Source organism: Xyrauchen texanus, chromosome 12 (genome assembly GCF_025860055.1).
Source record: "Xyrauchen texanus isolate HMW12.3.18 chromosome 12, RBS_HiC_50CHRs, whole genome shotgun sequence".
NCBI classification, from domain to species: Eukaryota; Metazoa; Chordata; class Actinopteri; order Cypriniformes; family Catostomidae; genus Xyrauchen; species Xyrauchen texanus.
In genome coordinates this window covers 46980492-47043003 of record NC_068287.1, presented here as the reverse complement: position 1 = coordinate 47043003, position 62512 = coordinate 46980492, and the positions used below count along the sequence as shown (strand labels likewise).

Below are 62512 nucleotides of genomic sequence, written 5' to 3'. Positions count from 1 at the left end.
ATACCAAATACCCGTGAGTATTAGTGGGGTACATACCAAGCCTTGGTGGATTCAGGTTGCACCAAACCTCTATTCATCGATGCTTGGTTAAAATTGGGGCATTGAATACAAATAATCGGGTGAAGGTGAGGTGTTTGCACGGGCATATTTATGAATATCCTGCAGTGACCATCACTGTTCTATTTTGGGGTCAAACACATAACATTGAGGCTGTGGTTAGTTCTTGTCTCACCCGTCCACTAATTTTGGGTACTTATTGGCTGGCTTTTCTTGCATTGTTAAAAGGGTTGTGTGTTATGGGTCCTGTAACGGTGTGGGGTGTGCAATGCACTGAGGGTGGAGGCGGTGCCGGGGCCGTCTACGTCAGCTCTGTTTCTTGTGTTTGGGTAAGTGGTAGGGACGACTGAGCTCACTAAAAAGGGAGCTCCAGATCCAGTCCAGTGGACAGAGCTGTGGCAACAGGCTTTCACACAGGTAAAAGCTGTACTTTGTGGTGGGCCGCTTATGCATTTCCCTGATTTCTCATTCCCTTTTGTTTTGCAGATGGATGCATTGGACAGGGGTCTTAGTGCTGTACTGTCCCAAGTGGTGGAGGAGGAGTGCCCAGTGCTGTACATTAGTCGGAAGCTCTCTATGAGAGAGACAAAAATTAAATGAAATTAATTTTTTTTTTTAAATAATATTTTTTCTTTTAAAAATGTATTTGTCACACAACAAGACCATTTGAAAGGAACATGAAAAATAAGCTAAATATGTTTATAAATATTGAAAAACTAAATTGTGACCAGTACAACCAGACTAATCTCAGTATAACTTGTAACCGCTGGCCTCCAGTGGCCGAAACTGGAATTGTTGCTTCTGGGGGAATTGTCCATAGGGTGGCGCCAAAAGCGAGTTATATTTCTAGTTTTTAATAATTAAATGCATTCAACAGGAATGCATATTTTATTAACTCTACTCATTAAACCAAACCGCAACCCTAAACCTAACCATCTGTGGAGAAAATAAATAAATATTATAAGATTAAAATAGCAACCTCCAAATCACACCCATCATTGTTTATGTGAATGCGTTTACCTTCTGTACTTTCTGCGCCCGAGGAAACGGTAAAGATATGAATTAATACAAAGATGTCTGATGGGAGATGTTGCTTTTCAATAACTCAGAAAAACGGGGTCGAGTTCAGCACCAAAAATATACACTTGACCTTATACTTTAATATACATTTTATTCTAAAATCTTGGTGTTGTCCATATTATTTGTCAAAGACCCCAAAATATATAAGTTCATTCGAGAAAAGTATCTTTTGATGGTAGTAGTTGACTGTAACACGAAGTCTCTATGATTTAGGCTCATCTCGCGGTGAAAGCGCTCATGTGCGGATCTCTGAGCGGGATGTGCTCTTCGGTGCTTTTCCAGCCATCGGACTTGGTGAAAACCCGCCTGCAGACCCAACAGAACATCCTGCCCGAGTCCATTCAGATGCCCACTGATTGGACTGTGAATATGACACATGCACAAAATGACTGGCAAAAGACTTTTATTGTGTGCCTATTTGTGCATTCACTTTAAAGGATAATAAATAAAAATGGTTTCATCAATGACCTTCGTGTCTTTCCAAACCTGTATATTTTTCTTTCTTCGGTATGCAAAAAGCGAATTATGGAGTCATATGGACTGTCTGTAGGATGGCACTTCTCTGTAATTTTAGGAGTAAACAGATTTCATAGTGAATAGTTCTGTAATTTTACGCAAAAGAAAAAGAGATTAATGATGAAAGCATTTTCATTCATTGTGATGTTTTAATGCAGATTACAGTATTTGACTAACAAGACAAACTTTGATGTTGGCTTGGCAAAGCCGCGTCTGAAAGCTTAAACTAGTTTTAAAAGTTTTAAGTTTGATGGTTATACAGACATTACACACATTTCATACCCTCGCAATAAATTAACCATGGTTTTACTTTGGTAAAATTCTAGCAAATATGACTTTAGTAACCATGGTAAATCATATAGTAACAGTTTTCAAATACAATGGTTAAACAATGTTTTAATTTTCATAATGGTAAAAGTGTTTTTCCAGTAGTAACAATAGTTTAATTATGGGAATAAAACCAGAGGAACCACAAAATTGTAATTTTATGACCATACTTTTCATTGTCCTGTGTTATTACAATGGTTTCACTACAAGTATCATGTTTAAAATATGGTTACTAAAACCATAGTATGTTTTTTGGTTGTGGTTTTACTACAAATACCATTGCGCAACTCTGGCTACTGTATTAAAACCACAATTCTTTTTTTTCTGATGGAAAGTAAAATATTAAGAAAAATGTATGTTTCAAACCTGTATGTACATTATTTTGTGAAACACAAAAGAAGATATTGCCATATTGAATTTCAGTCAATCACTCACTTAAATAGAAAAGAAAGATGCAATGAAAGAAAATGGTGACTGAGAATGTCAGTCTCTAATAATAATCTCTTTTTGTGTTTCACAGAATTAAGGTTTAGAACAACATGAGGGTGTGTGTATGTTGACAGCATTTTAATTTTATGGATGAACTAACTTTTAAAATCTGTAAAATTGACACTAGCTTTAAATTAGCCTGTAATTTGTACATTATGAATGCAACAGCGTGAAGGCATTTATTCTATAATTGACTGTTTAGTATTAAGATTTATATACTGTAGAAAAACTCCAAAGAATTATGTATTTGCAAATGTATATTTTGTATAAGGCAAGGCAAGGCAAGGCAAGTTTATTTATATAGCACATTTCATACACAATGGTAATTCAAAGTGCTTTACATAGAAGAGATTAAAATAAGAATAAAAAAAATAAGAATAATTGAAACAGTTTAGAATAAAATAAAATAAAATACAGTAAAACAGTCGGACACACAGTGGCACAGTGCTCATTCAGTAAATGCACAGCTAAACAGATGTGTTTTGAGTCTGGATTTGAATGTGACTACTGTAGGAGCACATCTGATCTCTTCTGGAAGCTGGTTCCAGCTGCGGCTGGCATAATAGCTAAAAGCAGACTCTCCTTGCTTAGAGTGAACCCTTGGTATTTCTAGCTGATGTGATCCTAATGATCTAAGTGACCTGTTGGGTTTATATTCAGTGAGCATATCTGCAATATATTGAGGTCCTAGCCCATTGAGTGATTTATATACCAGTAATAATACTTTAAAATCAATCCTAAATGTAACTGGGAGCCAGTGTAAAGACCTGAGGACTGGTGTGATATGTTCATATTTTCTGGTTCTGCTCAGAATCCTGGCAGCAGCGTTCTGTATGAGCTGCAACTGTCTTATGGTCTTTTGGGAAGGCCAGTGAGGAGTCCATTACAGTAATCCACCCTGCTGGTGATGAAAGCATGCACAAGTTTCTCTAGGTCTTGACTGGAAACAAAGCATCTAATTCTTGCAATATTTTTCAGATGATGGTATGCTGATTTAGTTATTGCTTTGACATGACTACTGAAACTAAGATCTGACTCTAGAGACACACCAAGATTCCTGACTCGATTTTTAGTTGTTTGACCCCTAAGCGTCAAGGTATGCATTCACCTTGAGAACATCATCTTTGTTTCCAAACACAATGACTTCAGTTTTGTCTTTGTTTAACTGAAGAAAGTTTTGGCACATCCAACTGTTAACTTCATCAATGCATTGGCACAGGGAGTCAATGGGGCTGTAATCGTTAGGTGATAGGGCTAAGTAGATCTGTGTGTCGTCTGCATAGCTGTGGTAAGCAATTTGGTTCTTTCTCATTATTTGGCTCATTGGGAGCATATACAGGTTGAACAGGAGTGGCGCAAGAATTGAGCCTTGAGGGACTCCGCATGTCATGGATGTCCACTCAGGCTTATGGTCTCCTATACTCACATAATAACCTCTCCCTTCTAAGTATGACCTGAACCATTTTAGGACCATCCCAGAAAGCCCCACCCAGTTTTCCAGCCTGTCAAGAAGTATGTTGTGATCGACAGTGTCAAATGCAGCACTGAGGTCGAGTAGTTCCAGTACTGATAATTTGCCTGTATCAGTAGTTAAGCGAAAATCGTTTATTATCTTTATGAGCGCTGTCTCTGTGCGGTGATGTGATCAGAAACCAGATTGAAAATTGTCAAAGTATCCATTTAAGTTCAAGAATTTGTTCAGCTGATTGAAGACAACTTTTTCAATGATCTTGCCTATGAAAGGCAGATTTGAGATCGGTCTATAGTTGCTTAATATGGTCTTATCCAGATTGCTCTTTTTCAAGAGGGGCTTGACAACTGCAGTTTTCAGGGAGTTTGGAAAACTCCCAGAGAGAATGAGGAGTTTATCACTTCTAGGAGATCTGCTTCTAAAGAGTTGAACACACTTTTGAAAAAAGATGTGGGAAGTGCATCAAGGGCGCAGGTTGATGTTTTAAGGTGCTGTACGGTTTCTTCCAAAATTTTGCCATCAATTTCTTTGAAATCAGACAAAGATTTCAAAGAAATTGTTATAAATAAAACATAAAAAATAAAATGAGTATTTGGGATTTTAAAATGAAAGTAGAAAATATGTTGATTGTATGACGTTGTTTAAACATGAGGTAAGCAAACCAAATAGATCGAATATACATTTAAACTGTGTTGATTCCATGACGTCATTTCACCGAACTGAAATCAACATCGTTTCAACATCAGGTAAGCAAACCAATTAGACCAATTTTATGTTAGTTTTCAACGTCATGAATGACATAGATTCAACGTGACTTTGATGATAAAAAGATGCAGAATCAACGTCGGAGAACAACGTCATTTCAATGCCGCGATAGCCATCGATTCTACGTTGATTCTATTTCGGTTTGTTATCTGGGTTAAACATGAAGTACTCGTTATTGAGACTTCAGATATGGTAAGTAGGATAATCACTAAACGATCGCTCAGATTGGATTACTACCACACTACAGCTGAGGAATAGAGTTAAACTAACAGCTTCAGCATTACTGTTCATCACTGCGAAAGGTGCAGGTTATCAAACACTCTCAGTTTCTCTCGTTCTCACACACACACACACACACACACACACCCTTGTTACTCCTATAACATGTTAGAAACAGCCCAAACAGTTGTAACTAGTTGTAAAGTGACGCTTTTCAAATTAGTGATGGAGGCTTGGGCGGATCTTTCGAACTAGCAATGGAAGATCCTGATCTGTGGGTTAAGAATGTAGTTTCACACACAAGATGATTTTTTGGGATGCTTCTTTGTTTTTCCTTAATTATTTATTTACTTGTCTGTTGAATTGTTGTATAACTGTTGTTTTGTCTGTATACAGGGTTGGGAGGGTTACTTTTAAAATGTAATTCTTTACATACTAATTGCTTAGTAAAAATGTAATCACTGCCGTGCACTGAACAAGCACTACACAGTCACCTTTAACGCTTGCACACTTTCAGCATATGAACAACCATGTCTCCTGCTGAAAGTTTAAATGTCCTCCTCCTGTTGGGCCCCATGGGAGTTGTAGGCCCCTGGGCTTCAGCCAGTATAAGCCTGTACGTTAATGTACCCCTGACTGTTTTATTTTTTGACTGTGTAAAGAGTTATTCCCCTTCTGTCACTCTCTCGATGTTGTGTCGATGTAGAGACACTAGGGGTAACTCTTGAGAGCCCCAAACACCTCCCATCTTTGAGAAAAGGCCCATGAGAATTGGCGAGTGGAATTTCCATGGACATACGGGTATAAAATGAGATGTGTGTCAGCAAGCTGAATCCCACTGCCAGTCCATTCACCTCTAAATGAAGACGTGTATACTGTATACGATCTGTGCAGAGTACGCCCCTGGGTGCTTCGACAGCGCTAAGAGAGTATATATTCCTGACACGAGAGTATATTTTCTCTATTAGATCAAAACATGTTATGTGCACGTCTTTTTAGCGATGCGTCTTTTTAAAAATGCCTTTCCTTCTTTGTGTAGTTCCTGGATGCGGTCGTTATCTCTCCGCTGGAGGGCCGGGAGGTAAATCTTGTGTTCCCTATTGTTTTATGTTCGCCATACCCTGAACGGACTGCGGTACCAACATTTTCAAAAAGCGGTTTCCTCACTCCTTGAGTCACACAAACAGTGTTTACGACTTGCTATCATGGCAACTGAACACCGAGCGCCTGCGGCCTGGACGCCATGAACACGGACACGGGCCCCCCCACCTTCACGCACTCGGCTACACCACACTCACACTCTTGGCCAGGTGGTTGTGACAAACTATGAGGATGGTCAAAAAGCTCTTCTCCCCTGTCACCGACCCCCCGGTTATATGGAGGGAGGTAATGCTTTGAGGTTCCTCTCAGCGTAGCCACCTCGGGACAAAGCGAGGCTCCTCGACGTGGTGGTTTCGACATGTGGCTAATGCTTCCAACCCGTCACGGTAGCTGGTCAGGACCATCCAACTTGGCTACGTGATTCAGGTACGGTAGCATCTGCTTCACCTCGGTGCAGGGCGAGAATGCCGCCACCCTGCGTGCTGAGATCATGACCCTTCTGTGCAAGGGCGCGATAGAGCCTGTCCCTCCAGCCGAGAAGAGGAAAGGGTTCTGCAGCCCTTATTTCGTTGTGCCAAAGAAAGGCGTTGGGTTGCGGCCAATCTTGGACCTGCGAGTTCTGAACCGGGCCCTGTACAGACTCCTGTTCAAGAAGCTGACACGGAAATGCATTTGGCTTGCATCCGGCATCAAGGTTGGTTCGTGGTGGTAGACTTGTAGGATGAGTAATTTCAAGTCTCAGTTTTACCTCGACAAAGGTCGCAGAGGCAGCTCTTGCCTCGTAAAGTTAAGTTGACATCTGCGTACTAAACTTCCTCAATGACTGGCTGATTCTAGCACACTCTTAAGAGTTGCTGTGCGCACACAAGGACCTGGTGCTCAGGCACCTCAGCCTTTTAGGGCTTTGGGTAAAAAGGGAAAAGTGCAAAGCATAATTTTTCTCGGCAAGGAGTTAGACTCAGTCTCCATGATAGCATGCCTCACGAGTGAGTGCATGCAGTCCGTGCTGAACTACCTGAATGACTTCAGGCAGACTAAGTCGGTCCCACTCAAATGGTTTCAGAGGCTCCTGGGGCATATGACATCCTCGTCGACGGCCGCTCCGATCAGGTTGATGATTACGAGACTCAAATTATGAGATGGGCATGGCGCCGCGGCACACGTCGCGTGGCCATCACGCCGATCTGCTGCCAATTCTTCAGCCTGGTCCAGCTGTTTCAGAGTCGATTCGGCAAAGCACAGGTGAACCTGTTTGCTTCCCAGCAATCCTCCAACTGCCTGCTCTGGAATTTCCTGATGGGAGCCCCAAATACATGTTCCCCCCAGTGAGCCTACATGCACAGACCCTGCGCAAGGCCAACCCAGACTTGTTTTTTGGACCTCACGCTCCTCATGACAGCGCCTCCCTTGCAAATTCCGCCAAGGAAGGACCTCCTCTCTCAGAGACGGGGCACCATCTGGCACCTGCACTCAGACCTCTGGAATCTCCATCTCTGGCCCTTTGATGGCCCGCAGAAGATTTAAGTGGCCTACCACTGGCAGTGGTAGACACGGTCCCTCTACGAGGAAGCTTTATGCCCTGAAGTGGCATTTGTTCGCGAATTGGTGTTCTTCACGAGCCGAAGATGAAGCTGCACAGTCGGGGCAGTCCTTTCCTCCTGCAGGAGAGGCTGGAGGAGTGTCTGTACCCCTCCACCATGAAGGTGTATGTGGCCACTCTAGTGGCGCACCATGACGCGGTTGACGTCCTTGAAGAAGCATGACCTGATCATCAGGTTCCTCAGAGGCACCCTGAGGCTGAATCCTCCTAGGCCATGCCTCTTCCCCCCAGGGGATCTCTACCTGGGCCTTGGTGTTCTTCCCGAGTCGAAGATGAAAGCCTCCTCTGGGGCAGCAAACGAAGGACTTATCGTTGCTGTGTCCATTGCATGCTTTGCACACCTATTTGGATCACACGCAGAGCTTTAGATGCTCTGAGCAGCTCTTTGTCTGCTTTGGTGGACAGCAGAAAGGTAACGCTGTCTCCAAACAGAAGCTTGCCCTCTGGATCATGAACGCCATCATGCTGGCATACCAGGCCAGGCCGTGCTCGCCCCTTTGGGAATATGAGCACACTCTACGAGGAGTCTGGCATACTCGTGGCACTGGCCAGTGGCACCTCTCTAGCAGACATCTGCAGGACAGTGAGCTGGGCAATAGCTTCAAGAACTTTTGAAGTCTGGGTTGAGCAGGTTTCGTCACATGCATTTTCAGGTATAAACAGGTAAGGTTACGGGACAGCTGGCCAGGTGTACCGCTTGTGTACAGCGCATTTCCCCTCCATGAGGTGAAGATGTGAGCTTCTTTCCCATGCGAGTTCACGAGCCTGTGAACCCTGGATGCCTTCCTCCCTAGCCCTGTGGCTCATAAATTCGGTGGAGGAGACTGCAGCCAGACCCTCTATGGGTACTAATATGCCCTGAACTAGGATAGGTGCTCCACAGGTGCTAATTACTCCGGTAACCCCCTGTGATGTATTTTCCAAGGCACAGTCTCCCTGCCGGCAGACTCGCATCTCCCTTGGGCAGAGCTTTCTGCCCCCAGTTGCTGTGTTTGTAGAGCTCCTCCCCTTCTAGACAGGACCTACCACTGCGCCTCTTCCATGTGCAGTGGGTGAGCCCACGTGTCGTATTGCCACATGTTAGCCTCCCCTTCGGGCAGGATGTGGTCTCCGCGGGGTCTTTTCCCCCTAAAAGAATAGGAAAGGAAAAGTAGGTAGCTGGCGCTGCTCCCATGCTAGTTATGTCACTTCCCCCCCTCAGGGGTGTGAGGAACTACATGACTTCTTTTGGGGCATTGGGGGAGGTTATGTGCAGACTGATGCACCTGCTATTACGCACGCAGCAGCCTGCTTGCACCTGCATCAGCAGTTCACGTAACACGGCACTAGCCGCTGAAATGGACGGACCTCGTCTCGGCTCCTCAGCATACAACCTGAATGAGAGTGGGCATTCCTTCTGTCTGGGGGAGTGGCATGCAAATTCCACTCGCCAATTCTCATTGGCACTTTCTCAAAAGAACAGAGGCGTTCGGGGCTTTCAAGAGAGACCCCTAGTCTCACTACATTGACACAACTTCTCGATCCCTCCATCAAATCAAAATCAAATCAAATCACTTTGTCACACTACCATGTACACAAGTGCAACAGTAGGTGAAATTCTTGTGTGCAGTTCAGAGCAACATAGCAGTCATGACAGTGACGAGACATATACCAATTACAATAAACAACATACTTACACAACACAATTTACATATCAAATGTACACATACTTACACAACACAATAATTATATACAATGTACAGTAAACAATACACACAATATAGAATACACAATATACAATACAATAAGTAAGGAGTATATGAAATATATATATATATATATATATATGAAGTAGTATATTGAGGAGAATATGTTGACAGTCCAGTGTGAGATTATAGGTTAATAAAGTGCAGTGCTAATTATTGATCCTGATAGATCAAGTGTTCAACAGTCTGACTGCTTGGGGGAAGAAGCTGTCATGTAGTCGGCTGGTGCGGGTCCTGATGCTGCGATACCGCCTGCCTGATGGTAGCAGTGAGAACAGCCCATGACTCGGGTGGCTGGAGTCTCTGATGATCCTCCGAGCTTTTTTCACACACCGCCTGGTGTATATGTCCTGGAGGGAGGGAAGCTCACCTCCGATGATGTTTCTGGCAGTTCGCACCACCCTTTGCAGGGCTTTGCAGTTGTGGGCGGTGCTATTGCCGTACCAGGCAGTGATGCAGCCCGTCAGGATGCTCTCTACAGTGCTGGTGTAGAACCGTGTGAGGATGTGTTGGTTCATTCCAAACTTCCTCAGCCGTCTCAGGAAGAAGAGGCGCTGGTGAGCCTTCTTCACAACGGCCTCGGTGTGGACGGACCATGTGAGTTCCTCAGTAATGTGGACATGGTGATGGGGCTGTGTTCTCCGTCTTTCCTCCTGAAGTCCACCACAAGCTCCTTGGTTTTACTGACGTTGAGGGAGAGGTTGTGCTCCTAACACCAGCGTGTCAGAGTGTGCACCTCCTCTCTGTAGGCTCTTTCATCATTGTCAGTGATCAGACCTACCACCGTTGTATCGTCAGCAAACTTAATGATGGCATTGGAGCTATGTGTTGCCACACAGTCATGTGTGTACAGGGAATACAGGAGAGGGCTAAGAACACAGCCCTGCGGGGCTCCAGTGTTGAGGGTCAGTGATGAGGAGGTGTTGCTGCCCATTCTAACCACCTGACGTCTGCCTGACAGGAAAACCAGGATCCAGCTGCACAGCGAGCTGTTTAAGCCCAGAGCCCGGAGTTTCATATCCAGCTTGGAGGGCACTATGGTGTTGAATGCTGAGCTGTAGTCTACAAACAGCATTCTCACATATGTGTTCCTTTTTTCCAGATGGGAGAGAGCAGTGTGTAGTGTAGATGCAATGGCATCATCAGTGGAGCGGTTTTTGCGCTAGGCAAACTGCAATGGGTCCAAAGAGGGGGGCAGAACAGAGCAGATGTAATCTCTGATTAACCTCTCAAAGCATTTGCTGATGATGGGGGTCAGAGCAACAGGACGCCAGTCATTTAAGCAAGTGATTGTGGCTTGCTTCAGTACAGGCACAATGGTTGATGTTTTAAAGCATGTGGGGACTACAGACATGGAGAGGGACAGATTGAAAATGTCCGTAAAAACACCAGCCAGTTGGTTCGCACACGCTCTGATGACGCGGCCCGGAATGCCGTCTGGACCCGCAGCTTTAAGGATGTTCACCCGTCGGAAGGATCGGGTTACATCCACAACAGAGACGGAGAGTGAATCAACCTCTGTAGCGTCAGCCGCGAGTGCTCTCTCCGCGAGGGCGGTGGTGTTGTCCTCAAAACGAGCATAAAATGTATTAAGTTCATCCGGGAGAGATGCAGCGGTGTTCACGGTGGAGTCTTTATTCCGTTTGTAGTCCGTGATGGTATTAATTCCCTGCCACATACTTCTGGAGTCAGTGGTGTTGAACTGACCTTCAAGTTTGTGCCTGTACTGGCGTTTGGCTGCACTGATAGTGTTACGGAGGGCATAACTTGCTTGTTTACGCTCCTCCGTGTTAGAAGAATTAAAAGCGGAGGACCGCGCATTGAGTGCCACGCGAACCTCGCCGTTAACCCATGGTTTCTGGTTGGGGTATATCCGTATTGTTTTGGTCAGAACAACATCCTCTACGCACTTCCTGATGAAACACGTTACGCTGTCAGCGTAAACCTCGATGTCGTCATCAGAGGCGGACCGGAACATCTCCCAGTCCGCGTGATCAAAACAGTCTTGCAGCGCAGAGTCTGATTGGTCCGACCAGCACTGGATCGTTCTGAGAGTGGGTGCTTCCCGTTTCAGCTTCTGCCTATAAGCGGGCAAAAGCAGAACGGAAGAGTGGTCCGATTTGCCAAATGGGGGGCGGGGGAGGGATTTGTAGCCATCCCGGAAAGGAGAGTAACAATGATCTAAAACCCGGTCTCCTCTTGTGTTTAACTTTATGTGTTGGTGGTATTTTGGAGCGATTGTTTTGAAGTTGGCTTTGTTAAAGTCCCCGGTAACAATGAATGCAGCCTCAGGGTGCGCGGTTTCCTGCTCAATTATACTCCCATACAGTTCCTTGAGTGCCCTGTCTGTGTCAGCTTGTGGTGGGGGATGTACACAGCTGTGATGATGACCGCTGTGAATTCCCTCGGTAGCCAGAATGGTCGACACAGAAGCATGAGATATTCCAGATCAGGAGAGCAGAAAGACTTGATGAAATGTACGTTCCTCTGATCACACCATGATTTGTTGATCATAAAACATACACCACCACCTCTGCTTTTACCTGAGAGGTCTTTCGCTCTGTCCTCTCGATGCACGGAAAAGCCCGTGATTTCGATGGCCGAGTCTGGAATCTCCGCAGCCAGCCAGGTTTCTGTAAGGCAGATAACACAGCAATCTCTCGTCTCTCGTTGGAAAGAGATCCGCGCTCTCAGCTCGCAGAGCTTGTTGTCCAGAGACTGAACATTTGCCAGTAGTATACTGTGTAGCGGGGGTCGATTTGCACAAAGTCTTACTCTGATGAGAACGCCGGCTCGTTTTCCTCTTAAACTTACTCGGCGCCATCTTGAGTCCAGTTGGATCAGGGTACGGAGGTTACGACAGTAACCAAGATGTTTCATATATCAATGAAATAGGTGCCAGGAAATATCACAGCTGTCTCTGTAACAGCTCTATGCTGGGTAAACTGGTCTTCAATAATGTGCATTAGTATTATTATTATTTTTGATATAGCACATACAATTCTAAACATGCTAAAATCTTTTATCAGTGTATTTAGATGGAGGATCTGATCATCACATGTCAGTGTGAATGCCCCGACCGAACTGCATTTCACTGTAATCAGTTCCTGACAAAGCAGTTTTATTAACAATAAAATAAGTGTTTATTTGGGTCAAAGTATCATTAAGTCCAAAGGTTTTTTTTAGAAAATCCAACCTGACAGAACATTGACTGACATATTATTTCTCTCTCTCCATTCATAAGGACACTTTTCTGAATTTCTGGACTATAACAAAGGGAAACACTTTCAAAAAGATTTTTGAGAAGATCATTTTTAATGGACTTGACAGCAGATCTTTGGTGATTCTGATGATTATTCATTATTGAAAGCAACATTCAGAAATTGAAAGTAAAGTTCAGATCGTTGGAGCTTTTATAAACCGTGAAAATGGATTCACTCTCTGTGGAAGAACTTTCTTGTCCCGTGTGCTTTGAAATCTACAAGAATCCTGTTGTTCTGTCGTGTAGTCACAGTGTGTGTAAAGAGTGTCTTCAACAGTTCTGGAAAACCAAGAGAACTCAAGAGTGTCCCGTCTGCAGGAGAAGATCTTCAAAAGAAGAACCTCCTCGTAATCTGGCATTGAAGAACTTATGTGAGATGTTTGTGAAGGAGAGAAATGAGGAGGAGAACTGCAGTTTACACCGAGAGAAACTCAAACTCTTCTGTCTGGACGATAAACAGCCGGTGTGTTTAGTGTGCAGAGATTCAGAGAAACACGTCAATCATAAATTCAGACCCATCAGTGAAGTTCTTCCATCTTACAAGGTACGACAAACTCCTCTTGAGTCATTTACAAAGAAGGTTCAATTGCTTTAAACATCGAAATCAGAACATTCATGTACACAATATTTTCCTGCAGCATTTTAATATGTATTACATACATGAACATATCATAGTAATCTCTCAGCAGCTGCAGATTCACAGATTTTCACTTTGTTAAATTTCAGGAGGAACTCAATACAGCACTGAAGTCTTTACAAGAGAAACTCAAACACACAGAAAACATGAAAGGAGAGTTTGATAAATCAGTTGGACACATCAAGGTGAGGATACAGAATCAACAATCAAACACATTTGCTGATAAATGATGTGATGTGTGTGAATGCAGAGCTGATTGAAGTGAATTTGATGTGATTTCAGACTCAAGCTGAGCACACAGAGCGTCAGATTAAAGAGCAGTTTAAGAAGCTTCATGAGTTTCTCCGACATGAAGAAGAAGCTACAATCACTGAACTGAGAGAGGAAGAGGAGCAGAAGAGTCAGATGATGAAGAAGAAGCTTGAGGAGATGAACACACACATCTCAGCTCTTTCACACACAATCAAAGACATGGAGGAAATGATGAAAGCCAATGACGATGTCTCATTTCTAAAGGTGACAGTCAAACTCTCATCATTGATTTCTGCTCTTATTGATCATTTGAGGAGCTCATCAAGTGTTTTTTTGTCTTTTGCAGAACTTTAATGTGACAATGGAAAGGTAAGTGTCTCCTCTCTATGGTTGTGAAGTCAAAGTCACTGCAGTACTGACTCCTGAATGTTCTTCCAGAGTCCAGATCTCACAGCCGGATCCACAGATGACTTCTGGAGCTTTCATTCATGTGCCACATTACTTCGGCAACCTGACATTCAGAGTCTGGAAGAAGATGCGAGACATTGTCCACAAGAGTGAGTCCACAAAATTGCTGCTATTACACTTTATGTGGGAGATTTTTATATTCACACACACACACACACACACACACACATGTTGTGTTTCCATGTCTTATGGGGACTTTCCATAGACATAATGGTTTTTATACTGTACAAACTTTATATTCTATCCCCTAAACCTAACCCTACCCCTAAACCTAACCCTCACAGAAAACTTTCTGCATTTTTACATTTTCAAAAAACATAATTTAGTATGATTTATAAGCTGTTTTCCTCATGGGGACCGACAAAATGTCCCCACAAGGTCAAAAATTTCGGGTTTTACTATCCTTATGGGGACATTTGGTCCCCACAAAGTGATAAATACACGCTCACACACACACACACACACACACACACACACACACACACACACACACACACACACACACACACACACACGTTGTGTTTCCATGTTTTATGGGGACTTTCCTTAGACATAATGGTTTTTATACTGTACAAACTTTATATTCTATCCCCTAAACCTAACCCTACCCCTAAACCTAACCCTCACAGAAAACTTTCTGCATTTTCAAAAAACAAAATTTAGTATGATTTATAAGTTGTTTTCCTCATGGGGACCGACAAAATGTCCACACACACACACACACACACACACCAAAAGTTGGTGCTATACTAAAAACATTATAATACAGTACAGTGACGTGCACAAACCTAAGCAGGGACAGTGGCTGAAGGAAATTGAGAGAGTAGGAAGAGAAATCGGTCCGGGCTTTGAAATAGAAACCTACATAAAAGTTGTTGGGCGGGGGGTGGGGGGGTCTTAAAGGCACCTCTACCTTTAGATGTGTGAAGGGCACTTTTGGATTTGTGAATGATACGGAGTTGGTATCTGGACCACTCCATCTCCCGGTGGAGGGCCAGGAGGGAAATCTATTGCCGCACCCCACTCGGGCCACGGTACCCACATTGCCAGGAAAAAGGGAGCGGTTTCCTCACTCCTTTGGTCACCTAACCGCTGTCCCCACACGGCGTTCTCATGGTGATTTGACAGCAAACACCTACAGTCGCGGCACCATGGACGCAGTCCCCTCACCTCCACTCCTTCGACTGTAGACTCCCGGCGGGCCGGTTTTGCCTCCATAGGACCTCCTCCTCAGTCACTTTCCTGCCCCCAGCCAGGTACATGGAGGGAGGTAAGTGCTTTGAGTTTTTTTCTCAGTACAGCTGTTTCTGGACGTAACTATGTTCCTCGACATAATATTACCTGCTCCCCCCGGTGCGAAGCCCTACCAGGTACGTCATACGTGATCATCCCCTTAGTGCCCCCACTCGGAGCTGGGACTCATCGCTTATGCTTCCAACCCGTTGCTCTGGTTGGCCGGGACCATCCGACTCAGCTACGCAATTTTGTTTGCCAGGCACTCTCCCCAAAGGGATGCGATAGAGCTGTCTCTCCAGCCGAGATGAAGCCAGGGTTCTACGGTCCTCACTTCATCGTACCCAAGACAGGCGGTGTGTGGTGGCCAATCTTGGACCTGCGAGTTCTGAACACGGGCCTCACACAGACTCCCGTTCAAAGGTGCTCACGCGGAAACTTATTCTCATGTGTGTCTAGTATCTAGATTGGTTCACCGTGGTAGACCTGAAGGATGCGTACTTTCACATCTCACTTTTGCCTCGGCACAGACCCTTCCTATGGCTCGCGTCCGACGGCCCGACATACTAGTACCAGGTCCTCCCCTTCAGCTTGTGCCTGTCCCCTCGCCTCTTCGCAAAGGTAGCAGAGGCCGCCCTTGCCCCACTAAGGGAAGTGCGCATTCGCGTACTTCATTTCCTCGACAACTGGCTGATTCTAGCTCATGCACCCACAGGGACCAGGTGATCAGGCACCTCAGCCATCTAGGGCTTCAGGTCAACAGGGAAAAGAGCAAGCTCTCCCCAGTTCAGAGCATCTCTTTTCTCTGCATGGAGTTAGACTCAGTCTTTAATGACTGTTCGCCGCTCAAGCGAGCGCATGCAGCCGGTGCTGAATTTTCTAAGTTCGCTCAGACAAGGCACAGCGGTTCCACTGTGGTGGTTCCAGATGCTCCTGGGGTATATGACATCCTCAGCGGCGGCCGTGCCACTTGGGTTGATGCATATGGCACAACAGATGCGCTGGCACACAGCTGGCCCCGGGGGCTGCACATTTCCCACAGGGAGCCTACTTGCACTGGTGCTGTGCAAGGCCAGGGAGGTGAAATCCAGAGACGCCTGGAGGCTGAACCCCTCACAGGCCATGCCTGTTCCCCTCATGGGATCTCTCCATGGTCCTTTTGGTCCTTCAGAGAACCCCTTTGAGCCGCTAGAGTCAGTCGAGATTAGAGCCCTCTCCTTTAAGATGGCCATCCTGATTGCGCTAGCTTCAATCAAGATGGTTGGGGAATTGTGCGCGTTCTTTGTCAGCGACACTTGCCTGGAGTCCGGTCCGGCAGATGCTCACGTCATCCTAAGACCTCGATGGGCTACGTACCCAAGTTTCCTATGACTCCTTCAGAGGTTGTGAACCTGCAAGTGAAGCTGCCCCAGGAGGAGGCAGACCCAGCCTTATCGTTACTGTGTGCAGTGCATGCTTTGCAAACCTATGTGGACTGCATGCAGAGCTTTAGATGTTCTGAACAGCTCTTTATTTGCTGTGGAAGACAGCCGAAAGGGGCGCTGTCTCCAACAGAGGTTGCCCACTGGGTCGTCATCATGCAGTACCCTTCCCCAATGCTCCAATGACCCTTTTTATGTTCAATTTGACAAGCTTGTAATAAAGGCTCTGTTTGCTCTGTGTCTAATATGATCTTAAATTGTTCATCTAGGTGCCAGATAACACTATAAAAAAGGTTTCTAGTTTTTCTCTATCACCTTCAATCACAACATACATATCTGAAAGGCAGGGGTAGCCCCAACTCCGCCCATAGACATCCAGTCTCTTTTGAGAAGCCTCGCCATAAAATGGTCAAAATGTTATTATAAGAAAACTCATACTCATATTACTCATATTATAAACACACATGCACACACATGTAAAACAGGAAAAAAGGCAAAGGGCATACTCACAAACCTATCGTTCCAGAGTGGAACCCTTTGAATAGAATAGATTGCCCTTTGATGGTCTCTGCGTTGTTCTGTCTTTTCTGAGCGCTTAAGTAAAGCAATTATTGTTAATTTGCACTTTACAAATTAATTCCGTTATTAATTTTATCTAACTCCAATTTTAAGTTGAGTTAAAGCTCTAATTACTTTCTGATCATTGTTTTAATATACATTTTTAGACTATTGATTACTCTAAATCCTCTTCTATTTATTGTCCTTTTGATCTGTAATTCAAACAGAGTCTTTAAATGACTTACTCCTACCTGGTTCTCCTGAGTGGTTTACTCTATTTAAAGCTCCAATATTCTAACTGAAATTCTTTAACTGGCTATTATTAAAGATCCAGTAATTATATAAATGATTGGGAGGAATACAGCATAAATCAAAAATTAATGATTTGTATGCCAGGTGGGACATATAAAACATAACTTACAGATATTCAAATCAAAGCCAATTTCACAAATGATCAGAATAAACAAACATTCCTAAAAGTAAGAATCAAGAGACATACTGACAAAACTACATGCAGCGGCATAGCATGGGAGATCTGGCTTACAGATTCCCTACATTAAAACTACACACATCAATGTATGGGATCGTCTGACTACTGGCATTGCAGAACAGGATAAGTCATTACTTATAGTTTTTGGTGACTAAAATTACTTGAAGTGACCTGTAAGAGAGGGGGACAGATGTGGGTGAGAATTGCATTTTATGGTCCTTGCTCAGTAGGGTGTGTTTTGTCATGTGGAGATGTTCTTCTGTGTGAGTTTTTGTGACTTCTCGCAGAGTTGCATAGTCATCTCAATGCTAGCAGCCTTACAGTTTCCTCCGCTTGGCCCCTGGGGACAATTCCAGAAGAGTCCCTGTGGGGTCATTGTGTCTTATTTTTTTTTTTATCTCAGTTGCTGAAGTGTGTGCAGTTGCGACGGGCTAAGAGCCAGTGCCACGTTGGTTGATGTTAGTAAGGATCTGATGAGGCATCTGTGCCTGGGTGAGGTGATATTCCGTCTACAAGATGATCTTGGTGCCAAGTCCATTGTGTCCACCACAGCTTGTGCGTGGCACTCGTAGCCAGTGGTGTCCTTCTTAGGATGTTGATCAGACCCTTAGAAAAGTCTTCTGTTACCTCCAAGCAAAAGGAGTGATTGGCAGGTCAGGTCAGTCCTCCATAAGTGAAGGGATTCATCTCACTGTCGACACACCACTGAGTATGTGACACCTGGAGAGCATCAGAATGGCCATGCAATGACTGAACATTTATGAGCTTAGTGTCATTGGGAGAAAAAGGTTGTAAGGTGTTACATGTACAAACAACATAGTTATGAGTTTCATGACAACACGTTCAACTGGTAAACAAGGTCTCAGTACCCTTCAAGGTCATCTATCCATTAAGGTGATCCCATTTTAATATCTGATCTTTCATTAACACGCCAATAGGGCGTATCGTAGTGGAATTAGGAAAAACCTGATCTGGAAGGATTAAAGGAAAGATGGCAAGGAATCCAAGGCAATCAGAACATTAATAATAATCGTTTAAATATGTTCTTGAATATTGATGATACAATGTTATTAATCATTGCAAACCTTATTTATTAACTTTCAAAATTTCAAAGTCCATTCAGAGGCCGAGATATTCCACAAAATATGGGAAATAGGCGGAGCTACTAAAAAACACTGGGTGTCAGGGGCGCCCCCTGCTTTTCAGATCTGTATGTTATGATAGAACGTGATAGAAAAAATATTTTTCAAGTATATGCCCTTAAAAGTCTTAAATGTGATTTGTATAATGCTGCATCAACGCTGCTCAGTCACATGACTCTTAAAACTCCAATCAATCAATGACATCATTACACAACCAAACACAGAGTGATCTTTCCCTGAAGTGTACTGAAATATAATTCATGAACAGTGTTGTTGAAGTTACTAAACAAAGTATTTCTAAATTATAATCAAATTACTTTATTAATTGCATTGAAAAAGTAATCACATTATTAATTACTTTACTTTTTGGTTACTTTCCAAAAACTTCTCACAAACGTTGTTTTTCCGCGCAACAAAATCAAAGTATTGTTTATTTTCTCCTTGTTCATCGTTGCACACTTCAACTGTCACAAACAGACGTAAATATGAACATAATTCACATTTAACTGTTTTACACATTAATCATCTATTTTAGAAATATTTGTAACACAAGTAATGTACTTAAAGTAATTACTTTCATTTAAAGTGAGTATCTGTAATCTGATTACAAGAATTTAAAATGTTAAACTACTCTAAAAGTAACTACTTACTTTGTAATCCAATATCACCCAACACTGAATATGATTTTATTAGCTTTTGATTATATTGTTAGTGAATGAACTCATCAATAGACTGAAGAGACAAAAGTAAACACCCCCTTCAATACAGGACACTATACACACTTTAAATGATACAGAGATCAACAAGACCTGCTGAAATGAACATGATCGTCCTACTGCAGATTATTCATACTGAATATTTACAGTTACTGTTTATTTACAGAATATCACATTTATATTTCATTTAATATATCCGTTTCTTTTGACATGGGACACACATTTCCAATTTCTCCAGAACATTCTGTACTTAATTCTTATATTGATGTGATTCACTGATAATAAAACATGAGTGTGTAACTAATAACAACACTGACAATATCTGATAGTGTTTCATCAATATGACAAATGTTCATAATTCATAATAATCTGTATATGATTCACTCTTGATGATTATATGAACATCTGTTGATTGTTTTCTCTCATCAGCTCCTGTGATTCTGGATCCAAACACTGCAAATCCAAATCTGATTCTGTCTGATGATCTGACCAGTGTGAGATACAGCAAGAAGAGAAAAATATTACCTGATAATCCAGAGAGAATTAACTGTGATGAGTGTGTTCTGGGTTCAGAGGGGTTTAACTCAGGAACACACTGCTGGGATGTGGAGGTTAAACACAATAAACGCTGGACTGTTGGAGTAACTACAGCATCAAACAAGAGGAAGGGATATGTTTTCTTTATCACTGATGTCTGGAGTGTGGGGTACACATGGTGTCCCTCCACTGTGTTTAATGTCACACAGAAACTTGAGCGTGTGAGAGTTCATCTGGATTATGACGGAGGAAAAGTGTCATTCTCTGATCCTGTAACTAACACACATCTACACACATTCACACACACATTTACACACACACTCTTGCCATTCTTCTATAGTTATGATGATGTCACTCCTCTGAGGATTTTACCAGTGAAATGTTTGTAACAACAGAAAATCTCAGTAATATCTGATTCTTTTTCTTTGAGATATTTCAGATGAAATATATAAATCATAAACAACTAACATTGAATCAAATCAGATTATTAACGTCCACACGACTTCTTAACAACTCTTTCATAGTTCATAGAAATCTGTTCAATTTGATCAAACTGTAGAAACACTTCATCATTTACTCTCCCCATCCAGACTGTTTGTTTGTTTTGATCTGTATTGGTAAATAACAACAGAAGGTCACATGATGACTTAAAATTCATCAAGAGTGAATCTTCCAGGAGAAATCATGAATACTCATGTCATACATGAACACAAAACACCATCAGATTAAAATAATGCAATAAACATCCAAATATAACACAGAAATCCCCAAAAGTACAGAACTGATATTAAAGAATAAGAAGAAACGTCTCTATTTCAATGGAATATGTCTCTATTTCATTCTGGGAATGCCTAATTATTGTTTTTCACTGTAATTTTATCAATAGTTTAGAGTAAAACTACATATATTCTCTTGTTAGACATAATATACATGTTTAACATTAATTATACGGTGAAATCTTTAGCAAATATAGCATCAAATTAAGAAAAGTTCAAAACAACTTTATAAATAAAATCTGTCAATGAGAAATATTTGCTGAAAATTTTACATTTCCTGTGAATAAATGTATTTTAGGGGAATTGAACACTTATTAAAAATGTGAAATTAATGTTGAATTATATTTTATTTTCTCTGTAATTTCTTTTTGTTTTTAACACTGGAATAAATCTTTATTTATGGATATATTGTTAAAGAAATCTCAGGTAAATAATTCATTTTCATGTGTTAAAATCATGAAGTTTACCTTCATTTAAAGGGTTTTATTTTCTGTAACACATATAATGAGTTAATAACAATGAGAATGTAAATTTGCTGTGAATAAATGTAGTTTATGGGAATTGAACACTTTTATTGCAAAATGTGGTATTTTAGTGTTTTTTTCTTATAAAAATACATTTATTATTTTTTACAGTGTATTTTAGTGTTTTTTCCAGAATCAATAAACAAGACCAACATTTCCAATTGTAACTTCTAGAGTTTTCTAGATCCACTAAACTCGGTACAGACCTTCAGACTGTTCTGACTATCCGCTGATAAACATTAATAAACCTGTTTAAAGGGCTGTTTCAAGACAACATCAGAGTTTGTCTAAAGCATATATTCTCCAGTATATCTTTATTTGTACTGTATGATAATTATGGTGCTGCTGAGAGTTTACAGATCCCCAATCAGTGCTCGAATTCAAACCTTCGTTGTTTCCTTTTTAATCTTGATGATCTACGGACATCCATTTTCCTAAGAGAACAATCTAATATTGAGACTGTTATACGGTCTGTTATTAGTCCCTGATTCCACATTAATCCTAATTAATATTCTATTTATTTTGATCATTAACGAGTATCTTTGATAATAATTAATATTCTATTGATTTTGATAATTAATGATTATCTTTGATAATAATTAATATTCTATTGATTATGATAATTAACGATTATCTTTGATAATAATTAATATTCTATTGATTATGATAATTAACGATTATCTTTGATAATAATTCATATTCTATTGATTTTGATTATTAACGATTATCTTTGATAATAATTCATATTCTATTGATTTTGATAATTAACGATTATCTTTGATAATTCATATTCTATTGATTTTGATAATTAACGATTATCTTTGATAATTCATATTCTATTGATTTTGATAATTAACGATTATCTTTGATAATAATTCATATTCTATTGATTTTGATAATTAACGATTATCTTTGATAATTAATATTCTATTGATTTTGATAATTAACGATTATCTTTGATAATTCATATTCTATTGAATTTGATAATTAACGATTATCTTTGATAATAATTCATATTCTATTGAATTTGATAATTAACGATTATCTTTGATAATAATTCATATTCTATTGATTATGATAATTAACGATTATCTTTGATAATAATTCATATTCTATTGATTTTGATAATTAACTATTATCTTTGATAATAATTCATATTCTATTGATTTTGATAATTAACGATTATCTTTGATAATTAATATTCTATTGATTTTGATAATTAACGATTATCTTTGATAATTCATATTCTATTGATTTTGATAATTAACGATTATCTTTGATAATAATTCATATTCTATTGATTTTGATAATTAACGATTATCTTTGATAATTAATATTCTATTGATTTTGATAATTAACGATTATCTTTGATAATTCATATTCTATTGAATTTGATAATTAACGATTATCTTTGATAATAATTCATATTCTATTGAATTTGATAATTAACGATTATCTTTGATAATAATTCATATTCTATTGATTATGATAATTAACGATTATCTTTGATAATAATTCATATTCTATTGATTTTGATAATTAACTATTATCTTTGATAATTCATATTCTATTGATTATGATAATTAACGATTATCTTTGATAATAATTCATATTCTATTGAATTTGATGATTGTTGATTTAAAGGATTAAAACTAACATTGATTCTAATCAGTGTTCTATTGATTTTAATAATTGATAATTATCTTTTATAATTATTAATTATTGCTAATAACCAAACCCGCTCCTAAACTGTGAGCCCTACACAGATACAAAAGTATTTTTACTCGTCTGTGTCATTTATTATTAAATTAATGTGCAGCTATTTGAACAAATCGAGACATATTTGAGAATATAAATGTTCCCAATTGTACCAATAAATCACAGTTTGTGAAAGCAACCAAATGATGATGTTCCACTTCAATCAAACAGCATCTGAGATCATCAAAAATAATCAGAGGTATGTCTCCATTTCTTTTATTATTTAACCAAGTATAATGTGCGGTCACATTGTAAAAGGTGAAAAAGCCCATTTTAGAGTGTAAGTCCTGGTGACTACACACTTGTGTGACATGTCAATACTTTTCTAGTTAAAAAGAAAAAAACAATTGTTACAACAGCAGATCTTGTATAACCGCTAATATAAAGGTGTTTATGTCTGTTCTCATGATTCATGTTTTGTAAAGACACTTTTAACTGTGCTGCTGTTCTTCTGCAGTAATGCTTTTTATTTCTCTCAATACAAATGTCAAAACAATGCAATAAGGTTTGCATAAACGTACTAGCTGCACATTCATTTAATAATAAATTACACAGTTTTCCCAAATTGATGGGTAGAAGAGCCCACAATTATGGATGAATTTAGGAGCTGTTCATTGGCAGTTGTTTGCGTGTGGGTCAGTCATGGTGAAAACAGTGAAACAAAAGTCTCAAAATACTAATAAATAAAACAGAATTAACACAAAACATGTCAATGAATGCACGCGTGTCAATCCAGAAATGGACGTTCAATGCTTCAATAGGCTATTTTGTGTTTAATTTGGATCGTCTTCCTGTTATTAGACACACAAACTGTGACATTTATACAAATGTCTCTATATGCTGCATGAATTGATTTAATTCTGAATTTCACAAACACAAGTTGAAATGCATTTGTGTGTGGATAGTAAGATGCTTGTATGACATTTATCAAGTGTTGACACATTTGTGAATAATTTTGATACTATATTCATCCCATATCACAAAGCATCATTATTTCTGTAATAGTTCATCAATTTTGACAACTTCCATGTTTGTCAGTATTTCCACATTATTCTCATGTTGAGAAGACAAACTCTGGACATTTTTGCCAAAGTGATCAGCACCTTTGGACGGCAACCTTATTGGGAAATCCAGCCTTGGTGTGAACAGGTCTAGATGTAAACCTGATCTGTTGTCTTAAATGGTTTGTTAGCAGATACTTTTGTCTACAAATGTCTATTTTAAAATGTATTTAGTATTACAAAATAAAAAACAAGATTTTAAACATGTTTTGTCTCTAATCTCAAGGATTTCCCAGGTCTGCTCACTTGTTTAAATTCTCATGCGGTCATTAAGGCAAATGGGGACATACTAAAGACTAAGGAATTCTAAAGTTCTGATCATTTTTCAGTTCAGCTTTTTACTCAAATTTTGTATAATAATAATAATAATAATAATAATAATAGTTATTTTTAAGGGTTGTGTTATATTAGAAAATGCAAACTCATTCAATCTTTTGGACCCCAGTGTACTAATGCTTTATAGAGACAGTCAAACATACAGGCTTGCTTTTCCAAAACTCACAAATATACAGTACATCAAGCACTTGGACATGTTTTACATTTTCTTCAGGAAACTTCTATTCTGTAAACACAATTTATTACAAGTTTTTAAAAAGCAATAGCATTTAAATTCACACATAGTAACAAATAAATGATTGTTATTCTCATAACTGTATCCCAGAAAAGAAAACCCCCACCCAACAAAAAACAGTTATTGCTGTTATTGATATTGTTTTCTTATTTGTGTTATTATCATTACACTTGCAGTTTTATCTATAAATAAACCCCAAACAACGGGACCTCTATTTTGACATTCTGCTGTCTGTCGGTTTACAAACCGGTAAATGAAAGATTCACAACATATCACAATACAAACATTATAAAGCAAGTATTGCAACACTCACTATCTACTCACTACTAAGTCATTTATCTGCATTATGTCATTTTCATCGCAAGTAATCCATTATGATATTGAAACTTGTGTTTTATATTTTCTACAGCATTAGAATTACTCTGAAAATAAATGAGTTTTTGAGCTCGTTTATGTTAGAATTTCAACAATAGTCCATGTTTCATCTGTCATTTCATTTTAATAGTATCCTGCATGAATAAATATGCATTATTAATGATAGTCAATGCTCAGTGAGACTGATTTATCTACGTCTCAAGAGAGATCAGAGTGAATAATTAGCTTGCATGCTAACTACATTTTAAAACTGTTTTGCTCGGTTATGCAGTAATGTTCTCAGTATTTCAGCAATAAAATGAAATGATTAAGAAAAGCAGTAAAAGCAGAAGTAGTTCCCATCTGTGCAACAGCATTGTTGTGGACTAAGTCCTACTAATGGTTTGGGTGTAATTTTGAATAGATGTTTGAAAGTATTCAAGAGTGTTCTTTTTTGGTTGAAATATAATAATGTAAGATTTTGGTATGAAATAACTGAAGACAATTGCATTAATACTGGCTAGCTGGGCCATTGCATTGAAAAGCATAATGTATTTGCTTTTCAGAGTAAAGAATGCTGTGAAGTATGCAATCCAGCTCAGATAAAACAAAACCAGACTGAAGGTTATTGATTTGGCCTCATTGTAATTTTTCGGCAGGTCTCTTGCCATGTAAGAAAACATGAGGCACAGGACACCAAGAAACCAACTCAAAAACACAACAATGCTAACAGTTATAGTGTTCCCATTCTCACAGATGAGCAGAATTTGGTCTTTAAAAGAAACTATGTCCCTGTTGGGTTTGGGAGTTTCGACAGTCGCCCATATCACACAAGCAATTAAATCAATTACACAGTAAAACACAATGAAGAGCCACTGGCCGTTGTGCTTCACCCACAAACTGTGCAATTTAGGAAACTTGGCAGCCATTTTGAAAACACAAACAATTTGAAAAGACCGTACAGCCAGACAGGAGAGACAGATGGTGAAGAAAAATGCAAATACAAAATTTCTAATGATACAATGTAAAGTTGTGGGTTTCCCAAAGAAAAAGAACAAACTTATATTAGCCATGATCAAACATGCTAACATTAGCAAACACATGCTACCACCAGCAGACTTCACTACTGGTGTATTCTGATTGTAGGCAAAAAGGCCAAAGATGGTAACTAAGAGAATCATCAGGCATATGGTAAAAACTATGAATGCAAGAGACGCTATTTCTGTGTACTCAAGATAGACAACAATGCGTGTCTTACATGTTGTGCTCCCGTCATCAGACCATTCACTCTCTGCACATGGCAAACAGGAATAGGGGTCCCCTAAAAAACAGCAGAATAATACAATATAATATAAATATCAGTAATTCAACCTCTCTTTTGTAAGTCGCTTTGGATAAAAGCGTCTGCCAAATGAATAAATGTAAATGTAAATCAGGCTCTTGTGATGAAACAGGTAATGCAACTGGTGCATACTCACTATTCCAATCAATGTCAACAATCAAAATCTTAAAGTAAATCAAATAAAAAATAGATATAATTTAACAATTTTTATTATATACCACTTGGATACAGAAATTGTTTGGTTGGATTTGTGGTCCTTGACCCCCGTCCTTAATTGTCACATCCAGTGGGTGGAAGTAAAAATCTTCATGGAGGGAATGAGACATTTTGTAAATGTAGTGACACTAGGGGTCGCTCCTGGGAGCCCTGGACATCTCTGATCTTTGAGAAAAGGCCAATGAATATTGTCAAGTGGAATTTACATTCCACTCCCCCGGACAAACAGGTATAGAAGGAGCTGGAATGCAACCATTCATTCAGGTTTCGCACTGAGGAGCTGAGACAAGGTCCCGACTATTTCAGAGAGTAGTTTAGTGTTGTGGCAGGAGGGACACAACGTCTCGTTCCCTACATCAGGAAACGGAGGTTAGATTAGTAACCATGACGTTCCCCTTCTGTCACTCACTTGACATTGTGTCAATGTAGTGACACTAGGGGTCACTATGGAAAATGCCACAACTTTTGAACTTTGTTACGTGGTCTGGCGGTGTGAGATGGGCAGAGCTCTGTGTGCCTCGTAGCCAGCACACCAGGCCATCATGTAACTACACCCAACGCACTCGGACAAGTCGACTGCTAAAACAATAAGGACCGGCTGACCCAGCCGCGGCCTCTTCTCTTTTTTCTCCCCAATACGAATTAAATCGTTCAGCTGAAGAGGTCCCACAAGGGAACACGATGGTCTGGGGGGGTTTAACCTACTCGTTCCTCTCAGGAAACTGACAATCAAGTCCTGCTTCCCCAAATACTTACCGTCTACTGCATTGTGATGTGCCAAGATAGTGGCTACATACACCTTCAAGATGGAGGGGGACAGCCGTCCCACCAACCTTTCTTGCAGAAAGGAAAGCACTGATCCGACTGTGCATCCAAGAAACAAGTCCGGGTGGACCAATAAGGAGCCACAAGGATGACCTGCTCCTCGTCCTCCTTGACATTGCACAATGTCTTTGCAAGTAATCTAACTGGGGGAAACATTTATTTGCACAGCCCAAGGGGCCAGCTGTGTGCCAGCACGTCTATGCCAAGGGGAGCCGCATTCAGAGAATACCAGAGCGGGCAGTGGGAGGATTCCTGGTAAGCGAAAAGGTCTACCTGTGCTTGACTCCAAATCAGCTGTACCACCTGAGGGTGGAGTCTCCACTCTCCCCTGAGCATGCCACGACAGTGTGTCCTTTGTGTTGTTGAGGTGGCCTAGGATATGAGTGGCTCGCAACGACACGAGTCGCTGCTGACTCCAAAGGAAGAGACGGCAGCGAGTTACGACATCCTACGAGAGTGTAGGCCGCCTTGGCAGTTGATGTATGCAACCGTCGCTGTGTTGTCCGTCTGGACCAACACATGCTTGCCCCGGATCAATGGCAATAGCCTCCACAGGGCAAGCAAAACCACCAGAAACTACCACCGGCAGTTGATGTTTCAACACAGTCGCGGGCCAGTCCAAAGACCGGCGGCAGCATGCCCGTTGCGCACGGTGACCCAGCCATGCTTGAAGGCCTCTGTCGTAACCACAACGTGCCTGGAGACCTGGCCTAAGGGAACTCCTGCCCATAGGAACGCTAGGTCGGACAAAGGGCTGAACAGATGGCAGCAGACCTGCGTGACGAGCATGCAGTGTTTGCAGTGGCACCATGCACATCTTGCAACTTGGGTATGAAGCCATTTTTTGGGTACGATGATGTAGGGGCTGTAAAAAAGCATCTGTTTCCAGCGGCTGTCTGTATACCGAGGCCGGCCCACTGGGGCGGGCTGTGGTGTAGCCGGTGTTACCTCTGCAGGGGGACATCCTTGGCGATGAGCAGACAGGGTGCTGGATCTTGAGCCGCACCAGGGCAGGATGTGTTGAATAGCCTCCGTCTGCTTCCTCACAGTCGAAAACTGCCAGGAAAAGTCTCCAATACTGTCGCCGAACAGGCCAACCTTGGAGATGGGGGCATCAAGGAATCAAACCTTGTTGGCCTCTCTCAGCTCGACCAGGTTGAGCTAAAGGTGGCGTTCCTGGACCACCAGGGTGGACATCGCCTGCTCGCGAGAACGCGCCTTGAACTTCGAGATCGGTCACGAGCGCAGTTCCTGCATTAGTCCTGGGTCAGGACTACCTTCGTGTAGTTCTTTAAGTGCCTTGCCTTGGTGCTCCTGCAGGAGTGCCATGGCATGCAGGGTGGAGGCGGCGCATTCAGCACCGTAGGCCTTAGCGGCCATGACAACGCAAGCCTACAGGCCCTGGATGGGAGTCTCGGATGACTCCATCAGGTGGCGGTGCTCTGCGGGCACATGTGCACCGCGACCCCTGATTCACCTGAGGAATCACCGAGTACACCCTTGCCACCCCACCGGCGAGATTAGTGAGAGCGGAGGAGTTTGTGAATTGGGTTCATGCAGTAAAAGGTGCCACGACCTCGTAAGATCCTCCTGCACCTCCGGGAAGAAAGGAACTGGGACGGGGCATGGCCGTGAGCTGCGCTATGGCCCCAGGAACTAATCGTGGAGCCACGAGGGTTCAGGGGGAGCGGAGGGTTCCACTCCAGCATGAAACTCACGTCTTCCTGGCCAAGCATGGCTGCCTGCTCCGCGTCAGTCTGTGACTGGGCTACCACAGTGGTGGTAGTCCAGCCGAGTCTTCTACGTGAGACATGACCAGCCCACTCTCCGATGCTGCAATTGATAGCTCATCCTCTTCTCGAGCCCCTAATGAGGCCGCGAGGTCCGTGGTTGTTTCCCAGCAGAGAGGCTCCCATTGAAGTCCCCAGATCGCCCCCAGTGCTACCCAACTCGATCGTAGCCGTCAGAAGCGGAGAGATAGCGACCGCATCCAGGAAAAACCAACAAATGAAAAGGCATCTTGAAAAAGATGCTTTCGTAAGTTCCACTCTTTTAGTAGGAATATTCTCTTTTAGAGAAAATATACTCTTTTTTTCTTTTTAGAAAATATACTCTTTTCGGTGCTGACGTGCTGAAGTTTCTCTGCACAACACCAGTGCGAGAGGGGGAGAACCGCTGTAATGGCCGTAGAAACCAACAGTTTGTAAGAGCGAGAGTTGAATGGCTGGCAGATTAATTGTGAAATACATACTACATAGTGTAGTGAAATACAACCACTCGGCTCCGAAGAAGATGTCTGAATGAGTGGTTGTATTCCAGCTCCTTATATACCCGTATGTCCTGGGGAGTGGCATGCAAAATTATTATAGCATAATATTTATGACGTTAAAACACAAATGACCTAACTGGCATTGCCTGTCCTGAGCAAAGAGTCATAAATGGATGCTAGTGTGGTTTTATTGTTCTCAAACAACTAATATTATAAATCATGAAATGACTTGATAATTTCCAAATTGCTATCACTTAATCAATTAAATGAATACATGATTTGTATCACACATACTATATATAAATAATATTGGCATATGTTCATGATGTAAAGCCAGATGAGGATGGGGCATCTAAGCAAGCAGTTACACAAAATAAGACTAAATAAAAATAAATTGTAGATCATTTTAATTGCAGGTCTCTCAATCAAACTCCAACAGTTTAATATCAAGTAATCATTCAGTGAGGACGTGGAAACAACAGAGCATCTCACTTGGGTTGCCTTGTGACAGTTTCACTCACTGATCCAGTTTACGGCATGAAGCGTGAATATGCGCTTATGCGTGAGTGCTGTGTGTGTCATTTTGTGAATTTATCATTTACTCACCCTCTTGCCATCCTGGATGTGTATGACTTTCTTTTGTCTTCAGAACACAAATTAAGATTTATAGAAGAATATTTCAGCTCTGTAGGTCCATAGAGGTCTGATAGGTGTTGATGAGAAACAGATCAATATTTAAGACATTTATTTTACTAGAAATTCTTCTCCCTGCCCAGTTGGGGGTGATATACATGAAGAATGTGAATCACTAAAAACACTAGAAGAAGAATGTGAAAGTTAATGTGGAGTCTGACTGACTTATAGTAAAAAAATGGCTTAAAGGTGCACTCAGCTGGTCATGTGATTTTAAAATGGCTGCCATACATTAGGGAAGTGAACGTAATGGGCAATATACTTTATATCTCCGTGGTACCTGGTTCCTGGATGCTGTGCAGCGCCATCTAGGCGATTTTTGCCCAAGCCTTCCACATCACAGCGCCAGCCTGGGGGTCCGCCTGAGACTACGATCGGCTGCCGGCGAAAACTTCCTCCCATAAAAGCAGTTCAGCCATCACCCACAGGGTGGCGCCACCACATCCCCCAGCAGATGTATAGCCATGGGTGCTTTCCCCATTCACATACACTGCCACTGGGCACCAAGGTAGGTCCGTTAATGCCCCCCCAAGCATTCATAAACAGAGTATTTGTCCACTTACAAAGTAAATTAGGCCACTTTGTCCCCGCGGGGCTCCAGACCATGGGGGTGTGTCCTTAAGGGTAAAGGGCATCCATAAATAATGTATTTGTCCACTTACCAAGTATTTTAGGCCAATTCATCCCTGTGGGGCCCCGGACGCCGGAGGTGTGTCCTGGAGGGGACGGGTGTCCATAAATAGTATATTTGTCCACTTACCAATTATGTAGACCAATTCATACCTGAGGGGCCCCGGACCCTGGGGGTGTGAACAGGAGTGGGCGGGGCTGTCCAAAAACAGAGTATATGTCCACTTACCAAGTATATTGTGCCACTTCATCCCCAAAAAAGAGGAAGATTCCACAAGCAATGTATTTAATGTCCACCAAATAAACAAATGTTTATGGACATTTAATTTAAATGAATTTAATTATTATTTAAAATAACTATTTTTGTACGTTTTTGCACTCAGGGCATACAAATGAATATATACATAACTTTAAATTTGAAATTATGTATAACAAGCATAAAACAGAAATGTCCATAAAGAATCATTGCAGCTGGGACCTTCCAGTGTGACTTGATGTCCTGAGGACTTGATGTCCAACAACCATGTATATTTGATAATTTAAATACATTGGAAATGAGATGGTCCCTTGTACGATGTATTTGCATTATCAAAAATACATGGTTCCTGGACATCCATTTTTATAATGTCATTATCAAAATATTGACTAAATAAATATTAAGGTGACTATATGACTATCCCTGAACAGTATGCACCCTATACCCTGGTTTGATAATAATACATTTCCAATTTATTGTACAGGTGTGTTAACCTCTAATGTTAACCAACCTACTAAATGTCCATTTCCAATTTATTGTATTGGTCAATTACTCCTGTATCCAGTATATCCAGTATTGTATAGGTGTATTAACCCTAAATGTCCACCAACCATGTATTTTTGGTCGTGTAAATAGATTAGAGCTGGGAAGTCATACAGGAAGATCCCAGCATCAATTTACATAATCGCCTCCAAATACTAGGTACATTCATTTACATGTATTTAATGCATATTTGTAAGAAATATTGTTTATTTAACCACCTATTTAGCACTCGGGCATGTAAATGAACAAATATACACGAGTATTCAGTCATAATAATGCCTAATAATGTAATAAATGAGTGTCCACAGACCATGCATTTGGCAGCCATTACATACATTGAAGCTGGGACTTCTAAGTCACTCAGGAAGATCCCAGCTGCAATGTATATATATGAGTGGTGAGTGGTGGTGGCCTAGTGGCTAAAGCACAGGTCGGTTAATCAGCAAGGTTAATCAGCAAGGTCACTGGTTTGAACCCCACAGTCACCACCATTGTGTCCTTGAGCAAGGCACTTAACTCCAGGTTGCTCTGGGGGGATTGTCCCTGTAATAATTCTGTGAATTTTCACTTAACCAATTATTTCAGACTTCAAACTTTGCACCTTATCTAAGGGACCCCTGAGAAGATATAGATTTCAAATGGGTGTCAGTAGGTCCAACACACCCCAAATTTCACACAGTGGCATGTCCAGTGCCCCTCAACAACATACTAAGGGGACTAAGGCCTAGGATGCAGAAAAGTATTTTTCATTATTTTCAATAGATATCCCTGCCTGCCATAGGAACTGTCCTGTAGGCCCGTGTGCACCAGTACATTCATCAGAGCCTTTAATATTTAGCAAGCACCCAGGGCCTCCAAATTCTAGGACCCCTTTTGACCCCTCTTTTCTAGACATCCCACTCACCATGTAAACCAATGTCATTTTCATACTTGATTTTTGGAAGGGGCAACTTATGGTTCAAAAGAGATCAAAGAGTCACGAAACTCTGGACCCTGCCTGAGGACATCCCCACGAGACATATATGTTTTGGTTTTGGGATGTTTGGAGCTTTCTGAGCACTGGACACCAAACTAGTACAGAAAATAAATGGTATACATTACAACACAATGAAAAGAAAAATATATCTTGGCCATTTATGCAAGAATCTCTCACACAGGCCACTTCCACTTATGCACAGACAGAGCCTTTTCACTGTTCAGAGTCACCGTCCACCAAACCAGTATAGAAATGAATGGAATACATTGCACGTTGGATGTTGCCCCTTATCGCTGCCAGAGGTCCCAGAGACCCCAAATTCAACAGGGAGGCACGGGATGACCTTGTGGGATGCCCGGGTGCTGCCCGGTACCAATCATGGTGATGTTTGGCATTAGGGGGTACTCTGGGGCAAAAGGCATGTAAAAGCACTTTTTACTGGGTAAGGGGAAAAATACGGTGTCTGTGGACTAGAAAAAGACCACAGAGAAGACTACTAAGTAAGTGGGCCAAATACTGGGTCTGTGGCAAAGAGAAAGACCACCGAGGGAGACTATTGGGTAAGGGGACACAATACTAGCCCTGTGGACACTTCATATGGAAACTATGACCCCATGGACGATACGTGGCAAGGGGAATGGCACTGGTGTGCCCAGGGAAGAGCGTGAAGCCCCCTACAGGCGTCCATACAGAGTTTAGGCCCTTACTCAATCCTGCCTCAGGTAAGTGGGCAATGTCCTGTTCATCACATAGCTAATGGGCAAAGGGGATCCAAAATTTAAATACAATCCATAGCAACATGTACACTCACCTAAAGGATTATTAGGAACACCATACAAATACTGTGTTTGACCCCCTTTCGCCTTCAGAACTGCCTTAATTCTACGTGGCATTGATTCAACAAGGTGCTGAAAGCATTCTTTAGAAATGTTGGCCCATATTGATAGGATAGCATCTTGCAGTTGATGGAGATTTGTGGGATGCACATCCAGGGCACGAAGCTCCCATTCCACCACATCCCAAAGATGCTCTATTGGGTTGAGATCTGGTGACTGTGGGGGCCATTTTAGTACAGTGAACTCATTGTCATGTTCAAGAAACCAATTTGAAATGATTTGAGCTTTGTGACATGGTGCATTATCCTGCTGGAAGTAGCCATCAGAGGATGGGTACATGGTGGCCATAAAAAGATGGACATGGTCAGAAACAATGCTCAGGTATGCCGTGGCATTTAAACGATGCCCAATTGGCACTAAGGGGCCTAAAGTGTGCCAAGAAAACATCCCCCACACCATTACACCACCACCACCAGCCTGCACAGTGGTAACAAGGCATGATGGATCCATGTTCTCATTCTTTTTACGCCATATTCTGACTCTACCATCTGAATGTCTCAACAGAAATCGAGACTCGTCAGACCAGGCAACATTTTTCCAGTCTTCAACTGTCCAATTTTGGTGAGCTCTTGCAAATTGTAGCCTCTTTTTCCTATTTGTAGTGGAGATTAGTGGTACCCGGTGGGGTCTTCTGCTGTTGTAGCCCATCCGCCTCAATGTTGTGCGTGTTGTGGCTTCACAAATGCTTTGCTGCATACCTTGGTTGTAACGAGTGGTTATTTCAGGCAAAGTTGCTCTTCTATCAGCTTGAATCAGTCGGCCCATTCTCCTCTGACCTCTAGCATCAACAAGGCATTTTCGCCCACAGGACTGCCGCATACTGGATGTTTTTCCCTTTTCACACCATTCTTTGTAAACCCTAGAAATGGTTGTGTGTGAAAATCCCAGTAACTGAGCAGATTGTGAAATACTCAGACCGGCCCGTCTGGCACCAACAACCATGCCACGCTCAAAATTGCATAAATCACCTTTCTTTCCCATTCTGACATTCAGGTTAGAGTTCAGGAGATTGTCTTGACCAGGACCACACCCCTAAATGCATTGAAGTAACTGCCATGTGATTGGTTGATTAGATAATTGCATTAATGAGAAATTGAACAGGTGTTCCTAATAATCCTTTAGGTGAGTGTATGTGACCAATGGCAATGTATTTGAATGGGCCTTTGTCTACGAACCATGTAAATTCCCTTACCCCATGATGGCTCCACTGCCCCATGTAGAATAAAACAGCTTTGATAAGGTTACCGATATGACTAGAGTCCTCATCTGATGTGATCATATCATGATTTTATATATACAGTATGTTTCAAAATTACAATTAATTTCTTTAGGAGTAAATTTTTAATGGGGAAAAAATTAATGAGTGCACCTTTAAATATTGATCTGTTTCTATACCACACCTATCATATTGCTTTTGAAGACATGGATTTAACCCTCTGAAGTCTTATGGATTACTTTTATGCTGATTTATATGATTTTAGGAGCTTCAACATTTTGGCACCCAACCACTGCATTTTATGGACCAAAACAGCTGAGAAATTGTACTAAAAATCTTCATTTGAGTTCAGCATGAAAGAACGTCATATCATCTGGCCTAAGGGTGAGTTAATGATGAGAGAATTTTTATTTTTGGGTGAACTATTTCTTTAAGTCAGGGTATCTGCAGATATCAGCATTTCAGTTCATTTAATACATTTTAATCCCCTTTTCAAGAACTTCTCAATCATTCACATATTCTATTTTACTACACAGTTGTCACAATTTCTTCAATTTCAATCTTTGGTGCATTCCAAACCGCACACTTCTGCACTATCCTACTATTCTAGAAGTGTACTTTAAGTACCCGGATGATGCACTTTTTCAACCATCCAAAACGGAGGGTGGAATGTTGGATGCACTCAGCAATCGAGGCTTGCCATACATAGCAGAAGGGGAGGAGTTAATTGGCTGTGCTGCTGGTCTCACAAACAGTTGTAAATAATGTAGAATGTAGCAGCTACCAAAACTTCAGTGGATACAACACCTTACAAATGTAAGTAAAATGCTTAACCGTCACACCACACTGTGTTAAAATGTAAGTTGTTTAAGACACAAGTGTTGAACTGAGGTTGGCTAACACGCTAAAGCTAGCGGCAACACATCATGTGCGCTTGAAACATCACTTCCGTCAGCTGTAACACGGCGAACGCTTCCATGTAGTAAAAAAAGTATTCCACATGGGACGATTCAACACTTTGAAATTTCATACACTACATGACAGGGTGCACAGTCTATTTTGTAAGTGCATAGTGTATAGTATGTCATTTGGTACACAGCTCTAGCTTTTACATTGAATTGTGCTTTTATTATGGCATTTTATTTGTTTTTTGCCGGAAGTTTCACTTTTCCAGGTAAACAGTCTTCAGAGTTCAGAGTGATCAATGAAGACTTTAAGTCACATCTGAAATCTCTTTACACTGTCCTGAGAGTCTGACACATGAAATGTAGGACACAGATTTGAAGTGTTTGCATTTTAGATTACTGGTGTTTGTGTATGGTTGTAAGTTTATTACTGTGAAGCACTTTGGTCAACTCTGTTGTTTTATATGCTTTATAAATAAAGTTGAGTTGAGATTAAAGCACAAATGCTGTGATTTAATTATAGAAACGCTAAATTGCAGAGGTGTCATTGACCATTGCTGAAGGTACTTACGAGAATACTGCACATAGCTGTTCCTCTGGCATTTTTTACACCGAAAACAGCAGTTATGCAATCCCTCTGGTTCTCTTGAAAATCCCGCCTTACACTCAATAGAGCAGTTTGAGAAAGGAACCTTTATTAAATAGGAAAATATGTTATTAAAGTTCATCTAAAATCGTAGAAAACATGCACATCCAAACAATATAATGAATACAGGTGCATGACCAAAAACATATGTCCACAAAAACTCCCAGAAAGTCAGCACAACCCTCTATTTATTGATTTAATGAGGTCACCACAGAAATGAGCAAATGACAGACCTTTTTTGAAGCAACAGTGTGGTGACTTTCCGGGAGCTTTTATTAAAGTCAATCTAGACAGTTAAAAGATTAGATAAAGGCTTACCATAAAAGTGTACTTACAGAATTGTTACTCCAGGGCAAGAGAGAGCTGTTGATGATAAAGTTCATTTCTGGATATGTATCATATGTGCCTACCATCTCCAGCCATGGAGGATTTGTATTAGTATGCCAGAGCACAACTGCGTAACTGACGGTTGGATCACCATTATCATCATATTTCACCTGACGACCATTGAGTGGAAAATCCACATTCTTAATTTCTCCCAGAAGCTGTTGTAAAACGCAATGAGAATTTAATAACTGATAATTAGATAATGATAATAATAATAATAATAATTATTATTATAAAAATAGTATGAATATTATATTTGTATAATATTTCAAAATATATTTAAATATAATATTTTGTGTATTTTATTAAAGAGCCCATATTATGCTCATTTACAGGTTCATAATTTTATTTTGGGTCTACTAGAATAGGTTTACATGCTTTAATGTTCAAAAACACATTATTTTAATCTCTTTTTACTGAAATGCTGTTTTAGCTCCTATCTCTTTAAAGCCTTAACATTAACATTACAGCTTGTAATTAATAAAGTAAATCTCCTCATTTTACCACTGATAAAGATCCTTGAGATGGACAATTTTGTTATTGTTGTGGTTGAATATGAAAATGTTGAGGAATAGTAATAAAAATGAATTTTAACGACTGATTATTAAATTCGTCTGCCTTTGGAAGTCCATACAAAGGGGTTTTGCTTCTGCAGTGAAGAAAACAGCGTCTTCTCGACATGGCGACTTCAATAACCCAACTCATCCTGGCCTTGGCTATAACTACCTTTGTTTTAGGGCAGGCCAAAGTAGCCCTTAGGCAGGCATTATGCAAACGTGTTACATAGTGACATAGCTATGTCATGGAAGTAATGTCTGGACTGCAATCCAGCCATTTCTTGTAGTTCTTGAGCAGAGTTTTTTGTGGGACAGAATAAATCCCTTTGGTATGGACTTTGTGCTTTGTAACTTTGCAGACCTTTTACATGCACAAACAGCTATATTACACACTAAAGGAGAGGTAAAATCCCCAAAAGCATAATAGGGCCTCTTTAAGAAATAATAATTTTGACTATAAATTTAATATAATACATTCAATTATTAAACAATAATACATTATTTATATATATTTTTTTTAATATTAAATCACTTTGATAATGAACATTCCTTCATAATGTTGAATTTTATCATTTAAATGCATTCACTCACCTTGTATGGCCAAACTGTTGTGTTTTTGTGACATTTATTCATGTTGCACTGCAGAACTTTATGTAATGCATGAGCTATGGTATATATGGCAGAATAGATGCTAAAGGAGAATGAAGGATTTTCATTTATAATTTCCCCTGCAGTCAACAAAGAGCAGCTCTCACAAACTTGATTGCATGTCTCACTCAATCTTTGAGGAGATTGGACTTTAACGCTATCATTATGAACATTAGATGTTCCTTTGACTTTATATATGAATTCATCAAATCCGGGTAATGTCAATAATCTCTCCGTAATGCCAATAACTGTACCAATTTTCTCAATTCCTGTCTCTCTGGGAAGCTGTTGATCCATAGACCATGTTTCACCTGCAATCCAAACTTTGTTTCGGATGTTGCTCGCTATTGCGGCTTTGATTATGTTCTTAGCATATTGTGGCAGAGCGAAAACCACAATGACATTGATTTTGAGCATATCAATCTTTTTAAGTACTGAAGTGTAGTTTGCCTCTTGGCTGAGAGCCTCTTGATAGGCCAAACAAATGCCAGTATTGACAATATACTTGTTAAACTGACTTAGGCCGTCTGTACTGTAAGCGTCTTGGCTACCAAGGAATGCAACCCAGTTCCATCCAAACCACTGTATGATGTGAATAATCATCTGTATCAGATCTTTGTTGCTGGGAAGTGCTCTTAGAAAAGAGGGATATTGAAGTTTATTACTTAATGCATAGCTGGAAGCTCCATAATTTACCTGTGAAATAGAAAATGCACAACAGTTCACTTAAAATCTGGTGTTCAAATCTTATTTTAAACCAGGAAATAAACACAGTTTTGGTCTTGGTCACTAATCAAATAAGCAATTTTGTGACATGGACTAATTTGACTCCTTTCCAGTTTGACTGCTTCTATGGCAGCACAAACGCCTGTTCTAAGACTTCTTGGAACATTCTCAATCATGGATAGCACAAATTATCAGGATTATATCATGCCAGTTCAAGTGCATGCTGTAATGAAAGCAAATGGGGACATACCAAATATTGACAATTTCTAAAATTCCTCTCAATGTCTTAACCCAACTATTAATTCTAATGATCATGCTAATAATATTATTTGCAATTATAAAATACAAGTGGACACCTTAATGCTTCAGAAAAAACTACTTTCTACTTTTCTAAATTTTTGTTCACTATCTGCCACTCACTCAATGTTTTGTCAATGTAGTGACACTAGGGATCGCTCTTGGGAGCCCCAAACACCTCTGAGCTTTGAGAAAAGGCCAATGAGAATTGGCAAGTGGAATTTGCATGTCACTCCCCAGGACATACAGGCATAAAAGGAGCTGGCTCGCAACCACTCATTCAGATTTTTTTTCGTATTTTCGTTTGAGTCGTCTTCGGTGTTGAGCTGCGAGTTCCACTACATTTCATTCACCTCACTGAGAAGCGTATGCTGTTGGATATACAGCATGTTTCAGCGGCTTTCTCTCCCTCTGCACAACTGATGCTGAGTATGCCCCTTGGCGCTTTGACAGCTAAGAGATCACATACTCGCTTCAGCTCAAGTTTAATGTCTCTTTTGGGGCTTGTGAGCAGGATGAGCTCTCGATTGCAGCATCAGAGAGTGGGTTAGCGCAATCGAACGCTGGGGACTCGATTGGGCTTCCACCTTCGGGAACGCTTGCCCAGGCTGCCACGAGTATCAGCTGGAGTGGAACCCTCCATGCTGCCCTGAGCCCTCGCAGCTTGATGACTGGTTACTGGGTTCAGAGCGCTGTCCTCATGGAGGACACCTTTTACTGCCCGGACCCGACTAATGAGTTCATCCGCTCTCACTACCCTCGACAACGGGGTGGCCAGAGGGTACACAGAGATTCCTCAGGTGGATAAGGCAGTAGCTGTGCACTTGTGCCCACAAAATGCCACCACTTGGCGGAATCACTGGCACTCCCATCCAGGGCCTGTAGGTCTATGTCGTCTCTGGCGACCAAAGCCTGCAGTGTCACTGGACAGGCTACCTCTGCCCTGCATGCCATTGCCCTCCTGCAAGTGCACAAAGCCAAGTCATTGAAAGAGCTGCACGTGGGAAGTACTGACCCCGGAGTGATGCAGGAGCTGTGCTCGGCGACCGATCTCACCCTCCAGGCGACGAAGGTCACAGCGCAGGCACTCGGGCAGTTGATGTCCACCTTGGTGGTCAAGGAGCGCCACCTATGGCTAAACTTGGTAGAGATGAAGGATGCCGACAAGGTCCGCTTCCTTAATGCCCCATTTCCCAGATCGGCCTATTCGGCAACACTATTGAGGACTTTGCCCAGCAGACTGGAAACTTTCTCAGCAGTGAAGAAGCAGATGGAGGCTATCCAACATATCATACCCTGGTGCGGTTCAAGGTCCTGCACCCGTCTGCTGGCTGCCAAGAGCGCCCCCGTGCGACAGCTCTGCCACAGCCCAAGCCAACTGCTTGGCCCCAGCGTAGAAACCCCCGCAGGAAGCTGATGCCCCCCGCCTCACGGTCCAGTGTTAAGAGCCCTAGGATAACCACGAAAGCCTGACACTCGCAGCCAGGATGCTACAAATGCAGACCCCCCCACCTTTACATGCCCGGCCACAGTCAGGCGATTGTCATGAGGATGGTCCCCCTCCTCCCCCGTCACTGACCAGTCCAATGGTGGGTATGCGGATCAAGGTAAGTGCTTCAAGGTTCCCCTCAGCACAGCCAAGAGCTCGGGATGCGAGGCTCCTCGATGTGGCGTTTCCTGCTCCACCCCGCCACGAGACCAACCCGCAGGTACATCAGATGTGATTGTCCCCTTGGTACCCCTCGCCCAGAGCTTGGAGGTGTGGCTAGCGCTCTCCAATCTGTCATGATGGCTTTACCTTGTTGAAGGGCAAGAGCGCAGTGGAGATCGCGCCCCTTCTGCAGAAGGACGCGATAGAGCCTGTACCTCCAGCCAAGATGAAGAAAGGGTTCTACAGCCCCTACTTCATCATGCAAAAGAAAGGAGGTGGGTTGTGGCCAATCTTGGACCTGCGAGTTCTGAACCGGACCTTGCACAGACTCCCGGTTATGATGCTGATGCAGAAATGCATTTTGGTATGAGTCTGTCATCAAGATTGGTTTGCGGCGTTAGACCTGATGGACGCATACATTCACGTCTCGGTTTTACCTCGGCACAGGCCCTTTCTGTGGTTCGCCTTTGAGGGACGGACATACCAGTACAAGGTCATCCCCTATGGTCTGTCCCTGTCGCCTTGCATCTTCAGAAAAGTCACGGAGGCAGCCCTTGCCCCGTTAAGGGAAATGGGAATTCACATCCTCAATTATATTGACGATTGGCTGATTCTAGCTTACTCTCGAGATCTGTTGTGTGCGCACAGGGACCTGGTGCTCGAGCACCTCAGCCAGTTGGGGCTTCGGGTCAACTGGGAAAAGAACAAGCTCTCCCTGGTTCAGAGCATCTCTTTTCTCTGTATGGAGTTAGACTCTGTCTCTATGATAGTGTGCCTCACGAACGATGGTGTGCAGTCGGTGCTGAAACAGTATCAGAGGCTCCTGGGGCATTGGCATATCAAATAACTCAAGTTGCTGGCTGTACTGCTGGCCCTGCGGAGGCTTTTTTCATTGATCCAGGACAAGCACGTGTTGGTCCGGATGGAAAACATGGCGATGGTAGCGTATATAAACTGCCAAGGTGGCATATGCTCACATCGCATGTCGCAACTCGCCTGCTGTCTTCTCCTCTGGAGTCATCAGCGACTGAGATTGCTGGGGGCCACTCACATCCTGGGCGACCTCAAACATACAGTTGGTCCTGCTGATTATGAGTCGGTTCAGCAAAGCACGAATAGATCTGTTTGGAATCCTCCCACTGCCCTCTCTGGTATTCTCTGACCGAGGCTCCCCTCGGCACAGATGCGCAGGCGCACAGATGTGCAAGTATGCATTCCCCCCCAGTGAGCTCACTTGCACAGACCTTGTGCATGGTCAGGGAGAATGAGGAACAGGTCATCCTCATGGCACCATACTGGCCTACTCAGACTTGGTTCTCGGAACTCACGCTCCTCGTGACAGCCCTTCCCTGACGAGTTCCCCTGAGGGAGAACCTCCTCTATCAGGGAAGGGGCACAATCTGGCACCTGCGCCCAGACCTCTGGAACCTCAATGTCTGGCCCCTGGCCAGGATGCGGAAGATCTAAGTGGCCTACCACCGGTGGTGGTAGATACAATCACTCAGGCCAGGGCTCCATCTACGAGACAGTTATATGCCTTGAAGTGGTATTTGTTCGCACAATAGTGTTCTTCCCGAGGCGAAGACCCCCAGAGATGCGTAGTAGTGTCAGGGATTTCCTTCCTGCAGGAGAGGCTGGAGGGGCGGCTGTCCCCCTCCACCTGACCATCAGGTTCCTGAGAGGTGCCAGGAGGTGGAATCCTCCTAGGCCATGTCTCTTTCCCTCATGGGATCTCTCTGTGGTCCTCCTGGAGCCCCTAGTCAGTTGAGCTAAAGGCAGTCTCATTGAAGGCTGCCCTCTTGACTGCACTCACGTCCATCAAGAGGATTGGGGACCTGCAAGCGTTCTCTGTCAGTGACTCCTGCCGGAGTACTTTCACGTGGTCTTGAGATCCCAACCGGGCTATGTGTGCAAGGTTCCCACAACCCCTTTTAGGGATCAGGTAGTAGACCCAGCCTTATCGTTGCGGTATCCGGTGCATGCTTTGCACAACTACTTGCGGTATCCGGTCCATGCTTTGCTCGCAAGCAGAGCTTTAGACACTCTAAGCAGCACTTTGTCTGCTTTGGCAGACAGCAGAAAGGGAATGCTGTCTCCAAACAGAGGCTTGCCCACTGGATCGTGGATGCCATTGCATTACAAGCACACCCCACGAGGAGTGTGGTGTCCTCTTGGGCACTAGCCAGTGGCGCCTCTCTAGTGGACATCTGCAGGGCAGCGAGCTGGGAAAACACTCAATACGTTCACGAGATTTTATAATCTCCGGGTTGAGCCAGTTTCGTCCTGTGTGTTGTCAGGTACGAACAGGTAAGTATGCAGGCAGCTGGCCGGGTGTACCGTTTGCGCACAGTGCCTTTCCCCTCCGTGAGGCAAAGATGTGCGCTTTTTGCCCTGGTCGCTGCGTTTGTAGAGTTCCTCCCCTCTGGGTAGGACCAACCACAGCGCCTCTTCCACGTGCAGCTTGTAAGCCCATGTGACGTATTTGCCACATGTTAACCTCCACTTCGGGCAGGATGTGGTCTCCATGGTGTCTTTCCTCCTAGGAAAGAATACCTTCTCTGACGCGAATACATTTGGCCCCACCCGAAATGTTTTTTTCACTCTGTGCTTGCACTTGCATCGGCAGTCCACGTAACACAGTTCAGCTAGTTGTGGCATTTCGTATAGAGACCCCAACTGTCACTACATCGACGCAACGTAGAGTGCGTGACAGATAGGGAATGTCTTGGTTACTGTTGTAACCTCCATTCCCTGAAGAGGGAACGAGACATTGTGTCCCTTTTTCCACAACGTTGAACTACCGGCTGAAATGTCCTGGACCCTGTCTCGGCTCCTCAGCGCAAAGCCTGAATTAGTTGTTGTGAGCCAGCTCCATTCTTCCAGGGGAGCAATTCCCATTGGCCTTTTCTCAAAGCTCAGAGGTGTTTGGGGCTCCCAACACGACCTCCAATGTTACTATATCGACACAACGTCTAGCTCCCTCCATCGGGGAATGGAGGTTACAAAAGTAACCAAGATGATCCATTAGTCAACAATAGTATTGTTATTCACTTATTTCATACCCTTCTGTTTGTAAACTGTTAAAAGAGCATAATTTACCATAGGTATAAGGCTCATTGTGAACAATGGTGCAATTGTAATAGTTCTAGTGCTTCCATATGGTCCTGTTAAAGCAATCACTTTAGGATGATGGTTGTTGAGCATTTCTTTAGGTTTAATTGATCCATTCTGTGAGATATAACTGAAGACTGCAGGGAAATTCTTTGTTGCAGAACAATGGTCAAACATCTCATAGCCTAGAGAAACATTAGGCAGGAGGGTGGTGGAGTTATTAACCTCTTCAACAGCAAACCTCATCACTTGGAACATCTGATAGCCAGATACTGAGATAGTGTGCCTAGAAACACAAGTTAGGAAGTTACTGCACTGAATTGAAGTGTCATCTTAGAAAGAGTGACTTAGACTTACAATTAATTATTGACAAAATGCTGCTTTAATTTATAGTACAACCTAGCGATAACTATGGGCTCTGTGTGTTAAGGATTCAGTTGAAGGCACGTGTGATACCCCAATACCAGCCCTCTTGTAAAAAGCAAAATGTCCTTGCTTACCTGGAACATTCAGTGGCCTCTGGAGTGAACCAGGGTGTAGCCTGATCCACTTCATGCAAAGCAAAAAGACCACCCAATAAGTAATCTCCTTCCAAGTTGAACTCAGATGATGAGCAAGAACATTTGAAGAAACAATTATTAAAGTACAAAAGAAAAGCGCAAAGACTCAGAAGCATGATTTCATATGGACCGTTGGCCGTGGGATAGGGACGTGCAATTTCCATTCATTTGAGAGAATTCAGGCTCATATACTACACTTTAATTTGCATAAACCACTATATTTACTGATACTAATGTCCATTTGCATATCTAAGATCAGAAAAACATATGTCAATACAGTTTTAAGTAGAGCATTACACCACACCACAAACAATAGAAGATGCAAAATGTCACTTTAAATGGCCTTTTGGGCAGTGGATTTATTTAACAATATTCATTCACCTTCTAATTCACTAAAATACATTCACAAAATTCATATATTTTCAAGTTTAACCTGACTGCCAACATCTCCCCATAACAAATGCATTTACAAAAGCAAGCTCTCTTAAGCAAACTGCTGAACTGCAATCATCCAAACTGTACGTTTTTTAATTCTTATAAAATAGAATTTTAGTGTAAAAGGACAAGCCGTTTTTCTAATGATGACATTCTTCATCCCCATTTGTGCCATAGTAATTCCATTCTTGCTTCTGTATAATCTAGCTCAGTGTTTATTTTATGGTGGCATAATCCATACTGCTTCAATTTGCAGTCATTATTGATCCAATCTAAAAACAAGCAAATGAAGATGGTGTAAAAAAACAACAACCCAATTTATAAAAACATTAATTTGTAAAATACTTTAATTATTGAAAAAACTTTAATTCTCAGTGTGATAAGAGAATCAAATCTAATTAATACTCTCTTTGGAAGCTGAACACAGGTGTCAACATCAAAAGAAGAATCCAGATGATATATTTTTAGATGTAAAATAAAAAAGGAAAAAATAATATTTTAGGAAATCCACAGCTCTTAAAACAGGGAACTTGTGACCTTCAGTCAGGAAGGTTATCCACATATTTTACATTTTTGTATTTGTTTAACCTCGTTCCTGCATCAATTCAAATGATTTTGCATATTTAATCACCCAGTAAGTGTCATATTACACCACCAGTGTGAATAGATATCAGACCTGCAAAATAAACTGATACTTTTTAAATGGATTGGTAAACAAAAACATGGACATGAACATATCACACACACAAACACACACACACACACGTACACGTACACACACGTACACACACACACACGTACACACACACACACGTACACACACACACACACACACACACACACACTCACACACTCACACACACACACACACACGTACACACACACACACACACACACACACACACTCACACTCACACACACACACACACACTCACACACACACGTACACACACACACACACACACACGTACACGTACACACACACACACACACACACACACACACACACACACTCACACACACTCAAACACACACACACGTACACACACACACACACTCACACACACACACACACACTTACACATACACACACTTACACACATGTTGTGTTTCCATGTTTTATGGGGACTTTCCATAGACATAATGGTTTTTATACTGTACAAACTTTATATTCTATCCCCTAAACCTAACCCTACCCCTAAACCTAACCCTCACAGAAAACTTTCTGCATTTTTACATTTTCAAAAAACATAATTTAGTATGATTTATAAGCTGTTTTCCTCATGGGGACCGACAAAATGTCCCCACAAGGTCAAACATTTTGGGTTTTACTATCCTTATGGGGACATTTGGTCCCCACAAAGTGATAAATACACGCTCACACGCACATACTCACACAAACACATACACACACGCACACACACTCACACACACACGCACTCTCACACACACACAGACGGAAGTTCGTCCTTCGTTTTTGAAGAAGACCAGCTTTCGTCACCATCATAGGGTAGGGGAGGGGAAGGGAGGCGAAGATATGTTACCAGATTTAGAGGAGAACCAATAGCCATGATGGCAGATGTGGAGTCAATGTTCTTCAAGTGAGGGTTCCTGAAGAGGATGCAGATCTGCTTCGTTTTCTTTGGTGGCCAGAAGGCAATTTGAATGCACCTATAGAATGATGGTGCACTTCTTCGGAGCCACTTCATCACCTAGTTGCGCCTCTTACGCACTGAGAAAGACAGCAGAGGACATAAAAGATGTAGCATCTCAAAAGGCTTTTGAAACAGTTTTGTAAAATGTTTATGTGCACGATTGCTTGAAATCTGTGTCCACAGAACAAGAAGCACTTGACTTAGCGAAGGATATTCGGGGTTTGTGTGCTGAAGGAGGTTTCTGCTTAACAAAGTGGGTAAGCAATAGTAGAAAATTATTATTGTCTATCCCAAAAGAACAAAGGGCCAGTGGAGTAAAAGATCTTGACATGGATCACAATACTCTGCCCATTTAGAGAGTACTCGGCATGCAGTGGTGTACAGAAAATTATACTTTCACGTACAACCTCAAGGTACAGGAGAAGCTATTGAGTAGAAGATGTATTCTCTTGGTTGTTAATTCAATTTATGACCATCTTGGTTTTCTGGTGCCACTCAACCTACCAGTGAAGCTCCTTTTAAGGGATACGTGTAAACAAGGAAATGCATGGGATGAAGAGATCGATGACAAGCATGCTGATCAGTGGGTCAGATGGCTAGAAGATCTAAATCACCTCTCAGACTTCAAATTTAAAAAGTGTGTAAAATCAGAGAAATTTGGTAACGCAGCAGAAGCGCAGCTGCATCATTTCTCTGATGCCAGCGAGAGTGCTGACGGCACAACAACTTATCTGGTACTTACAAATGAACAAAATCTGAAACATTGTTCCTTGTTGATGAGAAAGTCAAGAGTTAGCCCACTCAAGCAAATAACAATCCCTAAACTTAGAGCAGCAACCATAACCATCAAAATTTACAAAATACTAAGACAAGAGCTTCACAACCCACTACAACAGTTGGTTTTCTAGACAGACAGCACTTCAGTGCTCATTACTTTGGCAATGAGAGTGCTTGCTTCAAAAACTTCGTAGCAAACAGAATCTCACTAATACTAGATGCTACTACTCCATTACAGTGGAGGTTTGTTAAGACATCACAAAATCCTGCAGATCAAGCTACTAGAGGTCTTAAAGCAAAGAACTTTGTACAAGCAGAATCATGGAATAAAGGGCCCAACTTTTTGTTGAAACCAGAAAAAGAATGACCCCAAAGACCAGATCAAATGAGTTAAGGTGCACAACAAGACCCTGAAATAAAAAATGAAATCAAGGTCAACATCAAAGAAAACAATGACATTGTGAGCAAGTGAACTGATTACTACTCAAGCAGGTTTCATCTAAAAAAGGCAGTGAAGTTCAGAAATTCAGCTTATTCAGTACAGTCAAAAACAACAGTTCCCGGATGATATTAAGGCTCTGAGAAAGAATATTCCTGTAAAGAGAAAAAGTCAGCTGTACAAGCTTGATCCTGTACTTCAGGATGGAATACTAAGAGTCGGTGGTAGGCTTAACAGAGCAGCCATACCAGAAGCATCCAAACATCCTGTAATTCTCTCAAAATGCTTCAGATTTTCAACTCTCATTCCAAATGACATTCATCAAAGATGTGGACACTGTGGTTGAAACTACATGCTATCTATTCTCTGACAATAATTCTGGATCCCCCAAGCAAACTCAGCCATTCGAAAACTTATACATAAATGCTCAGTTTGTTGCAGACACAATGGAAGAGTGGGAGAGCAAAAAATGGCAAGCTTGCCAGAAGACCGCTTGCTACCTGATAAACCCCCTTTTACAAACGTAGGTGTCGATTACTTTGGACCCTTCGACATAAAACTTGGCCAGAGTACTGTATAAGGTATGGAGTGTTGTTCACTTTCCACATTGAGATAGCTGATAGTTTGAACATTGATTCATGTATAAACGCTTTGAGGCATTTCATAAGTAGAATAGGACAGGTGTCAGTCATGCGTTTAGACAATGGCACAAATTTTGTCGGCGCAGAAAAACAATTGTGAGGAGCACTGAGAAACCTGAACCATAACAAAATTGAAAATGCCATGATACAGAAAGGGATTATATGGATCTTCAATGATCCAGATTCTTCTCATCAAGGAGGAGTATGGGAGCATCAAATCCATACAGTAAGAAAGATACTCAGTGATCTCTTAAAGGAACAGTCTATCAATGATGAGTCTTCATACCATCATGTGCGAGGTGGAAAGCATTGTCAACAATAGACAAATAACTAGTACATCAGAAGATCCAAATGACCTCTGACACCTAACCATTTACTGTTGTTGAAATCTCAACCCAGCTTACCACCAGGTGTTTAACAAAGAGGACCAATTGAATGCTGGATTATCCCTCAAAAGGTGCCTCCCCCCGCTGAAAGAAGAAAAAGTTTCCTGGAGAGAGCCACTATAGTTGAATGAAGTTTCCAGGCCACTTTCCTTTCATAGTATGTTTACCCTATCACTGTTGTACTCCAACCTGACCACGAATAATTGTGGGGGCTCTCCCGGTGAACCAGATCGACAACAGATTCAATGTCGAGTTTAAGGATATCTTGAAGCATGTGTGCAAAAAACTGAGTTGGTTGAGTGCTCTCAATTCCCTCAATAATGGCAACACTCTAAATTCTTTGCATCTCGCTTTGCTTTTCCGCTTATCTCACTTATCCGTACTTCGGAGGAGACGTTAAACTGAGGTACTGACTCATAGTGGTCATTAAAAAATCCCAGGACACTCCTCGAAAAGGCCAAATTCCCCCCTATTAGCCTTTAACAATCATGGCTTCTTAATAATCCCCATCCACTAATTGGCTCTATCACTCTACTCTCTCCTGCCATCAATAGCTGGTGTGTGGTGAGTGTACTGGCGCACTATGGCTGCACACTGGTGTTGGGTGAGAGTCCCTGCTCACTGTGTAAAGGGCTTTGACTGTAGTATCAGAAAAGTGCGATATAAATGAAACATTCAAAATGTAACGTTCATCACATTTAGACCTCAGAAGTGATAAATCTTTTGCAAGTGTTGTGACATTGTTTTGCAAGTCTTTCACAAATTCATCCCAAAAGACTGATCCAGTTTGTGTGGCTCATAGAGTGCTGACAGAAGATGCAAGCTCCTCTCGGACAGCTGAGATCTTGTTTCTGAGTGATCCTGCCATAGAGTTAGTGAGGTAACTCCAACGATCAGCCTGTTAAATCTATTTGATAAAGTGATATAGCTGTATAATGACAGAGATTATAATATAAACAACAGGGAATGAAAAAGAACGGTACGTCTGTGACTTTGCTGGTGTTAGACTACAACCTTACAAACAGTTTCAATAAGATCCACAAGTGAGGAAATTTATAAAATGAAACCCACCAAACACTCACGATTCAGTGAGTAAAGACAGATTACAGTGTTTACATTTATGCATTTGGCAGACGCTTTTATCCAAAGTGACTTATAGAGCCCTTATTACAGGGACAATCCCCCCGGAGCAACCTGGAGTTAAGTGCCTTACTCAAGGACACAATGATGGTGGCTGTGGGGATTGAACCAGCAACCTTCTGATTACCAGTTATGTGCTTTAGCCCACTATGCCACCACCACTCTGTTTGCATGTAATGCATATCATTTGTGTTCTAATCCTCGATGAATGTACTGCAGAATGTGTTTTAATATCAAAACTCTACAGTTCATTGGTTTACAGAGAGGTGCCTATCCAGATGTTAGAGAGAGCTTTACTGTAAGTGTTTTGTTTCCTGCAGCCAGTGAACAGAAATCCAGAATTTGCTCTTTGACCTGCTAACAAACACACCCACAGATCATAAGAAACTGCACCCTTATGAAACACTTACCAGGAAGTGACTGTCTTATTCTTTCTCTCTTTACTCTCGTACTGATTATGTTCTTTATTCTTGGAGTGATCAGTGCAGAACGAAGGGAAAGACTTTCTAAAAGGTTTCTTGTGAAGTTTGTTTCAGAGTCGACAGCAGATCTTTGCTGATTCTGATGATTATTCATTATTGAAAGCAACATTCAGAGATTGAAAGTAAAGTTCAGATCGTTGGAGCTTTTATAAGCAGTGAAAATGGATTCACTCTCTGTGGAAGAACTTTCTTGTCCCGTCTGCTGTGAAATCTACAAGAATCCTGTTGTTCTGTCGTGTAGTCACAGTGTGTGTAAAGAGTGTCTTCAACAGTTCTGGAAAACCAAGAGAACTCAGGAGTGTCCCGTCTGCAGGAGAAGATCTTCAAGAGATGAACCTCCTCGTAATCTGGCATTGAAGAATTTATGTGAGATGTTTGTGAAGGAGAGAAATGAGGAGGAGATCTGCAGTTTACACAGAGAGAAACTCAAACTCTTCTGTCTGGACGATAAACAGCCGGTGTGTTTAGTGTGCAGAGATTCAGAGAAACACGTCAATCATAAATTCAGACCCATCTGTGAAGTTCTTCCATCTTGCAAGGTACGACAAACTTCTCTTGAGTCATTTACAAAGAAGGTTCAATTGCTTTAAACATTGAAATCAGAACATTCATGTACACAATATTTTCCTGCAGCATTTTAATATGTATTACATACATGAACATATCATAGTAATCTCTCAGCAGCTGCAGATTCACAGATTTTCACTTTGTTAAATTTCAGGAGGAACTCAATACAGCACTGAAGTCTTTACAAGAGAAACTCAAACACACAGAAAACATGAAAGGAGAGTTTGATAAATCAGTTGGACACATCAAGGTGAGGATACAGAATCAACAATCAAACACATTTGCTGATAAATGATGTGATGTGTGTGAATGCAGAGCTGATTGAAGTGAATTTGATGTGATTTCAGACTCAAGCTGAGCACACAGAGCGTCAGATTAAAGAGCAGTTTAAGAAGCTTCATGAGTTTCTCCGACATGAAGAAGAAGCTACAATCACTGAACTGAGAGAGGAAGAGGAGCAGAAGAGTCAGATGATGAAGAGGAAGCTTGAGGAGATGAACACACACATCTCAGCTCTTTCACACACAATCAAAGACATGGAGGAAATGATGAAAGCCAATGACGATGTCTCATTTCTAAAGGTGACAGTCAAACTCTCATCATTGATTTCTGCTCTTATTGATCATTTGAGGAGCTCATCAAGTGTTTTTTTGTCTTTTGCAGAACTTTAATGTGACAATGGAAAGGTAAGTGTCTCCTCTCTATGGTTGTGAAGTCAAAGTCACTGCAGTACTGTCTCCTGAATGTTCTTCCAGAGTCCAGATCTCACAGCTGGATCCACAGATGACTTCTGGAGCTTTCATTCATGTGCCACATTACTTGGGCAACCTGACATTCAGAGTCTGGAAGAAGATGCGAGACATTGTCCACAAGAGTGAGTCCACAAATCTCTGCTATTACACTTTACGTGTGAGATTTTAATATTCACACACACACACACACACACACAAAAATGTTGGTGCTACAATAAAAACATTATAATACAGTAAAGTGGCGTGCACAGACCTTAGCAGGAAATGGAGAGAGTTGGAAAGAAGTCGGTCTAGGACTCGGTGTGGGGCAGGGGTTGTGCTGTAGTGTCCAGTCTTAAAGGCACCTCTGCTTAAATCCCCTCTCAACCAAAAGGGCACCATTAGCTGTGTGAAGGGCACCTTTAGATTTGTGAATGAAAGGGGCAAGTTAGCGCCCCTGTAGCCCCATTTCTGTGCATGTCAGTGATACTGTAGGAGAATACAGTTATACCCATTAGAGACCAGTATGAACAATGGAGTCCAGGAGTCAAAGTTGAGTTTCAATAAATTGAGAAAGAGTTCTCCACATTTCCAAAGGCAAAAGACAGAAACAGAAGTACTAACTTAGTCTAACTAACTTAGACTACTGACACAACAGTAATTATACAAGGACAGCAAACAGAGCTTGTATTAAAAGCTTAATGTCTCTTTCGGAGCTCGCAAGATGGATGAGCTTTCGATTTCTGCATAAGAGTGCACCTTGGTTTTGTCGGACACCGAGGACTTGACTGGGCTAGTGCCCTTGGGTGTGCCTGCCCAGTCTGAGGCAGATGCGGAGCTGACTGACATTCTTGCCCGAGCCGCCGCGAGTGTCGGGCTGGAGTGGAACCCTCCTCCTGCCCGAGCACTCATGGCTTGATGATCGGTTCCTGGGTTCGGGCACCACTTACGGCCACCTATGGCTGAATCTGGTTGAGATGAGGGATGCTGACAAGGCACGCTTCCTGAATGCACCCATCTCCCAGATGACTTTGCCCTTCAGTTCTCTGCGGTGAAGAAACAGACTGAGGTGATACAGCACATCTTGCCCTGGCACAGCTCAAGAGTGCGTACCCTGTCTGTTCACCGAGGGTATCCCCCTGTGGTGGCGAAAGCCCAGGCAGCTCAGCCCCAGGCCGAGGTGGAGGGCAGGGAGGAGAATCTTGTGTTCTCTTTTGTTTTGTGTTCGCTGCGGTACCTACATTGTCAAATAAAGAGCGGTTTCCATTCTCCTTGGGTCACACAGCCAGTGACCAGACACCAAACATTCGCAGCCAGGGCCCCGCCATGTCTCCCTCCATGTCTGGTCCCTGGACGGGACATGGAAGATTTATATGGTCTACCGCCCACGATGGTAAACACCATCATTCAGGCTGCTCAGCACAAAACCTGAATGAGTGGTTGTGTGCCATCTCTCTTGCTCCAATGGTGTACTACCCATTGAAATGTCCGAGACGCTGTCTTGGCTCCTCAGCGCAAAACCTGAATGAGTGGTTGCGAGCCATCCTCCTTTTATACCCGTATGTCCGGGGGCATGGCATGCAAATTCTCATTGGCCTTTTCTCAAAGATCTGAGGTGTTTGGGGCTCCCAAGAGTGACCCCTAGTGTCGTTACATTGACACAACATCTCATTCCCTCCATCACAGATAACGAGATTACGACAGTAACCGAGACGTATCTTTTGATATGGGACACACATTTCCATTTTCTACAGCACATACTGTATTTATTTGTGTATTAATGTTATTCAATGTTATTGATAATAATGTGTAACTAAAAACAACACTGACAATAATCACAGAAGATATCTGATAGAGTTTCATCAATAAAACAATTGTTTGTAATTCATAATAATCTGTATATGTTTTCTCTCATCAGCTCCTGTGATTCTGGATCCAAACACTGCAAGTCCAGATCTGATACTGTCTGATGATCTGACCAGTGTGATATGCAGTTATAACAGACAAATATTACCTGATAATCCAGAGAGATTTAACTGTTATTCGTGTGTTCTGGGTTCAGAGGGGTTTAACTCAGGAACACACTGCTGGGATGTGGAGATTAAACACAATAAAGGCTGGAGTCTTGGAGTAACTACAGCATCAAACCAGAGGAAGGGACTTGATTTCTTTAACACTGATGTCTGGGGTGTGGGGTATAATCTTGGAATGTTCTCATGGTTTCCCTCCACTGTGTTTCGTATCACACTGAATCTTGAGCGTGTGAGAGTTCATCTGGATTATGACAGAGGAAAAGTGTCATTCTCTGATCCTGTAACTAACACACATCTACACACATTCACACACACATTTACACACACACTCTTGCCATTCTTCAGGATTTATGATGTCTCATCCCCTCTGAGGATTCCTGAAGGTTCCTTGCTAGCCTGAGTCAAATGACCCAACCCAGAAGTCTCTATGATGTTCTGGTGCAGAGATATGCATTTTGCCAATCGGTTGCTAGGGTAACCTCATTTGGTTGCAATTCAGTTATCAGGGTGATACTTACAATCATCCTCCAGTGGCCTTTGTGATAAAACAGCACTTTTAATAGACTGACCACGTTTGCATCAAGAGCACAGTGTTGATGTGGATTTTATTTACACATGCAACAATAAGTGCCGCCAGATTCACAATTCACAGAGTCATGAGAGAGATGGGCAATCAGAAATATCATTTTCGTTTACTTGGAAGAAAAAAAAATATCCCCTCAAGTCATAATTATGAATGGAAAACACAGAAAGGATTTTTAAACCTGAGTTTTCGAATTGTGAGGAGACATGGTGGAGGAGAGTATGGTGACTGTGTTGATCAAAGTAAGAGTTCACCAAGAAACATGCAAGAATGAAACTGAAGTCCTCCATATTTCTCTCAGACAAAAAAGAACACTTAATCGTAACATACTCGTTAGTGCGACTTCAGAAGTAGGAAGTAGGATAATTCCAATGGCTGCATCTCTTCACAATCACACAGAGTGGATTACTACCACACTACAGCTGAGGCATAGATTTAAACAAACAGATTCAGCATTACAGATCATCACTACGACAGGTGCAGGTTCAAACATCAAACATGCTCAGTTTCTCTCTTTCTCTCATACACACACACTGTCACGGAGCGCTCAGCTACGCCTCCCTCTGGTTTCATCCGCTCCCTCTCTCCGGAGTTTTAGAACTGCACTTCCCATCTTTCCCTCTGGTCATTATCTATCTCCATCCCTGCCTGGTTTATCTGATTATCCTCATCACCGTCACCTGTTCATCATTATCTCCCCTATATCTGGACTGTCCCTTTCATTGTTACTTTGCGAAGTGTTGTTTTGCTCAGCTGACATTACCAAGCGTTATTCCCTGATTCCCGTTATTATCTGGACCTTAGATCTCTGCCTGGACTCTAGACTCTGTGAAACTTTGCTGCCTGCCCTGACCCTTGCCTGTGTCTGATTACGAGTACTGGATTGTCCCTTTATCAGAGCCTGTTTCTGTTTATGTCTGCTTCTCTCTGTTTGATTGCATGTGTGAATAAACTACTGCAAATGGATCCAAACGCCTCTGCCTCTACACTACACACACATTGTTACTCCTGTAATTTGTTAGAAACAGCCCAAGCCATTGTTTCTAGTTCTAAAGTGATGTTTTTGAATTAGTGATAAAGGCTTGGGCGGATCTTTCGACCTAGCAACAGCAGATCCTGTGTGGGGTAAAAAAGTAGTTCAACACACAAAAGTGTTTTTTTGGGATACTTCTTTGTTTTTCCTTAATTATTTATTTACTTGTCTGTTTAACTGTTATATAAAACCAATATCTCACACAGAATTGTGCTTTTTTGTCCGTAGATCAGCACGGCTTGGCTTGGTTTACTATGTGACAATAAAGGACTACTACTACTACTACCTGTGGCACTCTACTTCATATATTCAGTTCAGCAACAACACAAGGGTGCACTTTATCTTTATTATTTTATAATAAATAATCTTTATTTTTATTATTCTTTATAATTTATATTGTAACTATATGATTTAACTGTGCAGCAATTGTAGTAATTGGAAAACCTACATTTAAGGTTAAATAGCAACCAAATTAAAGAAAAGTAAAATTTTTAGAGACTTATGTTAGCTTCGCGATCTGATCCCTGAACTAATGCGTGTTTTTGATGCATTTGGACCCACTCAATTGTCAAGCATTGCACCCATTTAGGACCCCTGTCCCCCTGTCATTCCTGATCCGGTGCTCTGCAAAACAGAGACGCGATTCAACGCATTCAAAGACTGCCATCTAGCGCATATTTAAATAAACCAAAAATCATGCATACTGTATTGTGCCATTTATAAAAAAAATCACTTGGATTCTGTGGATAAAAGCGTCTGCAAAATGAATATACAAAATAAATGACTTTCACTAGAGGGGCACCTACTCCTAGAAGGGAAATCAGACAGCGGTTTGGGCAACTGCAGCCACCCACCTGGTCATGCCCTGTATAGAATACACACTAAAGCCCTAGGTATATATCCATTTTGACACGAATGCCCAGCGCATGCGTACAGTCGAATGCGAGCCTGTCAAAGTACACTCCATATAACTGTGAGCGCATACAAAGGCAGTTGGCGCATGCGCACTACGACTGTTATGAGACAACAGACTTTCACTTCAGGAGTTTATATTACTTGTTCCTCAAAATATATAAATGCAGGTATCTACAGACCTCCTTACACACGCCCTCTTAACTTGCACATTCACTGTTGTTGTTTTAACTTTCATGTTGATGTTGAGTGTTGCCACCTTTTGGACCCACTAATAAATGCAAATAACTCCAAGCGCATACACAATCTGCACATTCAAAGACACACGGTTAGAAAAATCAGGCTACGTGCATTTAGTGCTCACGCAACCTGCTGTTGACAAAATTTGCATCGCGCATCCTCGTTGCGTCTGACCGAAGCATACTTTGAGTTTAGTGATATCAGACCAGTCATCTGGGTTCATTCTGTGATCTCTACACATAAGCGAATACAATAATTTAAATTCAAAGATTGTTTCACGTTTATTTATTTGGAAATTAGTCTTGTCATAATCTGGATAATGAGCAGTCAGACATAAAAACCATTTAAAATCAAATCAATATTTCATGTGCATTTGTCTTTTTATTTGGTTAGTAGCCATGTAATAAGTTCTCATGTCGGGGTCCTGATCACCCTGTCAGGGTTTATTTTGCGATAACATCCGTCTGACTGTACATTATCCCTTAAAATCTTTACATTTCCAAAAATATTGTTTACAAGTTTTCAGTCAAACAATTAACTGGCAAATGTCTCCACAATTGTTCTTTCAGTTTCTCTCCTTTTTCTATGTTTTATATGAATCAAACCTGTCAACCGCAGTAAGAATCACACCTGTATCATGTAAAAAGGGAGAGAAAACGTCTTTCCCCTTCTGTCACTCACTCGATATAATGTCAATGTAGTGAAACTAGGAGTCACCCTTGGGAGCCCCAGACACCTCTGATCATTGAGAAAAGGCCAATGGGTATTGGCGATTGGAATTTGCATGCCACTGCCCCAGACATACGAGTATAAAAGGAGCTGGAATGCAACCACTCATTCAGATTTTTTTCTGTGGAGCCGAGCAGTTGTGTTTCAGCCAGCTGAATTTCTCCACCGATCCAATCACCTCTACAAAAGCTGTTGGATTTATGGCGCATTACAGCGGCTTCTCCCCCTCTTGTACCGGTTGAGTGCAGAGAACGCCCTTGGGCACTTCAGCAGCCTAAAAGAGGATATTCTTCCTCTAAAACAGTATATTTTCCTTCTAAAATAGTGGCACTCATGGAAAGCATAATTTTAAAGATGCCTTTTCCATTTGTGTATATTTCCTGGTTGCGATCGCTACCTCTTCACTTCATACAGCCGTGATCGTTGCCTCACATGCTGAGCGCTGCCCATCCTGGGACAGCGTTTACGGACGGGTCATGTTCTCACTGCGAAGGCATTATTATGGCAATGTTGGGGTTGTGCCGCAACCCCTCCCACTCCCTGCCGCGGTCCTTTTACCTACGGGTTTGAGGCCGCGTCGGTTAGCACTGGGAGAGATTTTGGGATTTTCAATTCCCCAGCATGCACGTTTTCCCCATGTAAGTTCTGCGATGGGACCGCCGGCTCATCTCAGGGTGGTTCCTTGACACCCCCATCTCCCAGGCTTGGCCTACTTGACGACACCATACAGTAGAGGATTTTGCCCAGCAATTCTCAGTGGTCAGAAAGCAGATGGGGGCCATACAACATATATGTGACTCAAGGTCCTACACCCCGTTTGCTCGTCGCCAAGGGCATCCCTCTGTGGTAGCAACACCGGCTCTACCACAGCTCGCCCCAGTAGGACGGCCCCAGAATGGAGTCACCCGCAGAAAGCAGACGGCACCTGTCTCACGGCCAGCCACCAAGAACCCAAGAAAGGCTTCAAAGCTCCCCTGAGATGGGAAAACCAGGAGGTCAGGAACCCGTGGCACAGGAGCTGGTAAGCACACCACTCCATTCACCGGTAGAGGGCCGGGGCGAAGAATCCTTTCTTACCTTTTCTGTTGATCTCGCCATTTTCAACAAAAGGGCGGTTCCCTCATTTCCTGGGTTACACATTCGGTGTCCACGGCCGTCACTATCACGACCGCTGGGCACTGTTCCTTTATGGCAGGTACAGCGCTGCAGAGATGGGCCCCCGCGTGCCCCACTGTGGCACAATCATGCCCACAACAGAACGGTTGTGACAGGCTGCAAGGATGATTTCTCTCCTCCCCCATCCCAGACCGCTCCTACGGTGACTATATGGAGGGAGGTAAGTGCTTCGATGTCCCCGGACTCAGCATGGCCACAAGTGGCGCCTCAGGCTCTGCCCCTTTGCGAGGCCCCACACTGAACAGGGCCTTGCACAGACTCCTGTTCAAGATGCTGACGCAAAAACACATTTTAGAGAGTGTCCAGCATTAAGATTGGTTCACGGAGGTAGACCTGAAGGACGTGTACTTCATGTCTCGGTTTTACCTCGTCACAGGCCCTTTCTACAGCTTGCTTTTGAGGGCCAGGCATACCAGTGCAAAGTCCTCCCCTTCAGTCTGTCCCTGTCACCTCACAGCTTTACAAAGGTCGCAGAGGCAGCCCTTGACCCGTTAAGGGAAGTGGCCATTCGAATCCTCATCTATCTCGACTGGCTGATTGTAGCTCACCTGCTGGGCTTGTTGTGTGCGCACAGGGACCTGGTGCTCAGGCACCTCAGCTGGTTGGGGCTTCGGGTTATTTAGAAAAAAGCTCTCCCCGGTTCAGAGCATCTCTTTTCTCGACATGGAGTTAGATTCAGTCTCGATGATGGCATGCCTCAAGAGCGAGTGCACGCATTTGGTGCTGAAATGTCTGAAGGCATTCAGATGGAGTATGGTGGTTCCACTGAAGTTTTATAAGAGGCACCTGGGGCATATGGCTTCCTCAGTGGCGGTTACACCACTCGGGTTGATGCATATGTGACCACTTCAGCACTGGCTTCAGACTCGAGTCCCAAGATGGGCATGGTGCCGCGGCATACACCGCATGTACGTCACGTCGGTCTGTTCAGCCCTTGGATGGACCTAGCATTTCTACAGGCAGAGGTTCCCCTAGAGCAGGTCTCCAGGTGCGTCATGATTACGACGGATGCCTCCAAGCATGGCTGGGGTGCCGTGTGCATTGGGCACACAGCTGCCGGTCCCTAGATAGGGCCACAACTGCATTGGCACATCAACTGCTTTGAGTTGCTGGCAGTATTGCACACCCTGCGGAGGCTTTTGCCATTGATCCAGGGCAAGCATGTGCTGATCTGGACAGACAACGTGGATACGGTAGTGTACTCCAACAACCAAGGTGGCGTGCACTCTTATCAAATAACGGAACTAGCCCACTGTCTCCTCCTCTGGAGTCAGCAACATCTCAAGTTGTTGAGCAACTCACATCCTGGGCAACCTCAACAGCGCAGCGGACGTGCTGTCATGGCAGGTCATGCTCAGGGGAGAGTGGAGACTCCACCTTTAGGTGGTCTAGCTGATCTGGAGTCGATTTGGTTAAGCACAGTTAGATGTGTTTGTTTTCCAGGAATCCTCCCAATGCCCTCTCTGGTATTCCCTGACCGAGTCTCCCCTCGGCACAGATGCACTGGCACACAGATGTTGTGCAAGGTCATGGAGGAAAAGGAGCAGGTTGTCCTAGCAGCACCCTACTGGCCCACCCAGACTTGGTTCTCGGACCTCACACTCCTCACGACAGCACCCCCTGACGAATTCCCCTGAATTCTTTCTCATGGACGGGGCACCATCTGGCACCCACGACCGGACCTCTGGAATCTCCACGTCTGGCCCTTGGATGGGATGTGGAAGACTTAAGTAGCCTATCACCTCTGGTTGTAGACAAGATCACTCTCAAGAGCACAGGCCAGGGCTCCCTCTACAAGGCACCTCTATGCTTTGAAGTGGCGACCCTGCACTCTGACCCCAGCTTAGCTGGGATATGTGAAAAACAAATAAATTTCACTGTATATATGCAAACAGGTATGTATTATGTGTGACCAAAATAAAATAAAGGCTTCATTTACTAATGTTAATGAATAGAATCTTATTGCACAGTGATAACAAAATAAATATAACAAAATTTATATTCAAATGAAGCTGAATGACCCACAGATGTGTTACAGTTGAAAGTTTTTAAAAAATATGTTTTTTCTACTTTAGAGGAAATGCAGTATGAGTGTCCACATATGAGGGCGCTATTGTGCTGATGTTGTTTATAACAACAGCTCGATGTCGGTCTCAATTAAGCTCATTTGGTATCTTTGGAGGGCGTGGTTTTGGAAGGAGGAGGCGTGGCTAATACAACGGCTCAGTTGATGCAGAATGGTTAAAAACTTTTACAGCAGCTTTAAAGGAATATTCCTTGTTCAATACAATTTAAGCTCAGTCAACGGCATTTGTACATAATCATGATTACCACAAAAATGTATTTTGACTCGTCCCTCCTTTTCTTTCAAATAAAGAAAAAATCTGGTTTAGACTTATAATGGAATTGAATGGGACCAATTGGTAAACGTTAAAATACTGTTTCAAAAGTATAGACACAAGATGTAAACAATAAGTGTGTTAATATGATTTCATAAAATCATAAAATCACTTACTAACCACACCTGTGTACAGTTAGTACACACCTGTAAACAATTTTACAACTTCGTATCCATGACGATGTAATGCCAACAAACCCTTATATCCTAAAAAAGACTGTAAAACTTAGGATTTAATCAACTTTACAGCTCAAATAATACATGAGTTTTAACAGAAGAATAAATGTAACTGCTTTTATAATATTATAAGCTTCACTTTCTTGCATTTTAACCCTCCAAAAATCATCCCCGTTGACTTCCATTGTAAGTATCTCACTGTGACCTCGGAAGAAAAGGAGGGATGCGTCGAAGTACAGGTTTACGGTAATCAGCATTGTGCCACAAATGCTGCCGATTGAGCGCCGATATTTCTTTAAAGCTCTGTTCTGGGAGCAAAACACATTTTTATTGGGCAGAGGGGGAGATTAAAAATGTACTTAAATTTGATTCTGTTTCTCACACAATGCAAACGGGTTCAGTAGACATGGAGTTCACTGGACTACTTTTACGATACTTTTAATAGTGCTTTTTGGAGCTTGACAGCAACTGGTAACTGTATGTTTTCATTGTATGGAAAAAAAGCAGCGTGAACATGCTACTAAACATCTACTTTATTGTTCCATGGAACAAAGAAAGCCATGTGGTTTTGGAACGACATTTAAACAGAATTAGCATTTTCAGGAGAACGATTCACTAATTGTTGTTTTCGTAAGTAAAATATCATACAAGGATATGTGTGTACAGTAAGTTGTAGTAAGATTACCACCCGTGTGTGTGGTTGAAGTAGATATTACATCAGACCAATCAGCATGCAAAGCACTAATAGAGCTATTTGGTCGACGCCCTAAAAGCATTCTTGAATATCCTCCTGAATAATTCATTTTTGTACTCTGTTATATATTTATTTATTTATTTTCAGGGAGTTACATATTTATAAGAACTAAGAACATGGATTTTTCTTTCATAAGTCTATTATTATTATTAGTCTACACTAATTTCAAGTCGCCTCTGTCTTTATTGGAAAGTCATGTCATGCCCGCTCCTTATGAGTGCCAACTAAACACCAGAGTTGCTCCTTCATCACGATGACTTTATCACACCGCAACAGACATCTGTAGATGCAGCTTCAGCATGAGGAACGGGAATAGTTCATAAAACCTCTTTATGGATTATAAATATGCAGTAAATACAAAATAATCAGCCTGTATTATAAAATAAGTGTGATGGCAATGTGCATTGAATATGTTTCACAGTAAATGTGGTCTGTGTTTGAACTCTTTTCAGAGAAAATAAAGCAGTGGCGTAGCCAGAACAGGACTTTGGTGGCCCCAATAAAAAGAGTGGCCAAAGTTTGTGCAACTCACTAATGACAGCATGTGTATCGTGAAAACGTTCAAATAACAAATAAACAGACTTGATTTCCAGTTATTGTTCCTCATCAGTTTCTGTGTTATATTTAGTTGCTCTAATGACGTCTCTAGAGGTGTTGACTGACAGCCAATTACATCACATTATTATCTATTCATTTATTTCATTTTTTAGTTTCACAAATGTGCAACAATGTGTTTCACAATAT

General features: G+C 42.0%; 3 protein-coding genes across 3 annotated transcripts; 2 read left to right on the top strand and 1 right to left on the bottom strand.

Moving 5' to 3' along the window:
• The first annotated feature begins 12795 nt into the window (after positions 1-12795).
• Positions 12796-20475, top strand: LOC127652380 (nuclear factor 7, ovary-like). The gene is made up of 6 exons (XM_052138485.1): positions 12796-13176; positions 13359-13454; positions 13552-13785; positions 13868-13890; positions 13960-14078; positions 19979-20475. The coding sequence occupies exons 1-6, from the start codon at positions 12799-12801 to the stop codon at positions 20473-20475; spliced, it is 1347 nt and encodes a 448-aa protein (XP_051994445.1). The 5' UTR covers positions 12796-12798.
• Positions 20476-25015: 4540 nt separating this feature from the next.
• Positions 25016-44596, bottom strand: LOC127652421 (taste receptor type 1 member 1-like). Its single transcript, XM_052138559.1, has 6 exons — positions 44421-44596; positions 43909-44206; positions 38079-38831; positions 36879-37088; positions 36469-36589; positions 25016-26451 (listed from the first exon to the last, which is right to left on the bottom strand). Exons 1-6 carry the CDS (start codon positions 44594-44596, stop codon positions 25517-25519), a joined length of 2493 nt encoding a protein of 830 aa, XP_051994519.1. The 3' UTR covers positions 25016-25516.
• A 5762-nt stretch (positions 44597-50358) lies between these two features.
• On the top strand, positions 50359-55506 carry LOC127652444 (nuclear factor 7, ovary-like). Its single transcript, XM_052138605.1, has 6 exons — positions 50359-50974; positions 51157-51252; positions 51350-51583; positions 51666-51688; positions 51758-51876; positions 53652-55506. Exons 1-6 carry the CDS (start codon positions 50597-50599, stop codon positions 54164-54166), a joined length of 1365 nt encoding a protein of 454 aa, XP_051994565.1. The 5' UTR covers positions 50359-50596; the 3' UTR covers positions 54167-55506.
• The last annotated feature ends 7006 nt before the right edge of the window (positions 55507-62512 follow it).

Bases quoted from the DNA above. Each gene is read 5' to 3' on its own strand.
- LOC127652444 (XM_052138605.1), top strand. From the start codon at position 50,597: ATGGATTCACTCTCTGTGGAAGAACTTTCTTGTCCCGTCTGCTGTGAA. The intron at 50,975-51,156 runs GTACGACAAACT...GTTAAATTTCAG, and splicing joins AAGTTCTTCCATCTTGCAAG to GAGGAACTCAATACAGCACT. The intron at 51,877-53,651 runs GTGAGTCCACAA...TTCTCTCATCAG, and splicing joins GCGAGACATTGTCCACAAGA to CTCCTGTGATTCTGGATCCA.
- LOC127652421 (XM_052138559.1), bottom strand. From the start codon at position 44,596: ATGCTTCTGAGTCTTTGCGCTTTTCTTTTGTACTTTAATAATTGTTTC. The intron at 44,207-44,420 runs GTAAGCAAGGAC...TTGTGTTTCTAG, and splicing joins GAGGCCACTGAATGTTCCAG to GCACACTATCTCAGTATCTG. The intron at 36,590-36,878 runs GTAAGTACACTT...TATTTAATAAAG, and splicing joins TGCCCTGGAGTAACAATTCT to GTTCCTTTCTCAAACTGCTC.
- LOC127652380 (XM_052138485.1), top strand. From the start codon at position 12,799: ATGGATTCACTCTCTGTGGAAGAACTTTCTTGTCCCGTGTGCTTTGAA. The intron at 13,786-13,867 runs GTGACAGTCAAA...TGTCTTTTGCAG, and splicing joins ACGATGTCTCATTTCTAAAG to AACTTTAATGTGACAATGGA. The intron at 14,079-19,978 runs GTGAGTCCACAA...TTCTCTCATCAG, and splicing joins GCGAGACATTGTCCACAAGA to CTCCTGTGATTCTGGATCCA.